Consider the following 71,041-nt stretch of genomic DNA (forward strand, 5'->3'; position numbering starts at 1 on the left):
ATGCCAGCACATCCCTCAACACCAGGACTGTCACCCTGACCCAAAGGACAGTGACATCCTGGGGTGCTCAGGCAGTGCAGTGCTGCCCACATGCAGCCTTGCTCCTACAGCAAAGCCAGAATTTCTCGTCTGTGAGGGAAAGGCCTGAAGTGGGGTTTGGTTGCATGGCAGCAGGGATGCTGGTGGCACTTGCCCTTTAAAATGAAAAGTTCACAGCAAAACGGTTTTACCCCCTCACACACAGGGAATGCTAACAGCATCCTTTTCTTTTTTTCCCCACTTCTGGCCGAAACTTGTTTTTCCCTCCTTTGTGCCTCTCTGAATCCTGCCAGCGCAGAGATTCCCTTGTTCAGAGAGAAAAAAAAGGAAAGAAAAAAAAAAAAAGGAGAGAAAGAAAAAGTTAAGCCTGGGATTAAAAACCCCATCACTAAAATAGTCTGAATAACAAAGTCAACTGCCTGCATGGGGGACTGCCGCATGCCTGTCCCATATCGCCGGCCGGCACGGTCATGTGCTGCTCGAGATAGTTCCTGGCAAAGCTTCTGCTCAGCCTGATAGCCCCGCAGCTGCTGATACTGCTCTGCCTGCAGGAACAGCCACAGCACTGTGGGATGATGTGGGGGAGCAGCGAATGTCCCTTTGGGAGCAGAGGAATGGGTTCCTCTTGGGACCGGAGCCACCTCGATGCCTCTGATACTTCCCATGGGATGGGGCACCCCAGGGCCTCACTGGGGGATCTGTCCTCACCTCACAGCCCTATCCCTGTGCTGACAGTGCAGCACAAACTTTGGGGCACAGAGGTGTGCCACGGGAAGGGATGATAGCACAGATAAGACCCTGCTGTGTGAGGGCAATGACAGGCTCAGATTTATCAGCTGTGTGCTCAAAGCCCGGCAGCACTGGGGCTGGGGGATGGCGTGGAGAGGGGAGAGAAGGAGATGCCTCACATGGAGAGGTCAGAGCTTCATGTGCTGCAGTGCTTTAGGGTGAAACTGAGCAATAAAGGCAAGAGCCTGAGAGCCACAAACTCCTCAGCCACTGAACCTGGGCTGTGCCTCGGCAGGTGCTGGGCTGCAGAGGTTATACCCATCCTCTACAGATGTGCATGACTGCATTCGTTTACTTGTGTGGGCATTAAAACTTGTACATAACATTTGAAGAATTATGCAGAGATTTGTTCAAACGTGCATCTATTGTTTATTTATTTGCTTAGATGTTAGAATCCATGTATGTAATTTGAAGACGTAATTTCACACCGTTGTGTTTAAATTCGGTGTTGCACAGCCCTGCGTGACAGCAGAGACACAGAGGTAATGCCCACGTGTGGGCATCATTGCTGTTGGCTGCTTACAGAAAGGTGTTCTGCATCTTTCTGCAAGAGCCACTCTACTCAGCTTCCATCAGCAATGCAAGAAAGAAGCTTAAGGAGAAATAATGCAGCACAGAAAGGCGAGAGGTGAGCTCCAGCCCCGTGCCTGGAGGTGGGTGGGCAGCCCAGCATTCGTTCCCATTGACATGATGGGCCCCAGAGTCCCAGCAGCAGATTTTGAGGAGCTTTTAGACATACAAAGCCAGAGAGCACGGCCTTTTATAAACCAGCACGGAGCATCTTGCCTCAAAAATAGCACTGAGCATCTTATTTCATGTTCAGCACTCAAAAGACCTTTTAAAATCGGGCTAAGCTCGCCTGAGTGGTTCCCGTTTAATCTCTCCCTCTGGATAAACACTGGGGAGTGCACAGATACAGCCGTCCATTTGTTTTCTTGAGTAACATCAGCTGCTCGTGTTTACGTTTGCTTCTTGCATGCTAGCATGTTAAGTAAACCTGGAGCCCTGCGAAATGAAAGTGAAATGAAAGGAATACATGGTACCATGATTTTGCTGAGATCTGGCTTTAAAATTAGCAGATCTTAGGCATAAAGATGAGCCCTCAGGGGAAAAAAAAAGCCTTCAAACCCCACATCCTACTTTATTTTCAACGCTGTACATTGCTATGACTCATTTTGGAAAGGTAAACCAGTTGTTTCCTGTTTCCGACTAAGTTTGTGCGTGTATATATTTATACATTAGTTATGTGTATTTATATGATCTATAGAAAAATCTCGTTAGAAACATACATGCATGAATACACATACGTACTTTCAGCTGCATGCATATTCATATATATATATATATATATATATGAATATTCATGTATACATGGACAGATGTGCAGTACGGTTAGCTGGACAAGAGAAGGCTCTGGGGGGACCTGAGAGCAGCCTTCCAGAACCTGAAGGGGCCCACAGGAAAGCTGGGAAGGGACTTTTTATAAGGGCATGTGGTGACAGGACAAGGGAAAATGACTTCAAATTGAAAGAGGGGAGAATTAGATCAGATATTCGGAAGAAATTCTTTACTGCGAGGGTGGTGAGACTCTGGAAGAGGTTGCCCAGTGAGGCTGTGGATGCTCCCACCCTGGAAGCGTTCAAGGCCAGGCTGGATATGGCTGTGAGCAACCTGGTTTAGAGGGAGGCGTCCCTGCTTATAGCACAGGGTTGGAATGAGATGATTTTAAAGGTCCCCTCCAACCCAAACCGTTCTGTGATTCCGTGATAGTATACTTATGTATGCTATAAACCTACATCAGTGCATGGATGGGTGCAGGAGTGAGGGCTGCCTGCTGGGGGCTTTCCCCTCTGCATGCTCCCCCCGTGCTGAGCCCACTGAAGTGCCTGCAGGGCTCACAGCAGTCTTGCAGGAGCCCCGTGGTTTGTGGCAGCATTCCCACGTGTGCACTTCGATCAGCCAACTGCGAGCACTTCTTCAGTCTCACTCAGACACAGCTATTTTGGGCACCTGCATGCTGGACGAGAGCTTCAGCCCTGCCAGCAGCTCTGTATGGGTGAACGGAAAAAATACATATATACACATATAGCCCTTCAGTTGGAGGACTGCTGGCAGGAGTCAGGCTGCCCCAGCTCTGGGCACTGCCATCCCATCCCACATGGGTGAAGGGGAGGTGCTGTAGCCCAACCCATCCCCCTCCTCATTCCCATCCCCGCTGCCCCCCAGCCTCATCCTGCCCAGCCTGCCCAGCCTCCCAGCAGCACCAGGATGAAGTACAGAAAAAATAATAAATTGAATCCAAATGTTTATACCATTGGCACTGTCTGGGGCATGTGCCTAATAAAGATGAAGAATATTTTCTTGTAACTGCCTGCTAAATTGCCAGAAATGGCTGCTGAGCAGACTGTGCAGAGGCAGGATGGAGGAGGGGGGGGTTAACCTGTTGGGACAGATGATGGACAGACAGATGCTACGTGTTCTGGCTGCTGCACTGAGATGCCTGGGAAAAAAAAAAACCAAAAACAAACAACCAAACCAACAAAGCCCAGCCTGAGCCATTGCAACAGAATGGCTGCAGTGAGGTGACCGGGCATTTACTCATTTCTTCAGCATCATCAGGCTGTGAACGGGGCCCCGGGGGCGGCGGGGCTGCAGGCTGATAAGGAGCAGCTCCGTAATCTCCAACCCCAGCAGCTGGGCGGGCGGCGGTGATAACGCACATGCACAGGGTGTCCAGAGTGCTGTGGGGTTTGTGTAGGTGCAGGGGGGGTAGGATGCAGTGTGCCCACAGCACAGCACCCTGCTGCCACCCTCACTGGGATGCTGCCCGGTCAGGGCACAGCACACAGCTGTCATCAGGGTGGCTATGGGCAGCCCGGCTTCTGATGGGGGTAGAAAGCCAAAATCTCAGTGCTTGGCTAGCACTGCCAAAACAAATGGCAAAAACCAACTGTGGAGCTCACACGCTGATTAGAGGAGTTCCTCATTGGTGTGAGGGGTACGGGGACCTGCAGACCCCCCTTGGAGATGTGCAGGATCTGTGGATGCCCACGGGGCACTGGGACTGTGCCCTAGCACCAGGAGCACTGAGCGCCGCCGCTCTGCACTGCCACCGCTCAGCTCCTGGGACAGCCCCTGTGTGCCAAATTGCACACACGATAAGCTCTGCTGCAAAGCACATTTTTGCCAGAGGGCAGCAAGATAATATCTTAAAATAGCTCTGCGTGACATTTGAGGGGTCTGTGCCACTGCCTTTTCCATGGGCTGCCTTCCCCTCCTGCCCTCCCCAGCTCTGAGCAGGACCATCCCGTGGGAAGGCTCTGCTCCTACAAGCTGAAGCAGCCACGTGTAACTGCGGAGGCAGCGCTTTCTGCAGCGGGCATGGCGCTCTCCTCGTGGCACGGTGCACTGCGTGGCATTGCAAGACAAAGCCCTGCCTCCACACCTCGGTGTGCCTGCAGTCCCTGTGCCAGAAGTTCCGCGCCCGCTCTGCCCGCGCTGCCTTGGCTTGGGCTGAACAGAATTTGGCCAAAGCCCCGGCGAGGGAACAAAGCGGAGAGCCCCAGCAAAGCGTGGGGGAGCTGGAGGAGGGCCCTGCTCCATGCACAGCCTGTCTCCAGCACCAAAAAACAACACTGCATGAAAGTTCAACCTTCCCCTAGCTGCCGTCGCCTCCTTTTCCCTCTCCCTCTGCTCCCAGCGCTGCTCAGGGAGAATGGGTGGTGTTTGCTGGGGTGCACTGGCAGCTGTGTGACACCATGGAGAAGAGTGAGGGGACAATGCCAGCATCCTGCCTTGGGCAGGACAGCTCCAGTGCTCTGTGCTGCAGGCTCACAGCCTTAACCCCCATGGTGCCAGCTGGGCATGGTGCAGCACCGCAGGCCTTGAGCTTGCAGCAGCACTGACAAGCAAATGCTTTAAAAGAATTTATCCCTCCACATTGGATTTTAGGCACATGCTCCAAATCTCTCCTGATTTGCTAATGCTTCTGTGCTGCTGCATGCTCTAGCGTGTCATCTTTAAAGGCAGAGTTTCAATTTCTATCTAACCTTTCTTAATGGAAGGTTAGAAATTCCTTCAAAGAAAATAAACATTGCAATGCCCACACAAATTTTCTAACTTTTTAAAAGGCCCATGAGAGCAGCTGCTTTGTGCAGTTCAGAATTTCTGCATTTAGGAAATGAAGCAGCTCACATAGGCAGGAAAATGTGGCCCACACACTGCTGCACTGCAGACCCAGCTCCTCTCTCAGTGGCCAAACTGCAGCCAGCCCACAGCACCCAGTGTTTGGGTGATCCTGGGAGCCAGCTACTGGACTCTTATCCAGGGCACATACACCTTGTGTCCTTCCAGCCCCTTCTGCTGTGCTAGTATCCCCAAAATCCAGCCCTGCCTGTGAGTGCATCCCCGCAGCTCTGTGTGTCCCCCCACTATGGGTGCCATGCATGGCCTGAGAGCAGCCAGCGGCCATTCGAGCAGCAGCACAGGGCTGTATGGAAATGCAGCACTGTATCTCAGCGGCCATTAAATGCACACCTGCTCCTGCATCATGCTGTGGTGGGATGGCCCTATCCTCTAAGACACGCATGGGTGGCTCCTTGAGTTGTGTTTCAAGCACCCAAACCAGCCATCTAACCCAGCCACCCACCAAACCAGCCATAAAACCAGCCATCCCAAGTGGCTCCCTGGAATGGCTGCCCTGTGTCCTCCCTGCAGGTGGCCCAGGGATGGCCCTGTCCCCCTGTGGCCTGCCTGCCCCTAGCATGCTGGTGGTGATAAGGCTGGAGGGTGCTTCGTTATTACTGTTATCAGAACAAAATAAAGCCTGTCTGCCTCCAATACATTCTTTTGTCTTAATTGTTCTATTTCCCTGTGCCTGTGCTCTCCTGGCCACACCGCTCCTGCCAGGAAAGCAGAGCGCTGATCATCCTCAGATGGTTCACACAGAGGTTTCTGTTTTGTTTTGTTTTAACAAGGATCCAAGATGATTGGGGGAGGGAAAGAACTTTTGTCCTCTGCTTAAAATAATTCAAGAGCTTTCCACTGCCTATGCCAGGCCAGGCCGAAGCAGATATTTGCATAACAAACGAGCTTCTCCTCGCTCTTCAGCCCCAAGCGACTCCTGAGGCTCCTGCTCCATTCTCCAGCTCCAGCTCCAGCTCCATTCTCCAGCTCCAGCTCCTCCCATCGCTGTCCCACAGCCCCATGCAGGAGCTCAGCCGAGGGCTTTCATGGAGCAAACTGGAGAAGGTGGGTGGAAACAAATGCTACCAGAGCCCCAGCGCCATCCAAACACTGCATTCTAAGGAAGAAAGGTGGGAGAGAAGGCAGTTATTCATTTTGAAATGAGTTTCCATCGAGATTAGATCCTTTTTTTAATTACATGTCATTATGGCTACATAATTAAAAACAACAGTCCATAATCGGGCAGATGCTATCATCCCTCCACAGACCTCTTGAGCATCTTTGCAGCCCACAGGTAGCATTCGCTACAGGGCAGAATGAGGATCCTTCTGGCCATTTTCAACAGCGTTCTGAGGCACAATGTCCTTGCCCTGGGACGGTGCTGCCCTGGGCCTCAGGTTTGATCTGATTCCTCCCACCTGCAGCTCACTGCCTTGTCTGCTTCCTCCTCCTGCCCAGTGCCAGCTGCTCACAAGCCCCGCCGCATCAGTGCTGCAATGGCACAGGTATGGGTAGACGTTAAACCGGTCACCAGTTTACAAAGACAAGAAAAAAAAGGAAACAAAAGACCAACAAATAGTTGACTCCGTTCCCAGGCAAATAAAAAAGAACAGTTTGGGATCGTCACCAGTGTCCCTTTGTTTACGGAATGCAGCAACAGAATAGACAAGGAAAGAAAAACCCCTGCTGATAGCGGCAGCTCAGCGTGGGTGAAGCAGGCAGGGACATGCCCAAGGAAAGGAGGGTCAGGCGGTGCCTATCTGCTGCTGACGGGAAATTAATGTGCCCAAAAGCACTTAAAAGAAAATAAAAAGGACCAGACCTGATTGCAGCAGTTAGAAGAGATATATTCTTGGCACGGAAACAAAAAGCAAATTCATAGCAGGTTTGGAGCCGATCTTACTGGCTTACATGGGATTTTATACTTTGGTAATTCCATTGTTGGCTGGTGATACCTGATTTATGGCTGAATAAGGTCCTGATCCTGCAAACATTTACTTATGTATTTTAGTTTTACCTTTGCCCCAGACGCCCTATTAATTTCACTGCAGTGAGGATAGTGCTTGTTTGCAAAGCTGGCGCCTTTGCAAGAAGATCTATGCCATAACGCCTGCGATGAGGAGGAAATTTTGCAGTGAGAAGTGAACTCTCCCAAACGGGTGACTGCTTGTAGCCTCAGGCAGAGACAGCATGGCACACGCAGCCCCTCCAGCCCAGGAGCTTCAGCAGGCAGCAGGGAGAGCCCTCAGCTGAAGCCTGCAGCTGCTCTCAGCTCTGGCAGCCACTGCAACAAGTGGAGAATCAGGCAGCAGCGTGGCATTAAGTTCAGTGTTACACCGTCATTTCCCCTGGGCAGACCATCAAGACGAGCTTCTAAGCAGAGCCAAAACAGTATTTATTTGTTGTTTCCGTTCAAGAAAGTGACATTTACCATTAAAACCACTGGGTTTAGTCTATACCCTCCTTGTCAGGAGAGGGGACATGCTAAAATTCATCCACCAAACACCATCCTTTAACAACACAACGACCGAATCTGCTTCAGGTTGATCACAAGAATAAAAACCTGACAGAGGGGAGGAAGAAAAGCTGCGAAGTTGTGGACACATGGACAGAATGCAGCAGCTTCGGCTGCCAGCCCAGCAAGATGCTCCCAGCAGAGCCGTTGCTCACATGCCCATCACATGGGAACACTCTGCTGCTAAAACCGGCCGAAAGAGAAAAAAAAAAGGGGGGGGGGGGGGGGGGGGGGGGTGGCTGTGTATCTTGGAGCAGCTGCTTTCCTCACTACTGCCGCCAAGCCTTCCTGAGAGCAGAGCTACTCCTCAGTGCAGGGCAGAATTCATTTGCTCACAATGGAGCCATGGGGGCTCTGCGGGCAGCCCGGGCTGTGCACGGCCAGGGGCTGCTGGGGGCCTGGAGCCGGGCCCAGGGGCACTGGAGGCTGTGGGAGGGCTCAGAGCAAAAGCCCTCTGGTGCAGATCTGTGCTGCTCCCTGTAGGAGATGCTTGGCCAAGATGCAGCAGTTCCCAGCCCACACTCAGTGCTAGCTGCCCAGCAAAGCTTGGAAGCTGCTTGTGTGATGTAGGGCACTTCGGCTCTGTGTGAACACTTCCTCCCTGGCACATCTGTCGAAGAACAGAAGCAGCAAGACATGTGCTGCTATACTTTGATTTCAGCATCTCTACAAGCTAATGGCTTGCTGCCTGCAGGCTGGGGCTCCTGCTCCAGAGCCGGAGCACAGCGTGATGTGGGTCTGGAGTTGTGCAGCTCAGGTGGATGCAGCCTGCAGCAAATCTGGGCAGTGCTGGGGCAGAGGGCACAGCCACAGCTCTGCTGCAGCACCCTGGCCCTGTGTGCCTTGCACGGCTGCAGGCTGCTCCCATGAGCTCTGGTACACTTCCAGAGCAACTCCTGTGAATTTGGCTCGGCTTCTAATGCAGCAGCCTGGAGAAGTGAATATTGCCTCTCTACACCAATTTAATTATATATAAAATTAGAAGGAGGAAGTCTTAGTTAAAATTTCATACTTCTGGAAGACAGCCGGTTCGTTAGCATCACTTTAATGAGGCACTAACCTCACTGTAATGCTTTTATTAATGCTCGTCACTTATTGAGTGCCAACAGCTTGGCTCCTCTCCGACAGGCCGGCTGGCCCGCAGAGTGAATGGTTTAGGGGTTCTTTGATGCAAAATGCGAGCGCGTTTCCACCACAGCCACAGGACAAACGACAGTTGGTGAGATGAGACACAGCAAACCCCACCAGATGGTGCCCAGAGCGGGCGATGCAGCGAGAGAGTGAGATTGGGACAGACGGAATGGGCCCGGGAGGAACAAACCAAGGAAGCAGAGGCGATGCTGTCCCACTGACACCACTTCTGTTGGCTGCAGTGGGGTCAGGATGGGGCCAGGCCAGTGAGCAATGACAGCCCATCAAAAACACGTCTCACAATGGGCTTTCTTTGGCCCAAGCATCCTCCAAGCACCCAGGCTCATGCACTCTGCCCTGCCCAAGAACAGAGTCTGCTGCTCTCAGGTAGAGCCCAGGTGCTCCGGACACACCTTGCAGACATGGACACAGACAGAAGGACGAGATTACCCTGACAGCTGCCAGGACAACAGCCCCACACCTCCTGGGAGCTGAGGTGGCATATGCCATATGTTTCTCCTCCTGTTCCTTCAAACTCTCTGAATAGAGGGATTAGAAATTATCCATTGCAGCCTAAAACAGCGGAGCCAAGTGTGGGCTGATATTCCAGCACAGAGCTTACCATGGCAGCAGAAAGCTGGTGGGTGCTGCATGCACACCAGAAAGTGGGACATGGGTTGGCTCTGGTTTCCTACCACCTTCTAGGAATGGCTGCAGAGGTAACAGGAGAGCTCCCAGCAAAGGATTCAGCTCCATGGCTGTCACACACTCGGTTTTTCCTGCAGCTGAAATAGAGCACTCCAAGTCAGCAACAAAAAGAGGGAAAAAAGATTATGCAGAGCAAGGGGGAGGAAGGCAGTCGGCTGCCTGGCACAGAGCGGTGGGACGGGGCCAGCTGGATGAGAAATAGGGCAGAGGCTGGAAAAGCAGGGAGAAACCCCCCCCCCGTCCCCATTGCATTCTACCAAATCCGCAGAGCAACAGCACCAAACCACACAGTCATTGAACTGGAAAATTCTCAACATTGTTTTCTCCACCTAATCTGACAAGATTCAAAGCCAAACATGGACATTTCATGGGGTGCTGATCTGCTTTTTTCCCTGTGAAAGTTTCTCTGGGTTTCTGTGGGAACCAACCTGGTTCTTGTGAAGAAAATAATCATAGAAGAGAAAAGAAAGAGGATATTTTCAAGGAAAACTAGTGAAATGCAGCAGCTCTTAAAGTGACTGCTATAGGTAACTGGGAAAGTGGTAAAACAAAGTTGTTTTTCCAAGTATATTTTTTGCCAAAATGTGGGAGTTTTTTGGTGAAATTAAGAGCTTGCAGGGCTGTTTGGGCCCAGGTGTAGCTGTTGTGCAGGCTGGGCTGCCAGCATGCAAACACAGCTCGCTCACTACAGTGGCTTTAGCAGCAAAAAAACTCCAAACTTGATATTTTAAATGGGATTGTGTTCAGGGCATAGAGAGGAAGTACGTCGTCCTGGTCAGAAACAAGAAGACTCATTAAGAGCTCAGTGCAGCTGTAAACAAGATGCACGTTGTTAGGGTTCATCACCCTGGCAGGGATAACTGTGTCCAAGCTTAATCAAGGTAGAAGGGGGAGTTTGGGAAGCATCACATCCATGGCACACGTCCCTGCTTTGTCACATCGCACCAAGCACTCGATAAAAGGTCCCTTTGAAGAGGAGCCAAGTTCCTCCTTGCTCTACTACAGCGCTGTTGTGTTGGGTTCGCTGAGCCGGGTTTGCAGTCGTGCAAAGGATTTGTGAGAGGCAGAGGAAGAGTGAGAGCGTACAGAGGGAACGAGAGGTAGAGCTGTAATTAACTATTGGGCTTTACTTCTGGGTTTTTTGTTCTGGCAGTGGGACAAGCAGCGCTGTGTTGGTAGAATGCTGGCCCTGCGTTATGAGCAGGCTTGCCTTCTGCATGGCAGTTGGTTTCATATCGTAAGATATTCAAAATCCACACGCCACGTCCCCAAAATCACAAGATTGGTAAGCAAATCCCGAGATTAAAAAGGCTAATAGTAACAAAGGGCTGCCTTTTGTCTCTTAGTGGAGCTGTTAGCCTGCCAACCTGATTTCAATAGGGACTTGGGTAAAGGAAAATAAAAAAGGGAAGGTGAGACTTTCCCATGGTTACACCAGGAGTTTAGTTTCCCAGAAAAGCGAATCTGTAATTCATCTGTAATGAAATGAGATCATTTCCATCTGATGAAGCCTAAGTTTATATTCAGAAAGCTAAAGAGAAAAAAAAAATCCAGCATCTAAAAGCATATGAGCCAGCCAATGGGTATTGGGATGTGTGTGTGCCCAATCAGAGCACACAAAGAACGCACTCTTTCCTTCAATTAGGGGAATGGCCCTGGTTTCCTTAGCAGCATTCACTCTGCAGTGGGCAGTAGAGGTGTGAAATGGAGATGCTCATGATACAGAATGCCTGCAGCCTCCTGGGGCAACTTGGGACCACAGCCCGACTCCTTTTCCTCTGCTGGGTGTAATGCTGTGGTAGGAGCGGCCCAGAAGCTTCTCTTAAAAGCTTGTGGCCCTTTCTCTGTCTTGGGTTTATTGGGCATGAGCTCAACTACTACATGTCAGCCTGCTCTTGGGAAGGAGCTCGCCTGGCCGCTCCTGTGAGGAGCTGGGAGCAAGCAGGGTGCTTTGGCATGGCATCAGCATGGGCTAATTAGTGGCAGGCACACCCTCATGCTCCTGCCAGCAGCCCCAACCCAGAGCACCATGGCTCTGCCCACCAGCCGTGCTGCCTTTGTCCATTTCCCCGCAGCTGTTTGCTCTCAGCTCTGCTGCTTGGACAAGCTGGCCACAGTGGCTGAGCGTTGTTGCTATTTGTTCTCAGCCCTGGCTTGGCTTTGTTGCCACAACCAGGTGAGTATGCAGTCGGTTGGTTCTCCCACTTACTTTCTACTGGAAGGGGACTTCAAATATTTGCTTTCAGAAGTATTTGCAGCAGCTCCTCTACAATTAACAGCATCAACCGAAATGCTCAGAAGGGGTGGGAGAGTGCTCCTGTGCCTTCACTCTCTCCTCAGTCTTGCTGTGATGACCCAGAAACTGTTGGACTTTGTTGCTTTGCTACTGGGTGCATCTGACGGGCAACATATTAGAATATATGTGGGAATTGCCATTGGCATCACCATTTTAGACATCCCAGTTCCTATTCCATACCAGACAACTTTGCAGCTCTCAGGAGCAGCTTTCAGTAATACTTGTACAAGATCACAAAGTCTCATTGACTCACCTTAGGCTGATAGCAGTGCAGCAGAATAGAATCTAGCCCTTGCATTTAATGAACTACAGAACTGCCTGAGGTTAAGTGCTAATTACAGGGGTACTGGTCTGGTCATGCTGGGTTACAGTGCAGGACACCATCCAACCAACCAACCTGGCAAAGCGTGCCTTAATTCTGACAGGAGCTCCAGCCAGACATCCATCCATTGAGCATGGATGCTCTGCTTGCGATCAGTTCAGGGAAGAGTTTCTCTTTGCACAGCAAAGGCTGAGCTGAGACTTTCACTGTATGGGCTCCACAGCCTGCTGGGTATCTGTGACTGCCATCAGCCTACTGCAACCTACCATTAGGAACTTGCTTTAGCAGGGGGTTGGATGAGATGATGCCCAGAGGTGCCTTCCAACCTCTGCAGTTCTGTGACTCTGTGATCACTTGAAGCCTCCAAAGGCGGTCTAAATCCCAGATGAGCTTCCACTCCCTCAGAACACACAGACCTAATGGCTGTATTTCAAGAGCAGACTAAGAATTTTGGAGACAAACTCCGTTGCTGAGATGTGCTCTGAGAGCCTGGCTGTGTTGCCAGGAGATGGGCTTTCCTCCAGACACAAATCATTGCTCCCTGCTGCAAAAGGGATCCACAGTCACAGCAACTCAGCATGAGCTCTGCAAAAAGGGAGAAGCGACCCAAACCAAGGGGTGTTTGGTACTGGGCAGTGCATCCCGAGAGCTGCTGGAGAGATGCCACTGCCTGCAGGGTGCAACACTGTGCAGCATCAGGACAGCACAGGATGGGGCAATCCAAGCAGGAAATCCAGAGGTGGACTCTGGTCAGTGGGTTCGGGCAGGAGCAATGTCTTCCCCAACTCTCACTTCATCATCACCTCTCCCAACTGCCCAACTGGAGTTACTGATCTGTAATGCCGTCAGACCCACATACTGCACAGCATGCGAGTTGTTGCTAGGTCCCTTTTATTCTCCATCCTGCCTGGGCAGAGAGCATGCTTTCGGCTTTATGTACGCTGTAGTTTCTCTCTTTTTGTTCTTTATTTTGTTCTTCTTTTTTTTTTTCCATCTCTTGTAAAGACTTTGCTATGTCAAAATCTGTCAAACAACTCCTCGTGCCATGTTTTTACAAGAATCCTACTTGCTGCACGGTGCCAAACACCCTTTAAACAATACTCAGTGAAGTATTGCGTTGCTGTGCTCTCTCTTGCATGCCATATTTAGACAAAAGTTAGGGAATTCCCTGGCCTAAATGAGGGCTTGAATGAACCCATTCTTTTCCCACCTCAACTAAAAATGTACGTGATCACACCAGGCAGGCCTTCTTCTCAGCTTTATTATTCATTGATTCCGCACTTTATCTGCCTAGAAATCAGAAAGGAAAAAAAAAAAAAAAAGGAATCAGAAAAAGAAACGAATGAAGTGCATGTGAGCGCAGACACACGCTGGGTCCTGCTGGGTGCATTCCCACCGCAGGCAGCAGAACACAAACACCGCACCCCATGCTGACACCCAAGCCGAGCGCACGCGACGTCACATCACAGCCAAATGCAGCTTTATTGCTTGGGCCCGGTGCAAACAAGCAACAAGGTTACGGCCGAACCGCGATCAAGGTTTTCGTGGGGGTGTTGGCAGTGCACCAGGACCCTGTCAGCCACCAGAATGTTCTGCACAAAGGCCGCAGCACGTGGGGCACGGCGTGTGCTGCCCTGTGAGCAGCAGCCCGGCGAGCTCTGCGCTCCCTGCACACGCTGCCCTGCACGTCCATCCATTCAGGCAGGCGAAAGCCGGAGTGCAAGGGCTCCTACTGACAATGCAAAAGTCAATGGGGCTGCAGATCTTTCTGGAGCGGCTATTGAAGCTCCGCATTCCAGAGCGCTATGCTAATCGCTTGTAGCCAGCCCTCCAACATCCCTGCAGTCAGTAATGTTTAAACTCTTTGCCATACTTTTGTCCACAGTGCGTGGGCCCCCCAGATTTTATGACATGTGGCTCTCCCACTTGCTGCCAAGTCCTGTGGGATGTCAGCCCACAGGGCCCAAGCAGATGCCTTCCACGCATGAAATCTGTTGGAAAAGCATCAGATAAAAGCCCGTCTTCCCCTCTGCTCTGTTCCATAAAGCACTAAAAAATGCTCACTATTCTGCCCCGAGAACCGACTTAGAAGGAAATCTGAACCCTGAAGCTGAGCATTGACAACCACAGTGTATGCAGTCTGAAACACAAGGTGAAATACTCTGAAAAAGAAAGCATTAAATGTTTTATATACAAGCATGCACATATAAAATCCATTACAGCCATCTCAGTCGTATCCGTGCTGCCGATGGCGATGGTGGGGACCTGGTGATGGTGCAGACAGGATGCCAACAGCAGCTGCCTGTAACTGCTGTCATTTAATTCCTTCAGTGTGGCTTGAGACAACATAATAACTGAGACATCAGTCACGGCCTGAGCAGCCTGGTGCTCCTGGTGTTATTGCCACTGTGGGAAGCAATAGAGGAAAGGAATGGGATGGAGAGAGCTGTAGTGCTACAAAATGCACCCTTAGGATCAGATGCTCACAAGCACTCAGTTCCCATTTAGGAACCGAAATGAAGCTGGCAGGATTTCAGAAGTGCTCAGCATCTATCAGCTTCTACCGAGAACATGCTGAGCTCTTCTTGAAATTGTTGGAGAAAAACAATTCAAAGATAAGAGCCAGCTTGTGGTTTACAATTAACATCATTGTATGGGTCTTCTTGGCAGTTTGGCAGGAGCAAGAATAGTGGCTTTCACACGAGATATTCCGTATGAATTCATGTCTGAAAGCATGCAGGCAGGTCTGTGAGCAGTCACCCCACTGACTGCCTCCTGTGAAAACTGCACACCCTAAGGAGAAATTTCCACTTTGTGTTAAATGATGCCTTGTGTAGCACTTAGCAAGAAGGGATCTGCTTCTGATTGCATCAGTAGAGACCAGAAAGAGCAGGATGAGCACATAACACACTGAGCTGCAGTCAGGAGAAAACATCTGGAGAAATGCACTGATTTAGTCCTAACTGACATCAGTTTCTGACTTGCAGTTAGGAGCAATATTCTACACAGGTTGATATCTTTAGTCCTCAGTAAGCTCTGTCCCACGAATGCACAGATGCCTTCTGGCAGTGGTGCAAAAGCAGTGTTCTCACACAGCCACAGCAGGGCTGGCTCCAGCACACACCTCCAGTGGACAGAGAGGGCTCTCAGATCTCACCACACCAGGAATTCCCTACACAAGAGTGCTGTGCCTCAGTCAGAACTGCTGGGTAACACCCAGTTCTGGGACTACATGTTTTGTTCTCTTGCACCTTAGGAAAAGTTTATTCTCAATAATGGGTCCAAATCACATTTGTTTGAGATGGCAACAAATGGACGGAACCCAGAGGAGCTGTGCTCCTTTAGAGGGCAGATAAAACACCACACAGCCATGCATCTCAGACCTTACAAACTCAGGCTGTGTTGATTTACTTCCCAACATCTAGAAATGAAAGCAGAACAACAGCAAAATGCATACTGCTGTTTTCCATTCTGACCAAAACATTTAGCATGCCATTCCTCAAATGTAACAATTCTGCACAATTCATTACACCCATCTATCACAGCTCGTTTTTTACAGCTGTAGCAGCAATGCAGAAACAGGGCCTGAAGCAGTGATGGAGCACCTGGTGGGAAGGTGGGGCCAACACAGGAGGGCACAGGTGTAAGCAGTGCATCTGAGTGATGGAAGGGCTGGAGCCAGGATCCACCCCTTTCAGTCCTCATTTAAGGGCTGGCAATGGAGATGTGGGTATCTTTCTTTGGGGGTTTCTGTGTATCTGAGGTCTCTTGAAGGTAAGTAGTTTTCTTTCTTTTGTTTCTGCATCAATAGTTGTTGTTGTTGGGCTTGTTCTCATTTGCTGCAGCCTAGAATTGTGCCACTTCACTATTATTGCTGTATTCTCTGTCAGCAAATATTATAGCATTACAATAGCTAACTTTGTAGGCAATAATTTGCACAACAGGCACCAACCCTAGGGGGAATGCTCTATTCCCAGGAGGAAGGCTGCCTGTTCTGCCTCTTCAGAATAGATTACTGTAATAGGCTGCAGGAATGGGAAAACAATTGATTGCCATGCTTTGGCCATGGAGCAATGCTGTCCTTCCTCTCCTGAATTTGTTCTTCATAGGACAGGACAATCTGAGAAGATTTAGCCAAGAGAAATCTCCATGCCAGTGAGTACTCAATTCAAGCATGGTCTCCCAGTGAGCAGGGAAGACACAGAGCTGCACAATCACTGCCACAGCACTGAGGGTCAAACACTCATCTGTCTCCCAGCTGAGCTGAGCAAACCCAGGTGGGAGGAAACAAAGAGAAATAACGAATTAAAAGGTGTGTCTCCCAGGATGGGGGGCTGTGGGTGTTCCTGCCCCCAGGAGCTGGTTGCTCACATGCTAATACTTGGGGTTTGGACATGGCCTTCGAGTCCTCCTCTTGGTTCCTTTTATTCCCTGCTAGGTTTACACAGCCTCTCAACTTCTAGTGTATATTTAGTCCAAAGAAAAACACCATTAAAATGCCAAGGAGGTTTTCAAGACAACTGTTTTATTATATTAAACTAACTTCAAGTCTAAACTCTGCTTCTGTGAAGTTACTCAGTAGATGGGTTGCTTCAAACCTAAATTGCTGACCGAGTGCAACCATCACCAAAAAAGATCACAGCTTTCACAGGTCAACCAGAGCAGAAAGGCTTCAACAAGAGGATGCCTGACTTCAGGGGTCTGCACACAGCCCTTCTGCTCCAGCTGCCATCCCAAAGATGGGCATTCTTCAGTGCAGAAGGCACCTTCCCCAATCCTGGTGCTGCCAACTGAGCAGTGCTGCAGCTCTGAAATGCCCAGTGCTTCTGTGTGCAGCTCTGGCACATGCTGCTTCTGTTTCTGCTGATGCTTCAGAGGAGAATCAGTCTGAGCACCACAGCCTGTGTGTCACCCAGTGAAACCCAAGAGCTGCATCCATTTTTAGCACCCGGCTGCTTGCCTGGAGATATGTTGCATTATCTGACCAACACGTAAGGGAACAAAATGAACTGCAGCTCCCCCTGCCACTTATTTACCTTCAGTTTAAACAATGCCTCTGCAGCCTGCTCTGCTCTCTCCTGTGCACCCATTTACTCAGCACCTCTTGCAGGGCTGCTCTATTTTTAAAAGTGTGCTGCTGGCTTTTATCTTCAGCTGGCTGCTTTTTTTTTTTTTTTTTTTTAAAGCTCTTGTACTCTCTAAACTTATTTAAAACATGTTGGCAGATAAAAGTAGCAAGGGGAGATACAGCAAATGCATCATGGTTGGCATTGATAATTGAGAATTAAGGCAAGAGATAACAGCAGAGGTTAAAAACAAACCATTAAGCTGAACAGCAGCAGTGTTGGTGCTCAGCAGGTGAGCTGTGATGAGGGAGCTCTGAGGCCATGAGCACTGAAGGCCTCTGGGTGCTGAGTGCACCAATACATCGCCCCAGTACATGCAAAACCACTTCAAAGTCTGGGCATCATTAGAGCTAAGAGTCTTGTTCTCCTGAGGTTGTGGTGTGTTTTTTTTTTTTTTTTTTTATTAACAAATTTGGTGACTCTCTTTGCCAGGTTTGTTTCTGTCCTATTTCTATCAAATCTTGCAATATTTTGGTTGTGTTTTAGTTTCTGTCTGTTTCATGCCATCTGTAACCTTTGCTTTTCTCTATAGATCTCATCTGGACATTTAGAGGAAGTCACAGGCTCATGGACTTGTGTACATGTTATGGCTTCCTGCAGTGCATCCGTCTCTGTGTACGTGGGGGAAATTCTCTCTCAGATGGAGCAGGAGCTGGGGCTTTGTTTGCCTCAGGTGCCAGCTGTGCCCTGTGGGGCTGCCCTGTGCTCCCATGGTGTTCCTGCAGCAGTCCCACAGCCACCTCTGGTACACTGTGCACGTCGGGGGCTGAGCTCAGCTCCATTTCACATTCAGGCTGTCTCAGAGCTGGTTGGAATGAGGGCTTGCTAAAGCTCCCATCAGATGCTGACGGGCCTTTTTGTGCCAGGAAAACGGATGTGTGTGACAACAGCAAAAGTGCCTGGAAGCATCCCAAAGGCTGAGTGAAACGAGGGAATTTTGAGTGGCACCAAACAAAAGGAGCAGTGATTTAATTGCCACAGATGGGGAGGGGGGAGTGGTGTTAGGAAAAGCAGGAGGCTGAGATTAGCGAGGCAATAAAATGAAAATGGGCAAGAGGTGGAGCAAACTGTGCTGAGATAAGGGGAGGTGGATTTCAGTGGCGGCAGATGGAGGGGGAGCTGGCAGCCAAAGAGCGAACAAAAGGAAACCCAACAGGTAATAAATCCGTAAAAATTTCAATCAACAACTGGAAATACCATTTCCAAACCCTTTCCTCCAGGGAGCTGTGATTACAGCAGATGGATGTGCGGGGCTGTGTGCTCTCCTCAGATGCACTGAGGACCTCCTTTCAGGTGAGTGGGGCTCCTGTAGGCTGCACAGCCCTTCTGGCACAGCAGAATGGTGGTCAAACAGCAAGAGGTGAAAGAAACACCTTCTTCCTTGGCTTCCAGGCTGACCATTTGACTCAGCCTGAGTCAGCAGCACGAAGGCAATGCGCTGTGTTTCCTCAAGCCTTGTGGCAGCACACTGCACCAGGTATCTCAGCTCTGGGTGATAAGGCAGCTGTTAGCAAGAAACTCATTAATGAGTAAAGCTGGAAATAGGTGATTGATAACAAGCAGGCATCTGGCCACTTTTAAGGAGTCACTAAGGCCTTGACCATGGAGGTTTTAGCAGATAATCTCTAGACTATCTCCAGCTGTGTCATGTTGGAAAGGCATCCCACATGCTGAGCCTTTGCAGGCCTTTGTGTACCCCACATCAATCCCCCAGTTCTCCATTGCTGCAGGTGGGTCTGTCCCACTCCTCCCTGGCTGTATTCCCATCATTAGATGGGAAATCATTCATTTGACATAATATTCTGGGAGAATGGAAAATATCTGGGTACTGCAAGAACAAAATGGGGAATGAATAGGTGAAGTATTCTGGTTGCTCTGAGCTGGCACTTTCCCACCTAAGTGAAGGCATGGTCTGACTGCTGCTGAGCTGGGTTCAATAAGCCCTGCTTCCAGGCTGCCCCTTCCTTACCCCACATGGGTCTGTCTTCCTCCCTATGCCTCCTCAGCCTGTGTAACATCTCCCTAACCCAAAAGAACAAAATTGTACCATAAAAGGGTATAGATCATTGTTAAATAAATAAATAAAATATTTATGCTTTAAAGGCTTCCATTAGCTTACCCTTATTGTTTGCTACAAGTGGGGCAAAAAGGTGCTTGGAACAATGATCCTTACGTGTGGCCTTTAAGAATCATAGACCAGAAATGAAATTTCATAGCTAAAAGACCAAATGTAAGGGAAAGGGGAGGAAAAAATGCAGCCCAGCACAGGGCCAGGAGAGCTGTGAGCAGTGAGAGGGCACAAGGCAGCAGGAAGCCAGGGCCACAGCTGGTTGTCCAGGAGTTTTCTTGGAAACCCCTGGGACTCCTTGCTCCCAGTGTGTCAATGGGAATAAGAAGCATTTCTACAGTGCTGAGCTGACTGCAAAATCAGGGGTGGTCTGTTTGCTTTTTTTTCCCTTAGGGAAGCACTGTGGTCAGCCAGAAGTTCTTGGACAGACAGTGGGAGTTAAGTGCATGAAATCCAACACTCCATGCTATATACCAGAGGTCAGGCCCAGGGTCCCTTCGGATCCAAAGCACAAATGCAGCAACTGTTTCCCACCAAGAAAGCCCTCCAAAGCCTGTTTCTGGAAAACGCAGAGCAGAGGCAGAATGAGATGGGAGAACAAAGTCAGCCTAATGGACACAAAGCTCTGCGAGTCGACATCTGATGTCAGTGCTTATGGACACCGAGGCTTGGCTCAGCTGCAGGGCCCAGCAGTGGCAGCCCAGGGTGCTGGTCCTTGTCTGACCCCGCTGTGTTTCACATGCTGTTCTCCTCTGGGCTGAGCCAGCTCATCCCGCTCGAAACTCTGACTGAAAACATCATCTAAAAACAGCTCCTCGTGCTGGTGCCCAGGGGGGAGGAGAAGAACTCAGCAGGCACAGATGGAGCTGCAATAAATAGCGGAGCCGACGGGACGGGGTGGGATCTCACACTGACAGCAGCAGCTCTGCATGAGTTGGGATGCAGGATGTGCAACTGCTATGCACCCTGCGCGTGGCTGTGGTCAACTCACAGCTCCTCTGCATCCAGGGCTTGGAGCTGGCAATGAATGCTACAAGAGTATCATGGTGTTCTTACTACCAACTAAATAAGCTTTCCTGTGGTTGAAAACCATTTGTTTTTTTTCTTTAAAGCTTCATATATCAGCTAGACACAGAATTAAACAAACAAACAACCCGGGACATCTAAAATGCTGTGTTTACACTTCTCTTTGGAGGAGCTCAACTGTTCTCTGCTCAGATGCAAATAAGGCGTATTTCCACTCTATGTATTTTTGGTCAGAATGAAGAGATAAATAGTGCACTCCAAACGTCACGCTTCCAACTGGCTCCAGCTTACTTTGGTCAAGAAAACTTCGCACAGAACACCAGCACATTTTGAGCCTGAACTATAATTCTCCTGGCAGGAATTTATTGCTAATCGAGCCTATCTGCAGCATGGGAACCAACAAGTGAGGGCCAAAACCGAGGCTGTCAGACTCACTTCACTTACTGGTTATGAAATGGGACAAAACAGCCCCAGAGTCACACGGAAACATGAGCATGGTGGTGACACGGCCTTTCATGCACAGCGTCAGCACTAAAAACAGCATATAGATGGTTTGGGAAGTTATAAACACCGACCTCATGATTCTATTCTGGGTTGGTCCTATGACAAAAGGGGAAAAAAATAACCGAATGAAAACAGCAACAACAAAAATCCAATGGAAGATAAGAGCCCAAAGCAATGGGCAGCATGGCTGTGGGATGGGAGCTGGCAGCACTGACTGACACCAGCACAGCTGCAGCCCCACAGTGCTTCAGAGCTCCCCTTCTTCTTCCTCTTCTTAATTATTGTGACTTTTTAATTAAACAGCCATTGTCAGGTTACTTGTGCTGTGCCCCTATCTAGCCTCCCATGTCCAAAGTTTGCATGGATACTGAGAATGGCTCTTCCTCATCTTCAGCATGTCAGACTTTTTCGGTTGATCTCAAGTCTACCTCCAGACATCTCCCAAGTATGGTGTGGGGCCGATCTGCCCCAGGCAGCCCTGCAGGAGGCCTGGATGGGACTCTGTGGGGCAGATGCAGAAGTGCAGCCCCAGCTGCACCTGCCCTCCTCCACCCTATGCCTCCATCCACCAATCCATTGATTATTAAGCAGCACTGATCTGCAAATGTGGGACTGAAAGGACTTTGAGAGACGAGCAACAAATTGTTTAGAAGCCAAAAAATTTCCATGAGATAATTTTCAGTGGAAAAAAATGGAGAAAAGCCCCCTGTACCTTAAGTGCAATATAAATTATTATCAGTGAGTGTTTTGATGTAGTTTTAACCTCTGAATTAAGAGCTACAATTCAAAAGACATCTGCTAACTGATGATTCTGCAAAACCAGAAGTGCATCGCCTGCATTCAAATGAGCGCAAAAAAAGCACAAGCACATCTGGTTTCGTGAATCAGATCAGAACAAAAACTGTTCTTTGTTGCTGCTGGTTTTGCCAGCAGTGGAGATGAAGGTGAGTGAAAAGCAGAGAAGATGAGATCTCTGAGGGTCGGGGCATGCAGACATTCCCTTTGCAGAGTCGGCTCACCCCCAGCTGGGGTGATGTGCTGGGGTGATGTGCTTGTGCATCAGCACACAGAACTACTCCTGTCTTTTCCACACAAGAAAAAAATATCAGCTTCAACCCTGAGTCCAGAGATGCTCCTTTGGCCCTGGGTATGTTGAGCACATGAGAGCTGGAGCTGAGGGAGCCCTAGCTGTGTAAGTAAGGGGGATTTCTGCCAAGAAGGCGGGAGAGGTTTTTCTGTAGCTGGCCCCTGGAGAATGCTGCCTTTGACAGAAAAAAAGTAAATGTAAAAAATCCATCCCTTGCAAGCTGGTGAAAGCATGGCTGTGGGCCACGGGCATTCTGATGGGCTTTCTAACTCCCTGGCAAATGTCCCCCACCTTACTGCAAACAGAAGAGGCCTATTACGAGAAGTCCTCATCCCCTCTCTTTTTTTTAATTTAATTTAATTTTTTGCTTGTTCTTCTACAGCACTGCCATCACATTGCTCAAGCAGCAGCCGTGCAAACTGCGGCACTGATCCCTGAAGTGCTGCAGTTCTGATTTCCCCAGCAGTTCTGTACAGTTTTCCCCAGCCACCCTTTTCACAGCAGCAGAGATGATGCTGCCCAGCCCTGCTGCAGCAGCCCCCCACTGTGCTGTGAGCACACAGTGACAAACCCAGCCTCCTGTTGTGCGCTTTGCAGGAGATATCTTTCCGCTCAGAAAATCACATTTCCCTCTCCCAGGGCCATTCCACCATCTGACCAAACACCTCCCTAAATTCAAGACACCAGGACTGAACTCTGGACCGGCCCCGGGCAGAAGAATTATCCACAACCTTGTCCACCAGGGCCCAGTTTTCTCTTGCAGAATTTGTCAAGAACTGCCACCAGCTAACCTCAGCTTGAGAGCAGCCACAGGTTCCAGTATCAGTGCTGTCTGCAGCCCTTCCACAGCTGGGTGTGCTCTGCTCCAGCACCTGGAATGTGCTTCCGGAGCCATCTCCTCTCTTATCACTCATTGCGCCGATAGTCAGCCTGAAACAAGCTCGACCTTCTGATTAAGTTGAACTTTGGCCAACAGGAAAACACTTGTTGTAGCAACACAGTCAGGCACCCAGCTGTCTGCTTTGTGCAGCAGGGCAGTGGGGTTGCATTAAGGCCCGTTCCCCACCGTGAGCACAGGGGAAGAATGGAAACTCAGCAGATGTTGGCATCAGGCTGAGCAAGATGTGAGTGCAGGTGGGGCTGTCAGTTCTGCCTCATGCTTACGCTGCAGAACACATTTCAAAGAAAAATAAGCTTTCCAAATCATTGAGGAAAAAAAACCCTGGTTTGTCACCTTCTGCCATCCCCATGTGCCCTCCCAAAGCCATCCCTGTGCTGAGGACACTTCCTGAGAAGGGTCACTGCTGATCCCCTGCACTTCATCACCAACGATGACCAACAAAACCTTGGGATTAAGGGAACGTTTCCGTGGCATTGAAAATAGAATTGGAAAGGAAAAGATTTAGTTGAAACAAACAAACATGCTCATCAAGCTGCCACAGGCCAAATTCTGTAACTTCATGCTATATTTCAAACTTGGAAAGGAGAAACAACACCAAAACAACAGAAAATGGATAACAAGTAGTAAGTGGAAAGCAATGCAAAAACCAGACATGCAGGAAAAACCACGCTGGAGCGGATCCAGATCTCCCCAGCATTATAAAGCTGTTTTATATTAACGTGAAGGCGAATTCATGAGTTTGTTCTCTACCATCTCCACAGGATTCAATCTAGACAGACCTAAGTACTGAGAAACAGCTTTTCTTCAGTGGTTCCCACCTTGTGAAGCCACACAGCCAGCGCTCTCCTGCTGGTCCCATGCTGCTGCCGTGCAGGGCAGCGGCTGTCACACGAGATCTCGCCCTGCTCGGATGCTGCCGCAGGACAGCCCCACTGCAGCACGGCGTGATGCCCTCAGGGCGGTGGGGACGCGCACTCCCTCCTGGGGGTCTGCAGATGCTTTGCTAGGCGCTGCCAGCCCCGAGGGGCTCCGGGAGGAAAGCAGCCCGGTACCGCTCTGCTGCTCCCTGCGGGCTGATTGCAGAACTGCTGTCACCCTGCAAAACCTCTGTAATCGTTGAGCGGGTGCCAGAAGCCTTGCTCATTCTGGGTAACTCTTGCTGTCTCTTTAGAAGGGATCCTCAGAGCCGCAGCTGTCTGCAGCCAGCATACGACACCTCTTCTTTCTTACCAACACCAATAAAGAAATGGTGCTACATGCACAACACACGTGGTGCCTTCGGGGCAGTGCAGCCACTACTTCAGTCTGGGGGCTGGAGTGCAGCAGCAGTGCCTTCAGCACAGATGTGCCTTTGCCTTTAGGGCTGTGCTGCAGCATGGAGCTCTGCACGAGGAGCCCTGAAGCACCCTCAGGAGGAGCACAGTGTTCAGTGCTGACTCTTCGGGTGCAGAGGAAGGAAGGTTGGAGAGCAAGAATTCTGCCCTTCAGGGCTCATCAAACAGCCACACATGAAAATCGCACCTTCAGGGCCCCAAACACCTGGCAGCAGGGAGAGAAAAGCACTTTTTGGTTTTAAAATGTAAGAACATAACATTCTGTCATTTGGATCACGTCTCCATGTCCATTCAAGTTTGGAAAGTTAAATATAGCCAGCACCTTATAAAATATTAATTGAAGCAAGCACCGCACTGGGACCCATGAATCACTGTGCATGTGTTCAATACTTACAAGTGTAGCTGTGCTGAGGAGTTGGGCTCGACCCCTCACTATGGTGCATAAGGGCTGGTGGGCAACCTGCTGCTGCTGGCTTACCAAGCCATAAACCATAAACCTGTTATGTGGGTGGGGACAGCCCTCAGGTCACAGAACAAGGCTCACAAGTTAACAGCAAAATTTGATGTTAATCCGCAGCTCACGTGTCAGCTGTAAGAGTTAACGTTACAAGCAAAACATCTGGCACAGACCCCAGGAAATGCTCTTATTTTACCTGGTTGGTTTCTGTCTTCTTTGTGAGGATGGTTGGGGCTTTCTCCACACCACACTGGGGCTGCAGTGCTGGGCATCTGACTCATCCATCTAGGCACGGAGGACCTCACGCGTCCCTCCTCACTGCTCTCAGCCACCGATTATCTCAGATCATCATCAGTGCTTTGGATGACCGAATAAACAGGATTATCCTCTCCCGGTGCCTGTTAAGTCAAAACTGGATGGTGATCCTATTAGTGGATCGCAGTAGCACGAGGATATCCAAGCAGGAGATTATCTTTTACTTGCTCTGCGGAGCTGAAAACAGCACTGGGAAACTTTTAATCTCCATGAAGGGGACAGTAGAGCTCACAGAAAGAAACCTGAATTCGTGACCATCCCCTCAGTCAGCTGCCTAGCTCAAAAAAAAGCGACACGATCTACAAAGTCACACCATCCTTTCATTGATACAGTAATGGATTTGGGATGCCAGTGGAAAACATCTTACATGCAACGCCTCTTACATCCCAACTGATCCCAGCAAGCCTTACAAGCGCCACATGCCAACGGCACGTGGGATTAACAGCACTTACAGGAGCCTGTCTGTGCTCCCACTGAGGTTACAGAGCAGGGGCACTCACTGCTGAGTCAGACATGGGCTGGAATGGGGCCAGGCTGCTGAGCTCAAGCCTTGCATTGTGCTGGAAGGGTTTGGGCCTGCGCCTCATGCAGAACAACGGGGCAGGTTGCTGTAAGGCACAGAACAGCACTGTTTGTAACATCTGGATAGTTCACCCTTGTTTTTTCCAGCATCGAGGGTTAAAAATATTGCAAGTTGCATAGGAGGAAATACCCGTATCTCAAATAAAATCTACTTAAAGAAATGATCTGTTTTTTAAAGCAGAGTATCAGGGAAGCAAGCCAGCCATTCCCAACACCTTTTAATAAATGCATGCAGAAAAATAAATTCCTTCAAAAGAAGCTTTGAAGAGTGTAATTAAGCATGAAAGTTACCATATATTAAATTATACATCTAGTAAAAAAAGAATCATTAGCCCAGCAAATGGGCTGTTAATGATTTCAGGTTTGCCTCAGGCTGCAAGCTAACCAACCTGTGCTGAAGCAGCGGCTGGGCTGCTGCTGAGCCTGGCTGCTGCCACAGACCACGCTCACTGCTTGACAAGTGTGGAACAGCCAAACCTACAATAAGTCACACCAAATGTGACCTGTAGAAACAGCTGGCATTTGGGGCAGGCAAAATGCCAACTTTGAGGTGCTGGGAGCTCCTCCACGCATCAGACTCTGGTGTGCATCCACCTGCACTCCCCCACTCCTGCTGGGTCTTGTGGTCCTTTGCTCCTGCCCAGAGGGGTCCCAAAGCCATGGGGTTCCCTGCAGAGCTGCCACAGCCCCACAATCCCCACAGCAGAGCTTTGGCTGAAGCCTGCCTGCCATCAGCACTGAGCCAGCTGCCTGCCCAGAAAGGGGAGATGTGGCACTGAGGGGCACAGTGACATGGAGACATGGCCATGAGGGCCCTGCTGCTCTGCCTGTTGCTGGCCGGCTGCTGCTCCTCTCTTCTCTCTGGGTAATTTCTCCTCTTCCTGTGGTGCAACCCAAAAGCACAGAAACCCATTTCCTCGCTGGTCCCTGAGCTCCACTGTTGTGCTCCCTGGAGAGCTGCTCACGGTCTGAGCTGGCAGAGCAATCCCCCTGAGCAGAAGTGGTGTGAACACAGCACACCGTGGGACGGTCCAACAGCAGGATGAGACTCTGCTTGATTTAAGGAAGCTCTGCTGTCACTATTTCATAACGAGCAGCTCTGGTTAGTTCCAACTTTTTTCAAATAAAACAAAGAGGCGCTTCCCTCTTTTAGGGCTCACATGATCGAAGGGCCAAGATTTGCATTTCCACATAAGAATAAATTGAATCATGTCAGCAGACAGTGGCACGACCCCCAGACCCAGCTCCCACCAGAGCAAGGCCACTTGCCAACTAAGGGAGGGAGTTTCTGTGGAAACAATGCTTACCAACAGCACCGAGAGATAAAGTTTCCTTTCCTGACAGTAGCATTCAAGATACAATCTCAGGTGGCCTTTGGGACCCCATTTGAGACATCTATGTCATTCTATGTCAGATAAGTCACATGTATGGTGCCTAGTCCTTCCTCCAAATGCTGTTTTTTTTCTCATGGTTATTCCTACAAAAAGAACATGGCTCGATTTTGGCAGCAGTTGCACAGACTTCAGGGTAAATATAGCTGCCGTTGACTTTCCCTGAGCCTCAGATACTTCTGAAAATAAGCTTTCTGGCACCCACTGAGGAACATGCTGAACATCTTTAGTTACATGCCCCCAAATAAAAGGGACCCATAAGATCCTTACCAGCAGCCATATGAATTCGATTTGAGATCACAATGAACTCTGGTTAGAAATATTCGGGCGCAGTCCATCTCTCGCTCCACTGACTGCAGTCAGAATATCTTCAGTGTAGCTGGAAAGTAAGATAATTAAATAAAAGAACTGAATTATTCAATTTAACAGCCTCCCCTATGGGTCCACATGCACACTGGAGGCTGTTCTAAGAGCACCTGGGCTTCCACTGTGCCGATCCCAACCTCAGCTCACACAGCTCTCAGGTCTTCATATTTAAAATACACTTTCCAAATTTGTTTTGTTTGTAATACATTAAAAAAAAAAAAAAAAAAGAAAACCTTTCCCACTAAAGCAAGTAGATTTTCCAATGAACTCCAGCACTTAACCCTGCAGCACTTTACTATTTCTAGATTAGAGCATGAGTTTCGCATTTTTTCCAGGAGAAAAAAATATATGCATGAATTTATAATGCCGCTGTAGCAAGCAGAGGAAGAATCCTGGAACAGAAAATAACCCGAGCAATAATACTGAGCCCAAACTTTCCCAGAAGTTCAGGAGCAGCAGCCCACTTCTGCTAAGGCTGCAGACAGTTCTGTGCCCCTGTGTGCAGCTGCCCCATCCATCAGAGCTGGCTGCTCTGTTACAGACAGCCTTTGTTCCACTGGCTCTCTGCTGTTCCAGGGATGCTCTCCTGAAGGGACCAATGCTGACACATTTTGTTTCACATCCTACCTGGCTGGCATGGCCTTCATCACTCACAAGTGAGCACAACAGATGAGCATTGCTTCTTGCTGAAAGCATCCCGGTCTGCCCTGAGAGTCCCAGGAGGGTTTTATCACCACAGCTGGTCATGAGATGGGAATCCTTTTCCATAAGACATCTCCTGATTAGGAAAAGTAGTAATAGAAGAAAGCTACTTCATTTCCCCAGCAGAGCATTTTGGAGGAAGCAAACCAGGGCTTTTCATTCTGTTAGAAACCTGTCTGGGAGGCATCACCCACCCCATGCTCTCCCACCATCTGGGAGAAGATGAGACGAACCTTCTGGAGCTGAGATACACACTGCATGCTCATGGTTGCGTTCAGAAACACGAAGGACAAAGTAAACTCTTTCTTCAAACCACATTTCAAGCCCTCTGAGGATGGACTGCAGCTGCCCAGAGCTGGGCTCAGGGGGCTCTGCAGGGCTTCAACCTGCTGTGCTGCTGTCCCTCCCCACAGAACTGCCTAGGATCAAACTACTAAATGTCATTTATTTGTGATGCCTCTCCTTTGCAGAGATGTGCAGACACTTGCTGTGGGAGCTGCTGGGCATAGGCAGTACCAGAAGGGCACTGCTGTCCCTGGGAGGGCAGGGTGGCTGTCCCACACCCAGAGCTGCCTTGGGAGCAGCTACTGCTGTGAAAAGTGGAAGAATAGCTCCCGTTTTTAATTATCTGATCGAGTTTTTCCACACTAAATTTAATTGAGACAGCAAGGAGGGGGCAGTACTTGAAGACAGACAAGGCATTTGCATCTGTTTTGCTGATTATAGTAGTTGCACATTTTACTTTAAACACCAATGGGCTGCAACTGCTATTCAAATGATATGGAAATTGGTACTTTACACTGAAATCTCCCTTAAGCAACAAAGGAAGGGATTAGCACACGGCTCTGCTTCTCCTTTTCTCTTCTCCTTTTCATTTTACTAAAGCACTGTGGCAGTGGAAATCTGATGGCTCATAAACAACACCTGTATCTTCTAATTTTTATTGCATCAAGCTGCAGAATATTTGAACCCTTTTGTGTAACTATGACAAAACAATTTTTAATTAAAAAAAAGTGGTCTATATCTGAAACACTGAATTATCTTCATGTTCACAGGGCCTGTCCATCTCAGATACATAGGCACACAAGTGACAGAGGACAGCGATCAGCTGGGTGCCTGCACACAACCTGCCTCTCCTGCACAAACCCACTTGGGGCCAGTGCCAGCCAGGACTCAACGGCTGCCCTCAACCCCCTTTCATGCAGTCCCACAGATGGCAACTTTCAGTGAGCTTTAATGGAAATGTTGCATGAATGCACTCTCTCAGCACAGTTATCCAGGACTTGCTGGGGAAACAAAGGTGCATTGCTAATAAAGTATTTTCACACAATCCACTGCAGAACCATTGATAGAATTAAATGGTGAAAGAGTTTGTGCAGCTCACAACATGCCTGTGTCAAAACTTTGATGCTCCAGGGACCTGGGATGGGGGAGATTGTCAGGTCCTCACCAAGTCACGCAGCCCCCTGTGCTGAAAATTGCTGATTCAAACATTGAAGCACGGAACACAATCACTGCGTTCTCATGTTCCACTGAGACAACTTCAGCTCTTCATAGAGCACAGACAGGATTAAACAAAGTAACTCCTTTATCTCAGTAAAATTTCACTACGTGTCCCACAGAATAGAGCATTATCAGTCTGGAACTGCTCACATTACACAGGGACCCAAACGCTGCTCTTACCCACGTGCCTCTGCATCCCCACCTCCTTCAGGGGATTTTTAATCACAGAAATAAAAGGGCAACATCACTTCAGAACATTTGCACTGTATCCATCATACTAAAACCAACACAACAGGGCAGGCCACAGCACATTCATGCAAGAACTCTGATAACTGCATTTGCACTTCTGGTTTTGTCAGCCACACATGAATATTTATGCACATTTCCATGATGTGCCCCTGGTTTGCATAGGGCACAGGTTGTCAGCAGCTGAAAGCCATTAGCATCTGACAGCTGCTGAAAGAGCTTGTTTGGAACAAATAGGTGTCCTGTCCTGCAGAGCAGGCAGGTGATCGGGCATCGTTAGAGGTGCAGCTCTGGCAACTGTCTGACAAGGAAGGCTCTCCCTGTGCTGCTCAGCCCGGCCTGGGCAGGGAGATTTAATTATCATCACCACATAATGGGTGGTTTGTAGGAGGCCCAGACCTGACAGAAACAGATAGTGGGCAAACAGAGCAGATCGCAGCCGATGGAGCAATTACAATCCAAATAAGAGCCCGTGAGCTGAGAGAGCAGATGCTGCTGCCCATCTCCCCATCAAATGTGTGTTTGAATGGGATTTGAGGAAAAGGTAAAAGAGCAATGCTTGCAGAGCTACGGGATGCTGGTGGGGGATGCTCAGGGACAGGTCCTCAAGGGCAAACCCTGGGGACCTCTTGGGAGCAGAGGTGGGGACATCCGATGATGGGGATTGAGAGAGCCCAGGAGGGGCACCTCCCCCTGCAACCAGCACCTCCCAGCACAGCTAGAGCAGGAGTGAGCTGAAGGCTTGTTGTTTTATTCCATGGTAGGGAGATGAGCCCTGTGAAGTTGGCAGACAGCGTTGGGTGTTCCCACCTCAGCCACAGGGAGGTGAACAGAGCCCACAGAATCCTGCTGGGAAAGGCTGCGTGTACAAAGCATGCCCACAAGTGCCCAATGCTCCACAGTATCCATCCAAGCAACTGTGCTTTCTCAAAACCAAAATAAAAGCATTTGGTGGGCAGAGATGAAATCGAGTGGTCAAATATAACAGAAGAGGTACATTGCAAGATTACCCTTCTGAGATGCTGGAAATACATGCCTTCATCCCACACCAACAGCACAGCAATCCCACTCAGCACTATTCACACATCACTCACACCTCCCAGCACTCATCTGCTTCTGGGGAGAGACTTGAGAGCACATGGGGCTGGGCCTTCATCTCACATTCTGTGCCCATGTTTGCAATTATAAGCACAGTCATGGTGAATGCCTGCACAAACGACAAGCTACAAATCCTCTTGGTACTTCCTGGGTTGTTGCTTCACTGGTATTCTTGAAAACAGCAAGTATGGAAATGCCCCCACTTTTCTACAAGCACATGCGTGATACAGCTCTGATTGACAAGCCTTGAAGTTAACAGGAACAGCAAACATCTGTGCCCAAAACCATGGGTGAGGAAGCACCCTCCATCTCTCAGGGCTCACAAAGCATTCACTGCTGCCTGTTTGAGCTGTGTTTTTAAAACACAGGTTGTTTAAAATATACACAATTAGTATTAACAAAGACCTGCATTTCTCAGGGCAAGGCACTGGCACAAGCACTGCCTTCCGTCTGATGTGCAGTGACCTTTGGAAGTATTTTTAGGCACTGTCCCATAAGCAATGCCTCTTGCACCAATTGCTTCTCTTCTGCCCAGATATAAACCAGCAGTAATCGTGAGAGCTGTGTGGGATGGATTTGTGTTCTCTAAAACTGGGGGGAAAAAGACAATTACTGAAGTTTGGAAGAGGGTCTAAGCTGCACAACTTCCTCATTTGTTTAATTCTAACACATACAGAGACTGCATGCCATGGGTAAGGATACTGCAGCACATGGAGAGCCAGCAGGAGGCTTCTCAACAGATCACACCACAAACCAAACCGGTGCCAGAGTTCAGAGGTGTAAGATGAAGGATTTGTTCCTTTTCACTTACTATTTAGAAGGGTCAGGTGAGGGAGCAATCAGTACATGAGGGATGAACAGAGTTCCACTTCTTTTTTAATTCATTTATTTTGCCAAGGTTCCTGAAAAAAAAAAAAAAAAAAAAAAAAGTTCAGCAGCCTTCTGTGCCCAGACTTCTCACTGTCTGCCCACCTTGCAATGCTATGACATGATAGAAAAGAAAATACAACAAGGTGGAAGAGCAGCAAGATCTCAGACTTCAGCAAGTGAAGACCTGCTTAGATGTGATAACAGTGGGTGCAGAAATAAGAGAAAGAAGCTGCTTACCTTCTGGATGCCTGCAAAACCCTGTCATACACCAGCATCTCCAAATGAGATACCTTCACTTTCACTGCCAGCCCTTAAATGAGGGCTGGAAGGGGTGGATCCTGGCTCCAGCCCTTCAACCACTCAGATGCATTGCTTTCACCTGAGCTCCCCTGGGTTGGCCCCGCCTTCCCACCAGGTGCTCCATCACTGCTTCAGGCCATGATGTACCATGATGTACCATGTACCAGCCCTCAGAGCTGCTTGGGGTCCTGGTGGCAAACCCTCCACCCTCAGTCCCCATCCCTGCCATGTGCCCACACTCTTTACACCGCACACAGCAGGAGGAGTGCCGGCCACCTGGCTGTGCAGGCACAGCACTGAGAGAAGTGATGCCAAGGAGCTGCTCACTGTCATTTCCTGCAATTAAAGACTATTTATTTTTGAAGCTTGTGCTGCCAACCCCCCATCTGACTGTCACACTTGCTGAATTTTATTTTCAGGACCTTCCAGTTTGTTAGAGATCACATCCAACTGGTTATTTGACTGTCTGGGTTTAAATACCACCTTTGTAGCTAATCCTGGGTCTCTGTATCACAAATGTGAAAATTTAGGAGAACTTTCTCCATTTGTATCTCATGAAGGAATTCTCTTCATTTAAGGCAAAGGATGGAGTTCTCTGCCAAGCATTTATATACAAATAGAATCACAATCTCTGGCTTTGTGATAGGAGCTGCATCCTCAGGGTACAATTACGGCAATTATCTGGATGGATCTTCTCATCAGTAACCTTTGACTCATCTCCTACAAACTGTCAGTCTTCATCATCAAATGGGGAAAGCAGCCTATTGTTTCTATTCAATCATCTGCTTCTGAGAAAGAGAAAACCCCGCGATGAGGACAGCCTGCCTGCCCATTTCCGTGACCTCCTGCAGCTCTCCTGCATCTGCCAGGCGGGCGGCAGGGACTGGCAGCAGCTCACTGCTGTGCTGCACTGCTGTCGTGAGGAAAGCAGCAGGCGCCCTCTGAAAATGCTGCATTGCTTTTAGGGATTTCAAGGCAAGCAGAAAAGATCTTTTTGCATGCAAAATACGGATGCATCTCCTAGTTCTAAAAGGTGCTGAATGCCTCAGTCCTCTGTGGGGTCTGTTGGTCACCCATTATTTCTGGGACGTGACCCAAGTAGGGAGAGAGCACTGTCCCAGCTCCCATCTAACTGTAATGCATTACACTGAGCTAAAAGGGACTGCTAATGATTTGCACCTATGCAAAGATGGAGCACAGTCTTGCATTAGCACTACTGTTATGCTCACTGCCACACAGCTGGTACTGAAACACCAGCAGAAGTGTTGTCGGAGGGCATGGCCTGGGGGATACAGCCCATTTTAAATGGAGTGATCTTAATTTGGAGTCAGCAATGCAAAGCAACATGGCGTGAATGACTCAGTTCCAGGAGAACATTTAATATAGGATGGTAAATAACTACTGTAAACATTTTTAGAACTTAAATTACTGTGAATTATTATGGGAAAAGGACAGATGAATTGCTATAGCAAAACAATGGAGAATCACTCCTGCCCTAAAGGGGTATGGCTTAATTCTCCAAGCATACAGTCCTTCCAGAAAATAAGTAGCAGTTCCCAGGCTAAATTACAGTCACCATGAACTGCTGCATACTCTTGGGTAAGGTGGTAACAAAAGCAAACAGTAACATCCCTCCTTGCTTTCACCCCATTAGCTGTGAGTGCTGCTGCGTGAGCAGGACAAGGACACAACTAATAACAGACCACAGCTGGAAAAAAATCAAAGCTAGAAATAAACTAAATCACAGCGGTGAGCTGCCACAGGAGTAAGAAGCGAAGTTCTTCATCCTCAAGTGCCGATTCAAAATGGAAACAGATTGAATGAAAACTGTCAGAGGATTCTTCACACCTTCACATTGCTCACACCCCCCATAAGCTCACACAGCCCTGTGATGCTAGGCAGAACCCAACTGGTTTGCAACTGACTTCAAACAATAGCTGGGCTGTCTAGAGCCCAACAACACCAACGACGTTTGCCTGCAGGCATGCTGTATTAATGTCAATTGCTTTCAGATGCGCATTTAGTTTCTCAAACAAAACAAAAAATCAATATTAAACTGTGCAAGTGGAAGTTAGTGTAAGAGCACACAGCATTCTGCCCCGCACGCCTCTACCACCATCAGTCACACAGAGCAGCTCCCTTCATTGCAGGAGGCCACACTGCATCTGCACCCACGTCTAAGAGTTCCTCATTTCACTCTTGCAACTTTTGGAAGGTCTTCAGACTGTGGAACCTGCATCTCCTTTGTGAGCCTTCCTTGTTACCAACAGCTGAATCTCCATCCACGTTTCCTCCCCGCGAGACCCTTTGCCACCAGCCACAACCACAGCCTTTAGTCGTGCTGCCATGGTGCTTTTACATCAGCCTAAGCTCTGACCTTTGCAAAGTTATGAATGTTATTTCAATTTTAATACCTGGAGTTCAATGTCTCTGGAGGAGATTAACAGCACCAGCTTAATGTCTTTAGGTCCTTGCACATTTGCTCACTGCTTTCTAATGTAACGTGATCACTGCATGCTGCCACACCCCTGTTTCTTTTTTGAGTTCAGTGAGATGACTTAAACAAGCAATAAGACAGCAGCGCACTGTATCATCAGCGGGTCTCATTGCTCCTAAAAGCAGAAGAATTAAATCAGAGATTAATTTTCTTCTGTTTCATCTTCCTCCTCCGTACAATGGAGACAGCCATAGCTGCTGCTGCAGGGAGCTGCCAGGTTTTCACAGCAATAGATACAATTAATAGAGCTGTGGGAGCAGGGAGGAAAAGGAGGTGTGCTCAGAGCTGTGGGCAGGGAGCTCTGGCTGCAGCTGTAGCAGCACAACACCTTTGCTTCCACCAGTACCAGCACTGCCCATCAGGGAAGGAACCAGGCAGCACTGCCATGAGGTCACCTCAGGTTTGAGCTCTGAGGTCCCACTGCCATCACTGGACTCTTTCTTTTACAGAACAGGGCAAGGTGCACCAGTGCAAGCTGGTATCAGAGAAATTGCGGCTGTGCACCTTTTCCAATTGCAGTTGTGAGATTGTTAAATAACAGTAACAAATTAATTCTAACTAACAAAAAAAAGTAATCGCTGTGAAGATCTTGAGCAGATGACAGTCAGTGTGTTTTGTTACTGAGACTCAGCAACCAGCAAGATTTAAAAGACACAAGCAGTTATTTTGGATACGAAGGAGAGGGGATCAGGAATTTAAGATGACAGTCAATTTCTTGGAAAGGGGACAATTCAGGAATGGAAACAAGCTGGAAACTCGCTGTTCTCTGCTCTTACAGAACACTGCCTAGGCAAAAGATAAAGATCACTGTGCGGTGAAATCCCAGATCACAGCATGCTGAGCTGCCCTCATGTGTACACTGACACTGTGCACCATTCCTACGCCACTGTAGGAGCACACAGGCACAGGAGTGCAGGCTGGCACGGCCCGAGGAAGGCAGGCTGTACGGTGGGGCTGTGCCCCCTGAGCACACTGCCCTGCAGCCCATCCCAGCAGCGCTGCTGTGGGAGCAAGGCAGATTCACAGCCGTCCTCCTTCCTGGCAGCGAGGCTGCAGCTCGTAGCGACAACTGGAGCTTTGTCTGCTAAGAAAAACAGCTAACGAGAGCTCTTGTTTAGCCTTGAGCTGCGTAAGATGTTAAGCGAGACACCTGATTTCTAACTAAGGCAAAAATAAATAAGTAAATTAATTAAAAAAGAAAAAAAAAAAAGAAAAAAGAAAAATAATCGGAGCATCTTTGTCGCGCGTCTAACTTTTGCTGGTCTGCTGTCGGAAGAGATGCGAACCGGTGCTGCCATCTCCAGGAAGCGCTGCCGATCGCCTCCATCCCGCAGCGCTCAGCACCAACCCAGGGCAGCGCAGCTCACAGCACCGAGCCGTGGCAGCACTGCCGTGAATTTCTATCTCGTGACGTGAGCCGCTCCTGAGCGTTTGATGACTCCTCTGTAATGAGTAACATCAAGTTTGTAAAAGTTGGCATCTGTTCAGAGTATGGGCTTTTAAAGGAAAGAAATAAATGTGTACTGATCTTAAAGGTAGAAATAACACCGTTAACTGTGTAAACTAATCACCTGAAAGCCATGGCAATGCACGTTCTGAACCACAAAGAACGATCAGCGTTCCCAATTAAAAAGCATGAGTCCATAAGGAATGACTCCTGAACAGGTTGAAAGAATTCATTCTTGATTTCAGAAAGGACACATTCTGGCTTCTCACTGTTCAATAGTCATTTTTCAACTTCATTAAAATCTTTTATTTTTGTCTTTTACGTTCCTCTTTGCATAGTCTGATGCTCGGACCCCAGCACAGGATAGCATTCAGCTTGGTTATTGACAATTGAAGCAAGCAATATATTCAGAACATTGATAAAGTAGCTTCTACAGACTTCAGAGATGAATTTCAACAAAGAAATCTGTTGCTCAGAATTTATAACAATAATGAAAACCTACATGAAACAGACACAAAACAAGAATTATTAAACCTTATTAAACGCTCTAATAACAACTGCTATAATGGAAGGAGGAATGGAGTGAATAATCTTGATAAATGAAACAAACTGACTCCTAGTAATTGCCACAAACATCAGATAGGGAGTGCTCACTGAAAGGACAGTTAGCAAATGTTCCTTACGCTGAAACATCGTTGCCTTTCCTTTTCTCACCTCAGGAAAATGCAAACAGACTGAAGCTGGCACAGCTCTCAGTTGTACAGATTACTAAAGAATAAATCTGTTTCAGGTCAGCATGTAAATCCAGAATTCTGCATGTAAATCTAGAAGAAAAATGACATTCAAGCAGAAAGAATCCTATCTTTTGCAACTTACTTCAAAATTAGCTGGTTTTCTTCATCCTGTTGTGTGAATGTAATACAAGAGGTGAAGCTTCCCTATAACTTTCAGACGTCAGTCCATCACAGCCATTTCACAACGTGGTTCTGTCTTCTGCTTTCAAAGCTGTTGCCTCTATTCCTTCTAAAACAGGAAGAATCTCCCTGGCACAATGTTCACTCTTCACAGTAGAGACATCTGGGAACAACTGCAGATTTTTTATTATTATATTTAAAATTAAATATTGTGATGATTAACCAGAAAGACAAGCAAATATTTCAATAGTTTCCAGTATTAGACAGTTTAATGTAGTGAATAAAATAGTTCCAGTATATAACATCATGTCTTAGCTTTCAATTTATTTAGAGAATGAAACTATTTTACATTGAATATTATGTGAGGAGCCAGGTAAGTAAGCAGCACTCATTGTATGTTTAGAAGAAAACTAAGCATGAAGTGTGGAAATTTAATTTTCATATGAGAATATCATCAACAATTAAAAAAAGAAAATGTGTGCTCCAGCAAATCACTGATGGCAGCAGCCACAAGCCATTTCTAACAAGGGCTGAGCTCTCATGATAACAGCCATTAATGAAGGCACACAGAGGATCCCACAGGCCCTGCATGATGTGCAAGCAGTGAGCAGCGATGTATACACCAAAAATGTCAACTGTGTTAAAAAAATCTGGAACTGGCACAGGAATTCTAAAAGTTGTCTGTGTCAAATAACAGACTGAATATCTGCATGAGCACTGTCTAATGAGACATTATCTTAGGGTAGAAATTGAAGCTTCCAGATGAAAGGATCTGAAAGATACCAAAAATATATTGTTTGCATGTACCAAAACATTAATAAACAGCTAAATCTAATTATTGCAAAAGCATACACACTGCAGCTGTAAGATTCTCTCTAACCATACCATTACAGCCTTACCAGTGAAAACAGAAATGTCAATGCTCATGTAAACTCAGCTGCTGATATATATTCATTAGATTCTGAAAGGCTTCAACATTTCTCACTGTGTCAAATTTTGTCTCCATATCATTGGCCACAAATCAGTATAGGTATAACCTGCTATATCAAAATGTGATGTTTGAGGACACCTGGGCATCAGATCTATTTCCATAATTGTCTCTTGATGCATGAGCAGACCAGGATCCTGCCCATGGCCTTGCCTAACTGAATTTTGTGTATATTGTGCTTTGCCCAGTCAACAGAATTGCACATAAATAAGGAAACATCTCTGGATCAAATTTAGACTGTAAGGTAAAATTGCTAGAATATTACCATGCACGTGATGACACTCTAAGGTTTAAGAGTATTAAAGTTAACTTCATCTCTTCTAAGAGTTGCAAAGAAGAGAAATACTTGTGCCAGGAATACACCAGCAGACAGCACAGGTGCTGCTATTGTCCCTATGGAGATCTCAGCTCAGCCAGTGAGTTATCTGAATTGATTCACTTCTTAGGAACCTTTACCTAATGAGAAAAGATGAGGAAGCAGAAGAAAGAGAAGGAAAGAGATTAACTGCAGACCATCCTCTGTCTTACACTGAAGGAATAAGCGCTCAGTGCTCAAGAGCTACTGAGCATCACTAAGTGATTACAAGTGCCCTTCTGGCTGCACAGACATGCTGAGCCAAGAGCTCTGTAAATGGGCCTGGTCACCTCTGCTGCATGACAGAAGGGTGACTCTAGATATTCAAATCACTGGAGTTTTTATTGCTGGATCATTATCTGATCCAAGTACGAGAGAAGAACAATTTCTTCATTAGGATGCATATTGAGATTGATGTGCAATTTGAGTTTTGAAAATGAAAATGTTCCAGTCTGGTTTGTATTAAAGCAGTGCATTAGTAAAAATGGGCTCATAAGGAAACTCACTACGGCTCAACTGAGCAACGAGTGTTTCATTCACCTTTATAAAGGCAAAGTGAGTTTGTAAAAGGGAAAAGAAAAAATGCATTTGTAAGCATTGCAGAGCAGGGAGTTTAGGAAGATATCTGCAGGAGCTGGGGAGCAGCAGGCCCAGAACAAGTACCTGAGCAGAACTTCTGCTCAGCAATTCCAGACTATTCTAAAGCATTCCTCCATTCTTAGCACTTAAATTAGCTTCATTGTGAAACAGTAATTAAGCAGCAGGGAAGATTCACCGCCTTAGCCTTTTATTCTTGATTCTAATTTACATGATTAAATTCTAACTTATTCACTGATTACCTTCTTGCTTAGCATGCTTTAGATTCTCCCTTTCTTTCCTTCTATCCTTGCTTCTTTTGCTGGATGTAGCAGTGTTGGCCCTCACCAATCCACAGTTTTTAGGATGCTTGTGCACATCGCCCTGTTAGCATAATGAGCCACAAATACCTGAATCAAATATTAACATATGTAAGAGCTTTAACACACACAAAAAATCCCCCCCAAAAAATTGTTTTGGCAGGCACATTTTGTACACTGTGTGAAGGGCTAAGTTAGCTAACAACCTCCATAGAACTCCTGGAGATTTGTTCAGAACACATGCTAAAATTCTGTTGGAGAGGAGCTCTGTACATCTGATTTCATATTCATTCACTCTTTTTTTTTTTTCTTCTGATCCATGCATAAGCAAAAACGTAAAATCTGTGGGAAAAAAAAGGTTACATTTGTTTTAGAAATTTGCACATTTGATCCGGAAATGGATACACACCTCACAGCACACAGCTTTTGAACAAGTGAATGATCATTTCATGGTAATTTTCTGGCTGAACTGGTCCTAGCACTCTTTCCCTTCACTTATCTTCTTGAGTTCTTCAATTTGTCTTAAAATTCATACCTCCATGCTGCCTCTTAGTTTGAAAAGGCTACTGTGCTCAAAATGAATAACTTCCATACCAGACTGTACAAGCCAGTACCAGCTCTGAGTGCACGATGTGGCAGACATTCTCTGCCAAAATGGGAATACTATAATTATTATTAATTATTAGTTATTAATTGACCCAAGTAATGCTTGGAAAAAAAAGACACCAAAAATCTGCTCTGCTGGTTTAGCATTAAGGAGTTAACATTCCACCCAGCAAACTGCTTCTTATTCTCTGTTCCTCCTATCAGTATAATACTAGATTCTTAAAGACAACTCCACAGAGATTCCTTAAAACAAAGCATCTTCCCCAGAGTGAGGAGCCGTACCACATTTAGGCATTCATAAGCTGTAGAGTTCACACTGGAATCACAATGCTGCTTAGAGTGAATTGTGAAAAGCTGTTTCTGTTGAAAGGTTTTGCTGCAGCGCGAGCAAGTGAAAGACTTCTCATCACTATGAGTTCGTTTACGTGCAATTAAATGACATTTCTGAAACAAAGAAAATATTTGCAACATAACTATCCAGCTGTGTATCACATTCAACAAATCCACACAGAAAAGGACAAGAGCACTATGGCTCCTTCATTACCCTCCACTGTAAGCAGATGCTGAGGAATGCATCAGTTGCTGCCCAGTCCCTTGGAGAAGGTCACAGCTTCTCCTCCTGAGGTCATTCCTGTTTGCAACGACCACAACCAGGTGGATCAGTGGAACACGCTCCCAGGGAAGTTGCAGATGCCCCATTCCCAGCTGTGTTCAGGCCACGCTGGATGGAGCTTAGAGCACCTTGATGTGCTAGAAGGTCTGCATCCCTAACAATCCTAAGGTTCCCTTCCAACCCAAACCATTCTATTATGTAAGAGCTTTTTTTATCATGCCGTCTAGCATTCTTATGGCAATGTAGTGGTACTCAATTTCACCCAGGACAGAAACAACAACAAAGACAAAAGATGATGTTCACACTACAGGCCTTGCGAATGGGCAAAAAGACAGATTTTTCAGATGGCTGAGAAAGGAAGCAATGGGAAAGCTTTGAATGAGGGCAGAATGAAGATGCTTTTACGTGACAATTTGCTCTATCAAATAGTGCTATTATGGTTTGGTTTTTTTAAAATCTTTTGTAGTTTCCATGGAAATAAGTAGGAGACATCACTGTTGGATCAACCTTCGTATTTCTCCATACTATCAGTTCAGCAGAAGATATATGCAGTATAATTGATGCTTTCATTCTGGATTTTACAGATGTATAAAAAAGTATTTGTCAGAGCTACACACAGATCAGAACCTGTGGGTCTTCATTTGAGCACACACACTCGCTGGACTAGAGATCTCCCCTCCCCCTTTTTTTCTCCCTGTAAGTCAGAGAAAAGTATTGCTAAGTTTCTAAAGTGTTGACTGTGCTGCAACATAAAGAAATACAACACAGGCCTGTGGTATTCATGTCCTGTACATTAGATGACAGCAAAGGTAAGCAACACAGCAACTAATTAAAAGTGGAATACACTGCCAAAGTCCAGTCTTCACTTGAGGCTGGAAAGCAATGTGATCCTGACCGTGTTTGTGGGTATGTTTATGTGCTCAGACCGATTTTACCCAGCGACACTGGGTGAGAAATATGGCTGAAAAATCACACAAAGCACAAATATTTGCCTTTGTTCTCACGTCACTGAGGTGGACCGTTCTTCCTTTATACTTGTGAACATCCAAAAGATGTAACAAGACAGCCTCACTTTTCTGCATTCCTGTTTTATTTTTCATTTAGGAACCATTTTTCTTGCAAATAAACCATAACCACCCCACATCAGTTAGAATGCAGTAACAAATCTCTATCTTATTTAAATATACCCAAAGCGAACCCTGCCTTGCCAAGTCATCCACTTAATGTGCAATAATTTGTCGGTGAGCTGAAATAGCTGCTTGCATGCAGAGCTGCACTGATCACGTTTGAAACTTTTTCCATCCCTGTGAATCTTCTTGTGCTGAGTAAGAGCGCAATGGTTGTGAAAGGCAGCTTCACAGTGACTGCACTGAACTGCCATTCCATGTATGGAGGCACGTTTTGGCACCTGGCAGTCAAAATAATTATTTTAATGGCAAATTTCGGATCTCCACAAGTTTGAACAAGAGTTAGGTTGTGCATAGCCCTGAGTTACACATTGGTTATAGAAGAAAATGGAAGGAAAAAAAAGACCTTCTGTGCTCTCAGCAACAGTTCCAGAGTAATTAAGCATTTGTAAGCTGAAATATCACTGATTTTAATGAAAACTGTTTAACAAATCAAATCCCTTTGAAAATTCCAGCAACTGCTTTCACCTGCACAAGATTAATTTCAAAATGCTACCCAAAGCAGTCTGTATATACAAAGGAATTGTGACATGTAGATAATAATCCCATTTCCACCTTGAAATATTTACATCTGTTAAGTGGCACCTTTCTGAAAACACAGACAGATACAAAAGGCAACTTTGTCTGCCTAAATATTTTAATACAGCCATTTCATAACTTCAAAAAATCTAGCACTGCATCGAGCTCTTCTTGGTATTTGTCAACTGAATCACTTAAAATAAGTAAATACGCTCTGTTTCTTAATACTGATTTCTTAATAAAACTCTTACCCCTACAAGAATATTTTCTTCCTAGAAGAGAATTGAATTTACTCATGAAATAAAGCCACAGTGAGTTTACAGGGATTTGAATCTAGTAGTCTTCCAAACCAGAGCTGTTCAAAAATGTAGTACATGGAATCACCAGAAAACCCCAAGGGCTTGCATCTCCAGAACTATGTATGATAATTTTAACTTCTATTTTCAGTGTCAATCTGTATGCCAACACTGTTTGATATGGATGACAATGGGGAAAAACACAAATCAATTTCCTGCGTATAGGATAAAAATGGACTCATGCAGTGCTCTATTTTTTACATTGTGGGAGAAGATCCCAGCCAGAGAAGAGGCATTTCAGTTTATTGTATCCCCTTCAATGTTTCATGATTGTTTTGTAGCCTGAAAATAATAGTGGATATTGACATAAGCAAATTCAGAGTCCTACAGGTATCCTGGAGGGGAAAAAGACCAAAATACTTGATGTTTTGTATTTTAAACAGCTTAAAGCATCAGCCACAAGATGTCACCCCATCTCCTTGCAGGAGCTTCCCTGTAAATCAGCAGTGACCACATTTTCCATAGCATATTCTGTAATGATGTAAAGTCACAGAACGCATTTGGTTTCATTACAAGCAGCAACAATTACAAACATTTCGGCCCTAATTATCTCTACATTCCCTTTTCCCCCTGCTTTAAACTCACCCAAATCTCTTTTCTGTGCAATATAGGCACTGCAGTGTGGACACTGGTATTTTGGCACATCTTCTCCATGCTTCCTTATTATGTGTGCTTTCATGTTACCACTCTGAGCAAATCTGGTGTAGCAAATGTAACATTCGTGTGGTTTTTCACCTATTAAAATGTGAATATATGCTTAGGAACCCTGTATTTGATACAAACACTACATTCACACAGATCTGAACATCTAATCTTTAACAGCAACAGCCAGACCAAGCAAAATGTAACGTTACCTTGCAATGCACGAAAGGCCAGCAAGTTTACATAGCCCATTCCTATGCAAACTCCTGGTTTCCTGAATCTGCAAGTCAACCTGATGAAGCATAAAACCATTAATTCTAAATTATTAATCAGGAATTATCTTCATTACCTTTTATCCCATCTTGTGGATGGATTCCATTTCACGTACAAAAATGCAGTGTTACAATTGAGTGCACAAGGAGAGGAAGTGAATGGCTGCGACATCAAGATAAAATTGATTCAACCCCAGCCATCAATATTGGGGAAATATTTTCTTTTCCATGACTTTCTTTCCCAGAAATTCACATCAGCTCTGAATATCATCAAAATTACATCAGTGCTGGTGGAAAGCACAGTCTAAGAGCACAGAGAAACATCCAGTGTTGAGGTTTTGAGCCAACTCCAGTCTGGCCCTAAGGGCTGAGCCTCCACCACGACTGGGCAACACGAGGCCCACTTTTAGACATTTCTGGTCAATTCCTCGAAAAAGAAGTTAGTCTGTTTGCACCAGATTGCTCTGAAATGTAAACCAAAGCATAAGTGGGCATATTCAGGAGATGTGAAACACACTGCCATTCGTGCTAACATGAGGCACACATCACACTGTGACTGAACTGATGTGAAACCTGAATTATGAGGTAGATAAGGTAGATACTATGTTCTCAGACAGTGTGCACATTACAGTCAATTTGGGCAAGATCAATCTGAGGTCACAACAATGTGGAATAAGCAAAATGCACAAAGATTGTGCTTTTCAGGTATGCTTTTACTCAAAATCACAAATGAAAAGCGTTGTGATTTACAGTCTGAAATTAGGTCACAAGGAAACCCATGAATTTTGAAGGCCTATAGGAGACACAAGCATAAATCATTACATTGGGGAATCCTACCTGATTCCAAGTGTATCAGATTGCCAAGTGTCTTTTCAGTTTATATGCATCTTTGCAAGCATAGCTGCACAGGTAACATGCATGAGGACGCTCTCCTGTATGTGAGCAAATGTGTCACTGCAGTTTACTTGCCTGGCATAAAAACAAGACAACTTCTGCAGTAACATTTACATTTATAGAAGTATAAACAATTGAAATATCAGGACATTCACAAAATACATCTACTGCAATTTTAAATATTGCATCCGTTACAGACTTAGTGCTGCCTGTGCTGGTTTTAGCTGATATTCTGTACTCTTCCCCCAGATGATCTTGCTTCCATCTTTAGTACCAACATAAGTAAAAGGAGAACCCTTAACATGAGAACAGAAAAAGCCACATTTTAAAATTGGCTGAAAAGAACACCAATTACCTTCATGCTACTCTGTATACCAAATTTAAAATGCCCAAAGCCTTTATTTATCTTCAAGTTCATACAAAGAACATTCACTGCAGAAGCCTAATTCATTCTATTTTTTAACACTGTTTTTGTGTTCTGTCCTACATAAATAACAAATATGCAAGTTAAAATTAGGAGTTACCTTCTGTAGAATTCCTGCATACTTCATGAGCTCACTTCTAGAACCACTTAAATCTACCATACCATTGACTTACATAGAACTAAGCACGATTGTTTCCCCACTTTTGTAGCCCCTGTGGTCCTTTCACAAGTCAAGTTTTATACAACGTCAACTTTGGCCATTTGGCCATGCACTGTCCAGCTGTACATTTGCACTGCAAGCCAAGCATTAATACTGAGCTTGACATATACAGCTTAGTATCTGAAAGCCTACCAACTTTCCCCAAAGGATTCGGAAATGCTGTGCTTGCTTCTGCACTTGAATATTTACACATTGAACACTTGAAAGGTTTTTCAAAGGTATGCTTGTAACACCTGTGCCGTGAAGCTCTCTGCTGGTCACAAATGCCATATCACAGTCACTGCATTTACTGGGCCTGGTCCCTGTGAGAATATATCGTTTCTTAGAACCTTATTTAACAGCTGTTTGATTTGTCTGCATTAAATCAACACAATTTTTGCCAGAACCTTTTTGGGACTCTATTTTTTTAAAAATAGACAATAGACATCCCCCACATACTGATCATAAACACCTGCTTTGTCAATTCGCTTCACATTGCTAAACAGTCACAAAGAAATCATCAGAGAAGTTTCTATCATGCATACAAAAATCCGACAAAACCGAAGCAAATTTTCAGCTGATAAAAATTCTTAGAATGGCAAAAGGTAACAGGGAATCGCAAACAGACCACATCCTGTCAGTGCAGAACTCCAAACAAAACTGGTGAAGCTTCTGAGGACAGAACGATCACAGAATCCACCTCTACGTCTGCCACTTGCCCGTGGATTAAATCCTGCAGACAATATGTAATGGAATAACTAGACACATTAGATACCTGCATGCACATTCACGTGGTTCTGCAGGAGAGCAGCTGCTCGAAAGGCCTTGAGGCTGATGGGACACATGTGACGTTTTCCTTTAGAATGGATTTTCCTGTGGCGGTTCAGACTTGATGCCTTGAGCGAGGTGCATGTACACAACTCACAGCTGAAGGCTGCTTTTTCTCCTGTGAGAACAAAGACGCATTTAGATCATGAGATACAAAAGAATGACTTCACTCTTCAAAAATAGTACTGAATTCAAGATAGTGCCTCTAGTTTAGGGAAAACTACCTCACATTTATACATAAAGGTGCTTCAAAATGCAATAATTTCTGCCTGACAGCTTGTCTTTTTGTAATGTAGCTATTTAAACTTAAGCAACTCACCCCAAGATAGTGCCACGCATTAGTGATATAGTTCAGAACCTAATTCTAGAAATCCTACCTCTGGTCTAACTCCCACCTCCAAGAGAAGATGAAAGTGGCTAAGATGTGGTTCATGAAGGCACTTCTAAACAATGCAACACACTTCTTGTTGTCAGCTGTATGATTAGTGCTAACAAATTTAAAGATTTGGGTACAGCAGGCTAAGCTATCCTCAGCTTTCAGTAAAGTATATGTAAAATCTGGTACAATGTAAAAGCTGCTACAAAATCATTAGTTGACTTCGAGGAAAGATCAATTACTTGAAGAAGACAGAATAAAGTTACAGGATTATATAACGTTTCCAAGTTCTTATCACAGCAGTAACAAGTTCCTTTGAGAGTACCAAGTAAAGAGGAAGCATGCTGCACTTTCAGTTTTGAAAAAGATGAGAACTGCAAAATGGCAAATAGATCATATGAGAAGAGCCTTTCCAGAACAGTTGCCTCAGCTCCCAAGTGCACTTTGTAATGTTTTTCATGCTGAGACCAGAATACATTTTATACAGTGCTTCATAGTGCACAGAACATGCAGCTAACACTCGAGTGACAGCAAACAAGACTGCTTTATTGTTGTTTATTCATTATGGATTCATCCCACAGAACAGAACTTCTTTTGCTTTGTTAAACCTGCTAAGTGTGCTTCCTTTAAACACAGTATCCAAACCAAGGGACATTATTGATTGGTACAACATCCATACTTCAAACTTCCTCCACCAGTATACCTTCATATCCAGATATTATGAGGGACACATTCACAGATTCTTCAACTCCACTGATGTCACCCAACTTTCAGAGTACAGACATGCAGATTCTAGGGAAAGTCACATTACATGCCCTTTCAGCCAGTCCTCTGCAACACACTTTTAACATTCCTGAAATATTAAGACAGCTACGTTCCATTACTCTTATTTAGGTTCTGGGAGATAACCTTGCTGACAGGCACTGGAATTTGCCTACCACTCTCAACCAGCAAGTTGCAACCATTCTAAGCTCATCCATAAACCCCTGAATCTTGAAGCTGAACGGACCAAGGAAGATTAAATAAATTATTAGGCTTATTCATTATATTACTCATTTATACCCAATCTTAACTTTGACAGCTCCCTGGAGGTTTTAAAAACCACATCATGTTCATCTTGTTTCAAAATCTAACTTAAAATATGTTATCAAATAATTAACTACAAATATTATAGTCAACTGTTTACCTTTCTTCTGAGGTGAAGCACTCGTTTGGCATTTTAGATACTTGGGATTTCTTATAACTGCTTGTACTGAGAGATGCATATCTGTGGTTTTTATCTTCATCATGCGAGTCTGACAAATCATCACTAGCTTCACAGCTCAGACCCTCTGCTTCCTTTCCTCCATCCTCTTCAGATTGGGCCAATTGCTGGACCTTATTTTCAAATTCAGTGACATCATCACCTCTGTTAACCTACTTAAACAAGAAGTTTTTAAGCTGCCTTAATCAAAAGTAGTTGCTAATGGCAAAACAACTCAACTTTCATCAAGAATCAATCTGGTAATGCACAACAATCCTAAATACTATTAGGGAAAGCTGCAATGAAATTTCACATTTAGCATCCAGCAACCTAGCTGGGATCTGAACCATTACTAAAATGGAGTCCTTGCTCCTGAGAATTGTACACTGAGTTTCAGAGCATCTTTCTGAGACTGCAGCAAGGAGAACATAGAAACTTATATCCTCAACATTTAAAGAAAAGGTATTTTAAACTTAATTTCAGTACTTTTGCCTTCTAAAAAAGGACAAGATATGTTCTCAACTTTTTTTTCTTTTTTAAAATGAAACTAATATAGGACACACATCCAACAACCACTGTTGTATTGTACTCATTACTAAAAGAAAGGAAATTATCTAACACTATTTAACAGACCTAGGCTATGAAAAACAGAAGCACCACAGCGTTTCTGATGAACTGAATTAAAAGTTTGAGTTGTAGCAGCTTAGAGCTAGTAATCTAGAAAGGCTACATTTTTTGTTTGCTTTCCTCAGTATAGCTTGAAAACAGAGAGCTGCACAAAGGATTAGCTATTTCAGTCCAACAAATCTCATCATTTAGGAAAAATGATACGAAAGTCAGAACAGTGGCCCTCAGTCTTAGTTGTAGGCTCTGAACCTTCTGTCCCTGCTCAGCTGGAGGCCACGCGGTGCAGCTCAGTTGGTTTTCCCACTTTTCAAAGTATTTGAAGTGATTCCATGCTTCCCATCCGGAGGCACTCAGCCTGGTGCCACCTCTCCGAGTGCTGCTGAAGAGCTGGCTGACGGCAGCGCTCAGCATCTCTTACCTTTGCAGCTTAAGTATTGTGCAAAGCTGATGTAGTACATTCATAGAGGCAGTGGAGTGCTATATAAACATCATTATATTATACTTTAGGCCACTGCTGGTTATTCAAGGAGAACAAGTTTTGGATTAAGTGTTCTCCAAAGGTATTGTAAAAATGTTTTTCAGGTAAACTGGTGAGATTTGAGAGACTAACATTTAATCTTGTGTACCTTTCCAGACTAGCGATTTCCAACACTCAAACATCTCACAAAGCCCACTTATCATTCATACTCTATTGGAAACCAGTGCAGAGGAAGGATGTGGAGCCTTCCCTCTAAATGCTGCACAGCGCATTGCAGAGCTGCTATAGCCAACTATGAGCCAGATCCCACTCAACACTTCACTGACCTTAAAAAGTATCCCTTGCCAATTTATGGTTTTCCTCACCTGTGTAAGCGACCCCTGGAAAGCAGCATTTGTGAAATATCTTTAGTTCAAAGTAGCAGCAATGCTGGTGGTTTGTTTGGCTTTATAGTTCCATTAGACAAGGTGGTGTTTTGCCCAGCACCAACATTATACTGTGCTCGTCTGCATACAGTAAGCACTACTGGGTATCCAGGAGCCACATGAGACCTTTTCCAAAGAATTTGGCAGGGACTTTTTTACTTTTGTGTTTAGTGTACATAAGATAGCACACGTGATGCAGCTCTGGATTTCTACAAAAGGTGCAGCCATGAAAAGCACCTCAGTGGTAAGGCTGTGAGAGTGGTAACAGGCTGTAAGGATGGCAAATTCAAATCTTCCTGAAAAATGAATATAACGATGAGCCAGATATTAATTAGGTCATTGACCTTATTGGACCTTATCCTCAAAGGCAGCGCATTCCTGTAATTACCACAGATGTCCTTGACACAGCTACTCTTATCCACAAATCTGTAGAGTTGCAAATGCAAGAACAACATAAAATTTTTACCCTTAGTGACTGCAAATTAGTCATACCTATTATGTTACAATGATTCAACACAAATCCAAAGCAATTATTTAAGGAAGAGTGTGTATTCCATCAATTCAGGGCTAATATTTCAGTGCTGATACCACATTATGAATAATCTTCTGAATCTGTACATATGCAGCTGATATTATAAAAGCTTCATTATGAGGCAACGTAAAACACACTTACTTCAAAGTCTTCAGCTTCATTCTCTTCCCATGTTTTAGAAAATCATTTCAGATGGATTTAGGGGCTGTGTAACCAGCCTTTCTTGTGTATATTTTACACCTCCATATTCCCATCATAGGTCCTAAACCATAACCCTCTGATACCAACAGGATTGCCATTAATTTAAATGCGTTTGGAATTAGGCCCAGAATAGGTAACTACTCCAGTAGAAATGCTATTTGCACATTTATGACCTGTCCACAAAACTCGGGGCTGTTATGTTACAGCAGAAAGAAAAAAACAAACAACAGACCAAAGCAAAAAGCCTAACAGATAAGCCTCAGTTTAACCTTACATTTTCGTAACCGTTCACTTTTATGATATTTCTTTGTGCAGTTCAAAACTCCATTCTCCTCTGGCACATGACTCCTGTTACCCTACTAGGAAACTCAGTCTTTGTTGTGACTTATTTTGACAGTTTTAATATCATTTTCCACCTGGCATCTGAAGTTTTCCATTTTCACTTTCCTCCGATGTCTCACTTTTGTTTCCAAGTGTATGTTGCATTCACACTGCACCTGTCACAGTGGAATCTATGTCCCCTAACATTGGTCTACAAACATATACGCCTTTACTTTTGCTCTTACACCAGGGACAACTGCTGCCTTCGTCACCTGTTTTGCAGTGTGATCTGCTCCTCTGAATGATGATAGCAGGAAATAGCTCTCACACCATCACCTGTTTCAGAGAAAGCCATCAGAATTATAAGTTCTCCTACCTCACGTGCCTCCTTATATGTTGGTCTGTTATCAGGTTGTACTCAGTAAATGGTGACATATTTTCACTTTATTTTCTGGTGCTGTTGTCGACTTGTTCTTTTAGTGTTCCACTTTTGCACTGAAGAAGGATTACTTCAGGGGCTACCAAAGACCTGAACTAAAAAAAACGAAAGTCATATCAACTAATGATAAAAAAAATACATTATATACATGATGTATATACAGATACATTATATTCAGTGCTGTTCCAAGCACTGAAATTAGCAGATTCAGAATAAACTTAGTGCTTCAGCACTGGCCTAGAAGGTTCTCAGGAGAAATTATACGTTCTGAATTTCAGAAAAGACACCGATCACTTGGAAAGAAGACGACTATTAAAACATTTTAGCTTTTTCCTTTTTTGCAGACATCTGGCTCTGGGACAGGAGTTGCAGTTGTTTCCAGCAGGCATTTTTTAGCATTCAGATCTGCCTTGGATTTCTTGCCGAACAGCACAGGACTACTGTCCTCATCTCTACGGCCATTTAAAAGCTGGTCAGACCTCTAGCCCAGTGGCTTAGCTGCAGCCCTGTTGTATATACAGTCCTACTTGTTACTGTACTTTTTCACCATAGCAAAAGAAAGATGGGAACACAGCAAAGCAAAGTCAAAGAGAAGTCATTCAGGGGTGCATTGGTTGACCAGTGTCCGGCCAGGTATAAATTACCACTTCTCTTTCTCAGTGCAAAGAGGAGGATGAGCAGAGATACAGCGCTCTCTTAGAGGCACAGAGATGCTCGGACTGTGCCACTCATGCACAAACCTCTTGATGTGCACTGTATGAAGGCACAGTGAAAGTCCTGTGCTGCTCTCTCTCCAGGGCTCCTCTTGGCTTTGAGAAGACAAATACCCTCTTTAAATATGAGTGGTTCTAATAGAAGAACCAAAACAACTTCTATTGAGTTAAAGACCTTAATACTTTTACAGCTTGCCTCTGCTTTTCAAATCCTGCTCCATGCAGTTAACAATTATAATTATATAGCGTGACAAAAAACCAGGGCATAATAGCATACAGATGTGGGATACATAAAAGGGAAAGCATTTAGCATAAGCTTGTTGGAGCTGAAAGTACCAGGGGTGATTGCTCAGGCACAAGTCACAGGAGTGGTCTGAAAATATTAACCAGAATTGCAATTTGTGTATTAACTGTTTCATCTAACGCTGTTACGTTAGACGATGTTACGACTTAGAAACAATTTTACTATCCAGTAATGCATGGCTTGCTGCTTCTGGCAGACAGCAGATCTACGTGCCTGGGTCTGTTGGGAAGAAGTGTGTTTGCTTCAGGACCTTTTTCTTCCATTTCAAATGACGTGAATGTAGTTACAGTTAACTACACCTCAGTGACTCCCAGTGTTCTTACAGAATACTCTTTAATCAAAGAGATAGCAAAGAAAGTTCTAAAGACAACTCCCCTTAGTTAGTTAGCAAAGCCTTTTGCTGCTGTTTGTGCAAAGGTCAAAGAAGTTACGTTTAAAAGGCAGAAAGTTTTCCTCTTGTTTTGACTAAACTGGAGGAAACGTGCTAGAGCTGTGCAGAATTTGATTGCCAAACATCAAGTGAAGACACACAGTGAGAAAAGGTAGTAAAGGTTTAACCCAACTGATGTAAGAAACAAAATTCAAGGATGCCCATGTTTCCTTGCCTTTATCACACTGTTAATCTTTAATCGGGAAAACAGTTCTGAGAACAGCACTTTGTGGACAAATAAACAGGCATAAATGTCTGGAAGTTAACAGGATCACCAGAGAACAAGACTATTAAATCATTGTCCTAATAAATCAACAGATGAGATGTACAACCCCAAGGAGTTCAAATTCTGCTTCCACGTGGATATGCAGCAAGTGCACGTTAAACCTTGCAGAATCAGCAGAAAGGAGCTGGTCTTTGGGTTCAGAAGAGCACTGGCTTCCTGTGCAAGATTTTTCCAGCTCAGATCACAGATCTGCACAGGTTCTAAAATGTCTGAGGATCCTGAATCGAACTCCTCAATGTAAAAACCCAAAGAAATTTAGGATGGTCTGCAGAGTTCAAGGACAAAATAAGGAATTACTGCCTTAGTGCTACTGCAATGCAAATTCCTGAGCTATGCAAGATTAACCTGTGGATTACTTGTTTTTACTTTACTTGCTGAATGCACATTGGTTGCTGGTCAATTGAGCATATTAAAGCTCACAAATAAGACCTTCTTCCTTAAGTAAAGAGTATTTGTATGCTAATGAACCACCCCAAATCAGTAACCTTGGAGACAGGTATAGATGGTCAGTAAACAGAATTGTGCAGCAGTCAGAATTCTGTCTTCCCAGAAGGACGAGAAAAAAAGTGTGATCTCCAGTGTACAGTATGTAGGGTTTCATCTGACCTATTAACACTTACATCAGGGTTTACCAGCCAGCACAGGATCTATTACACAGGGAACTGCTTTATGTAATGTTGATTTTCTTGCAGCAGTCAGGTTCAAGAACCCAAAGGTATGTAGTGCTTGACCTAGGCACATTTGCCTTCTGACCTTTAGTTGTAGCCTGGCTTTTATTTCTGCACAATCAGCTTCTCTCTCTTCATGTTGTCACTTCCAGTGTTACAAAGTGCTTGAAATATTCATTGAAGCCATTTTCCTGGGAAAAATATAGAACAAATCTTACTTGGATCAGAAGTTTAGCCCAAGTTGGTGCCATCAAAGCAGAAAACGGATCATAGTAATGTTTTTCACTTTAAATAAGGACACACTATTTGCATCACAATAATCTAAAGAGTAGCCAGCAGGGACTGCCTGTGGCACAGAATATAAATATGAAAAAAAATAATGATCTCATCTTATTTATGTTTTAAACTCCTCAGATCAGGAACTATCAACCAAACCAGAAAGAACCCACAAGAAGTGAGAAGGTGACATTGCCAACTCCCAGCCCCTTCCCACGGAGAAGATAAAGGCTTGGAGATGTAAAGTAAAGCATCCAAAGTCAAACAGGAAATCCATAGCAAATCCATAGGAAGAAACAGAAGCTAAACTTGTGGATCTGCACCCACGCTCACTGTAGGGAATCATTCTTCTTGAAGGAAACCAGCTGATGAATGACACGGATCTGTGCCCCATAGGTTGGATTTCATGTAACGAGGAATAAAAATGACAAGTGAGACAAAAGGTAAATGAGAGTCTTTCAGTAAGTGAGAAGTTTGTTGCCAGTTGGATAAACTGAAGCAACAACTGACAATGCAGTGCTGCTAGCAAGCAAACATGGAGAAGTACTGTGCAGCATGCAAAAGGAAGGAGCTCCAGGAACCAGGATTAGCTCATCCTAGAAAAAATAAACCAGCTTACATTTTTACAAGGCACTGCCATTTCATTCCATCGGTGAAGTCTCTCTTAAAAGTGCCAGTGGCACCCCAGTAATCAGCAGGAAGACAAAAACTGCTCTTGAACAAGAGATTGAAACATTGCCTGCTGCTCTGAGACTGTGGGTTTGGCACTAAGGTTTGTCATTTACCCTTCCACAGGTAGGAAGCAGGGAGCCCTTGACAGCTGGAAGCACACAGCACTGTGGTAAACAGCTTTCGCTCCAGGAAGGGTTACCATTTTTATTTGCAAAGCTAAATATTGGTGCCATCTGGGCTTTGTGTGACTGAGCAGAGCAGATGCTGCATAGGTGAAGGGAAACAGAACCTTATGCTGACTGTTTTCCACTCTGTTTAGTACAGTTTGTCCCCATCTCTCCTGGCTGTAGTCCTGCTGTGCATCCAGCCAAAAAATGCATTAACCACACAAAAAATAAGACATGTTGTTATCAGTCTTGTGCTGGCTAAGGTAAATTCAAAGTCTTGGTGGGTCCAAACACTCCATATGCCTCTTAGATCTTCTACAGAGTGCCCACTCTTGTGCCATATCTAGCTACAGGGCACATACCAGTGGACAGAGTCATGCACAGTGTAGTTAAGGCTACATGGCTCAATGCCATCTCTAGAACTAATGGGATAGTGAGAGAGAAGGGTAAATGGTGGACAGCATGCTGCTCAGAACCAGCAAGTGAGGAAACACCATTCGTGGGGAATGCTTGCCTTGCTCTGCTTGTGGGGTGCTGTCTGGTGTGACACAAAGGGAATTAAATCCTCACAGTCATTTACAGGCAATGTGTAGCTAAGCCACAGCACCTCCCTAGTCAGTCACTCCAGTTTTTATTCTTTACAAGAGAAAACAGAAAAGAGAACCTCAGCACCCCCAGTGACTATAACAATATCTGAGAGCCTGTCAGAGAGAGCTTTAAAGAAAAGAAAAGGAGTAAATCCTTTGCTGAAGCAGAAGAATAACAAGCAAGAAACCAGTCTGTCTGTAGTATAATGTTGGCCTTGAAATGTACTGTGGCGCAGCACTTTCCTTAAAATATAGCTTAGGAATGGGAAGTGGAGCTGAAATTATGCATCAGATATTCATGACTTTCATCAGAAAACATAAGCATGCACTAATGCATGTTTCCTGAGATTTGCTGCCATTTGTTTTGAGAAGTTTTAGCAAGTTTTAGCATCTGTTGTCAAGATGAAAAAGCTGGACAGGCTAACAAAAGTTCACCAGCCCAGAAGAAAATCTCAATATTTATTCCTCTCCTTCCTCTGCCTTCAGAACGTATCACCTAACTTGGAGGACATGTAAAAAAAGGGAGACCTCCTCAGTGAGCCACAGACCCAGTATCCTAAGAGCTGCATATAACATGACAGGCACCACTGAAGGTTGGAGAAGGAAATGTGGAAGGGAGGCACTGTGCTCCCAGTTGGCAGAGCACACGAGGAGAGGAGCACAAAGAGCCTCCAAATCTCACGCAACTGCGTCAGAGCTGAAAAAGTGCACACAAGAAAAGGGGCTGTGAGGTGGAAATGTCACACAGAGCCGCAGCGGGTCTGGTGTAAACACCTGGCTCTATCACAGACTCTTTTGCAACTGCATGTAATCCACACAGGTCAGGATTTGTTGTCTAAAAGTGAGCAAGTAGTCCCTGGTCTCTGCAGGCTGTATGTGCATGAGAGCAGCCCTTGGAGCAGGGCTTGTGCAGCTGCTGGTAAAACAGCCACTGCAGCATGCTTGCTCAGTGCCTCTGTGGCAACTGGGCACAGCTTTGCAGCAAAAAACAACAATCAGAAGCAGCGTTCTTCAGCTAGTACAATAACTGGGAGAATCTATTAAAGAAGAGCTATCCTTTAACAGAACAACAAGCGATATAAAAACTCTTCTGCAGTGACAAAATGTGGGATAATTAGTACGGCAGGGGGTAGAATTTCTCAGTATTATTATATGCCATTAACTTTCAAATCTCACTGAGAGTGCTTCCTTACACCTTTGTTTGTAGCAACGAAGTCTGAAACCTTATGGTGCCTTCTCACAGAATCCAAGAATGTTCACATTTACTGAATTGAGCTCCAGTGAGTTGGCAAAAGTGGAAGTGCTCAAAAGCATTATTCTGAACAGGCTGAATGATGTCCATCAAAGCAAACATCCTGAAAACACTCCTTTTGAGGCACTTGTTGAACACGATCATCTCGAAATGTCATATTCGCCCTCATTTACATAATTTGACAGCTTCCAAGAAGACACCTTGATTAGCATCACATTCAAGTGTCAAGATGTACAGAGAAAAAGTCCCAAACAAAAGTTAGATCCAAGGAAGTTGTATCAGCTATTAGATAATATTATACAGTTACTACCAAAGAAGATTTTTCACTTCAGTGGAAAATACGCTTTAAATTCAAGACTTTTTTGGTTTTTTTTAGTTTAAAAAGAGGCCCCCAGACCAGCTCCCATGTTTCTTACCAGTGAAACCCCCGCGCTCATTGAACCCAGAAGGCAGGCAGACATCCAGCACACAGCAACGTGCTGTGGCAGTGGGTGAACACCCCAAGACCAGCACGGCCGAGCTCCTGGAGATACCACTTCTAATTTCCTGTGGCAGCCACTGGAACTTACGAGTCTCCAGTATCTTCAGATTACAACTTCAGTGCCATATGTTGCATATCTGAATCTCTAAATGAGAAGTTTCTTCTAAAAAATCTCGGCCTTGATTTGCATATGCTTCAGTTATGTCATTCCACCACAGTACAAAATACTATGCGTGCTTTATATAGGGGCTTCAGGCTTACTGTGTGTTTGTGGCATGCTTTGAGATCCTCTGATAGGAGGTGTTACCTAAATAGAAGTAATTAGATGCTTAAGTGTCTAGAATTCCCAGTGGACATCTGCACTCGAGCCCTGCTGCCATCACAAATGAAAAACATTTGGAATCCTTAATGTGATTTTTAATGGACATATGTTCATAACACAGTGCCACCAATTTGGCATATTTAGTGTCTTCTCTAGAGAAGCCCACAGTTTGTATAGCAAGACTGTGGGAGGTTAGGATTGCAGTGTGAGAAAATTTGCACAACACCTGCCTGCCTATAATTTAATTGGCAGAATCTAATGCTGCGGGTTTGGGGATTTTTTTCTCCACTCCAAACTGAAGAGGCACGAGGACTAATCCTGCACTGCTACACTGGCAGCTTGAAGCTTTTATTCAGGCTTTAACCATGCTGCAATATGATCATTTTCTGGCCCTGTCTTTTTTTCCCCCCTTCAATCTGAAGTATTACTGTTTTACTCTCAGTCGATTATTTCTATGTATAATGACTTTTATAGGACCACCAGCAAAGGCTGTGATTATTGCTGTACTCCTATGGAAAGAAAAAAAGTCTTCTCAGAAGAATGCGCCATGTTTTATTTTTGCTGAAGCACTTAATGACATATTTTAACATGAAAACATTTGGGCAAAATATTTCTGCTCACAAACACCACTCGCATTATCACATCGGCTCTGATTTTACCTTTGCTTACGGCACAGCCCTTTCTGAAGCAATCTGCAGCACCTCTTATCCTAACAGATTTTTGTTTTCCTTTTCAGGAATGTTTGGCCTTGCTGTGCATCAAGGGCAGCCCCTCTTACTTCACTATTTTTTTCCCCTTTGCATTTACGACACACAATAAAAGGCTTTGCAGGAGAGATAGAGGATATGGTCCCAGGGGAAGCATTCTGACACTGACCACTGCGCTCGTGAGTTCCAGCCCTGCAGTTCCTGCAGCTTGGTGCTGCTCTGGCAGACCCAGCTCTTTGGGGCTTGCAGCTCTGCTGTCTGCATCACTGAGAGCCTTGCAGGAAACACCTCACTGACTGCACGAAGCTGAGCAGGCGGTGGGTTAAGAATATCCTTTGCATCAATTTTGTTGCTTTAAGAAACTCCCAGAAACTTATCTTGCATTTCCAAATTCACCATTCTGTGAGCTATTACTGATAATATCTTACATGACGGTAGAACACCCACTGACATAAAAAAATGCCAGAATTTAGCATTGCTGGCACTAAATGGAAGCGGAGTGCAATGAAATGGCACAGGGGTTATTTCTACACTGATCTTTGTCTGAAATATGTCAGTCCTCACACACTGACTATGCAGGCAAACTGACACAAAGATCAGCCTCTGTTTGTGGACATGATGGTTTAAAATGGAGTGGCAGAAGGCAAGGAGCTGGCAGACAGGCAGTCAGGAGCAGTCAGGGGAGACCTAACTTAAGCACAGGTTAATGTTTCATTGCACCCACAGGATGCAGAGTAAAATAACAAATAATTTTTTGGGGGGGGGGTAATTGCTGAGGCAGTTGGTGACCTGCCTCTTCTCCAAGTTGTAGAGATAGATAACAATTGCTCAGCTTGCATGAGCCTATAGTGAGCCACCACCAGCAATTCTCCAGTACAGAAGCTCAGCATTTCGATTTACACTGCGTGCTTTTTTTAGAGTCACATGGACGAAAACAAGACCTCCAGGCAGGAGCATACCGTGGTTTTTCAGGCCCATCAGTGCTCAGCACTGAACTTTATCCACAGACCAGGCAGAGCAAACACACCTCAGCCAAACCCCAGCTTCACAGCCAACCTGTGAGCAGCAGCTCGCTGTGCCAGCTGCTGGGTTGCGCCAGCTCCCTGTTCCAGGCTGTGCCCAACTTCTTCCACACACTTGGACGTTGTGACGCTTTTGGTTTCAAAGCTAAACTGCATCAAAGTGTGGTCAAACTTCATCAAAGTTTTGTAACTGCTCCAAAGAGCAAATCCAGGGACCAAGAACTACCGCTTTCAGCATTCATTAATCGGACCTGTTCAATGATTACCTCGCCAGGGCTGTTGACAACTTCGCACGATGACAGTGTGTCAGTGGCAGTGTCCCAAAACACAACCAGTGGTGATGTAAAGGACAAGCCTCCCTCACCTCACCCGGTGGGATGGACACCACAGACAATATTTAAGGAAGGAGAACGCCGCCTCAGAAACCAACAAGCACTCCAAAGCAAGGGAAACACCATCAGCTGAAAGGGAGCCAAATCCCCACTGACATCCATCCAACTCAACAGTAAGTACAATGCTTTCTACATATTTTTTCCAGCTTGAGATTAACAGTGATTAACAAAAAAATTCTTTTTGTTGACTTTAGGCAGAGGTATAAAATTAAGCCTACTACAAATTCTGGTCTTTCATTATGCATCATTAATGGTAGAATATCACAGTATGCTAACAAACAAAATATATTTGATTTTAGATCGTGATCAACATTTCAAAGCCCTCAACAAGAGCCACTACAGCTGCAGTAATGCCCCCAGAGCTGAAAGATGAGGTCAACGTCATGCCTAAGGTTATCCAGGGGGATTTGGAGAGCCTGCCTCCAAAAGTGAGGGAGTTCATTGAAAGCAGTGCCAAGCTGTGCCAGCCTGAGAGCATTCATATCTGCGATGGCTCAGAAGAAGAAAACAAAAAAATTCTGGACATCATGGTGGAGCAAGGCATGATCAAGAAGCTGAGCAAGTATGAGAACTGGTGAGTAGTGAAAAGGGGGACAAGGGGTGTCTCAGAACAGCAATGTGCATTCTCTGTCCTGTTTAGGTTTAAAACTGTTCGTAACCTGCAATATTTGCTATCCATGAACATTTTGGCACCCTAGTTTACATAGTTGAAATAATTGAGAACAGCAAACTTTTCCTGTAAAAATTAACATAAAACACAGGAATATCAGCAGTACATTGTCTCTATTTATTAGTTACAGAAATCAGGGAACTGGAATAATGTCATGAGACTTATGTAACTAATCATTAGGAATGGTTGAATATTATTTAGCAAATACATCTTTTGAAGAATTCTACTATTTTAGTCAATTAGTTTATTCGTCAAATACTTTTTTGTGGCATTCAAATAGATCCGTGGGCGTTCAACTGTTATTCAGTAGAGGCATTATTCACATCATGCCAATGCGTTTTGACTGTAATATATTCAGCAAATTCTTTTTTCATATATTTCGTTGTCTCTCCCAACCAACCCAATATGAAAGGAGAATATTAACAACAAGTACATGCTAAGGAATTAAGTGCCAACCAAGAAATCTTCATGGAAGAAATCTGCAAAGACTTTTGAATAACTAAGTGGAGGAATTTGGCAATCTGTTTGCAGACTATTTGGGAGAGAAAAGGGCAAGATTCACCAGATAAATTATTCATTGTTAATTATATGCTTAGCTGTAGTGATGATGGTTATGACAGCCCAGCTAGAACATTTTTATACTCGTGGAAAACTTCTATGCACAGAGGTGAAAACGTGAAACAATCCTTGCCTTTGTAAATAAATGGCAGAAATTTTTAGAGGGGAAAAAGAATTCTGTTTAGTAAACTCTGTCACTGTTTATGACACGCTGATACTCAGTATTTCTGCTGTGATGCCTCTGTCTTAAAAGGACAATGTGAACCTGCAAGGCTGGATTCTCATTCTGCAGGCATTTTGACCAGCACGTAGCATGCTTGCTTGGCATCCACTCTGCTTGAGGCACCACTTTGCGGATCCCACACAAAACAACTGTATACTGATGAGAAGGAGAATTAAACGAGATTTTTAACATTTCTCTCAAAGTCAGCAGCAGAAAATAAAGCTGAGATAAGAGGCAAAGGAACATTAACATGTAACCCGAATTTCCCAAGCCATATAATTTGTTATTCATACTGCAAAGTCTTGAAGCAATTTGTAGGAGCGAATATATCTGACTAATTTTTGAAACTTGTCTCACTTACATTGGCTCTGTCACTTCAGTTTTAGTCTTATAAAACATTGCACCCATTTTGCTAAAGAGTTCCTAGCAGAAGGGTGAAATAAGTGGGTGAAGTGTCATATTGATCTTTTTTAATTTTTTTTTTAAATAATTAACATTGATTTTCCTGGTTTACACTGAAATGCAGCTGGTTGGCTCTCACTAACCCAAGAGACGTAGCAAGAATCGAGAGCAAAACTGTCATTATCACTCAAGAACAGAGAGATACCATCCCAATCCCTACAACTGGAACCAGCCAGCTGGGTCGCTGGATGTCAGAAGAGGATTTTGAGAAAGCTTTCAATATCAGATTCCCAGGCTGCATGCAAGGTGGGTGAGAAAGAAAGGCTGACATGGAATTTTTAGGATTACTGAAACACTAATCATTATTATTCTGATATTTAATAGAAGAAATGTTCGCTGAAGGCTTAGGTGGAGGCTCTCAATGTTAGTCATTGTGTAGGTTTCATCCAGATCTTCTGCACAGATCCAAATGCCTGCCCAACGGTAGCCCTCAGGCTCTTTCCAGTAGAGAACTCATTTTCCTTATAAAGAGGGGCACAGTATGGTTGGAAAATTCAGGTGCTTTCTGCAAGTCACGCAGCACCTCAACACCTGATAGAAAGTGAGGCGAGAACAGAGAATCCCCATGCCCAGCATTCACCTCAGCTGCAGCAGTTTACACCAACAGAGAAGCTTCCACCCACCTCTCCTACTGGCTAGACATTTTGTCTGAACAGCTGCTTTCAACATTTAAGATAAAGCTTCTTGCTACGTGATTTGACAAACAGAAGGATAGATGTTTAAACATCAGAGACACGCACAAGACAAACAGCTTTGAAAGAAGTGAGAAACAACGTCCACATTAGTACAGATGATCTCAAAAGCTCCCTGGTTTGCTCTTCATCACGTAGCATTCTTGCTCCTGTCTCTGTTCGACAGGACGCACAATGTACGCCATCCCCTTCAGCATGGGGCCTATTGGATCTCCTCTGGCCAAGATTGGGATCGAGCTGACAGATTCTCCGTATGTGGTGGCTAGCATGAGGATCATGACACGGATGGGAACAGCTGCTCTGAAAGCCCTGGGCACCGGAGAGTTTGTGAAATGCCTTCACTCGGTTGGATGTCCTCTACCACTAAAAGGTAGGGAAGATTTGAATGTGTCACCCCTGGAAGTACTTGGGCATGTTTTAGAGCTGGCTGCATATTTGCATATTCTCAGCACATTGGAAATGCTCATCATTAAAGATTCGGGGTGGCTTGTGTAATTGCGCTGGGTTAAAAAGTCAATTAAGGAATCAAAGCTCAAGGAGAGTTTCATAGAAAGGAGATTATTACCACCAGTATTTACCAGAGGGTTTCCTTTGAAGCTTCTGGTACGGGTTGCTATCAGAGTCTCGATGCTGATGAAACAGCACAGTCTGATACAGCATGGAAATTGCTGCAGTCATGAGTACAACATTCTGTTCTGCAGAACCATTAATCAACAACTGGCCATGCAACCCAGAGTTAACACTGATTGCTCATCTCCCGGACCGCAGAGAGATCATTTCGTTTGGCAGCGGCTACGGAGGAAACTCCTTACTGGGGAAAAAATGCTTTGCTCTTAGGATTGCCAGCAGAATCGCCAAGGAAGAGGGCTGGCTAGCAGAGCACATGCTGGTAAGAGCTGTTGAGTCCTGATGTGTGTTTGAACAACCATTAAACCTGAATTTAGACCAACATGAATACAGTCACATCTTGAGATCAATAAAATGACAGTCTCATGAGTTAGGTATGAACTTATCACTTAGCAGACTTCTGATAAATAGGAAACTGCTTGCAAGTTCAGGTACCAAACATTCTAAAGAAATAATATAAAATTGGGAACCAAGAAAGATTAAGAACGTCTGACAGTGGCTACTTGTGGGCAGATCTGTGCACTGAGCAAAGCCTAAATGTTATCACTGGGCATCTATATTGACCCTACAAATGGAATCATAAAGGACTGATGCAAGTCTGAAAATTGTCTCTCATGTTATAAACAGGTCTGTGGACTAAAACTTCTGCAATGTTGTCATTTAATTATTCTACTACTGTAGATTACAACTGACAAAAAGAATCTCAAAGTGCATGATTGAAGAGTCTCAGGAGAAATGTCAATGTACTATGAGAAGTATCATGCCTGAAGTGCACTCACTCCATACTAATTTCACAGTAAAAAATTTTGCCTGTTTTTCTTAGCTCTCAGTTAAGAAACACAGCTATATGCAGTCTGTATATTTTTAATCACAAAAATAAAGATGACACGTATGTGACATTTCTAAAAATATAAGGTCTGTTTGCATATAATCTAAGGGCAAGACAAGTGGATTTTTTGCTGAATTAAATACTGCCTGTGTTATTTGTCAACTGTATTACATGCTGCCTCTTTTGTAGGAAGAATTTTGCATAATCAAACGTTTTACCATTACCACTTGCTGGGAGACAGTCTTCAAAATGAAAAATGCAAGAAGAAAGAACTATATTTAACAACTGTCTTTGGTTTTCAATAGATCCTGGGAATTACAAATCCAGAAGGTGAAAAGAAGTATTTTGCTGCAGCATTCCCCAGTGCATGTGGAAAAACCAACTTGGCCATGATGAACCCAAGCCTGCCAGGATGGAAGATTGAATGTGTGGGTGACGATATTGCCTGGATGAAATTTGATGAGCAAGGTATGGAACTGAAATTAGATTGGTGAATAGCCCAGTATTGCTTGCTTTTAGAGTCAGCAAGACTTGCTAAAAGTTCTGGAAATAATTAAAGCAGTTTTATTTATATTTTGTCATTTAACTTCCAGGCAACTTAAGGGCAATCAATCCAGAAAATGGCTTTTTTGGTGTTGCCCCTGGAACCTCAGTCAAAACAAACCCCAATGCTATTAAAACCATATTCAAGAACACCATCTTTACCAATGTAGCTGAAACAAGTGACGGAGGTGTCTACTGGGAAGGCATTGATGAGCCATTACCGCCAGGAGTAACACTGACTTCATGGAAGAACAAGGACTGGACACCAGATAATGGTAACCTGGCTCCGTTCCACATTCTCTCATCTTCCTCTACTGAGTCCGAGTTCCACCTGCCGTTATGACCTTTCTATCACACTCTGTACAGGGGAACCCTGCGCTCATCCCAACTCGCGGTTCTGCACCCCAGCCAGCCAGTGCCCCATCATGGACCCTGCGTGGGAATCGCCTGAAGGCGTGCCCATCGAGGGGATAATATTTGGAGGCCGCAGACCTTCTGGTAAGGGAAGCAGAAACCACCAGCAAGTGTCAAGTGCTCATCACAGGAGAGCCGAAACACAGCTGGGCACAGGCACAAGTTTTGCTATCCCGATACAGAAGCAAGGAGATAACCATGTTAGTTTAGCTGCTCCATGTTAGCCTTTCACACACACGCTTACAGACACTTCCAGTGTGTAAACTGCTAGATGCTAACACCAAACCGTTACTGATAAGAGTGAATTGGAGAGTGGAGAGAGTTCAGGACCCAGTACCTTGGGTAGGAGAAGCATAGCAAATTATTTATGTCAAATTGCTTGGTCTAACTAGTTCAGATAGGAAATGATCAGAGATTTAAACCAGTTGTAGGCAGTTTACAGGTAAAGAAGTTAAATAAATTGGTCTGTTAAAGACCACCTAAAGCTGAAAAAGTGAAGTAATGCTAGGCCTGAATCTAAATCACCATCATGACCACAGGACCAGAATCTGTTTCCAGTAAAATCTGTTGGGAATTCAGATATCTCCCAGCTGATGCGTTCAATAATCAGTAGCCAGTTTTGAGAACATTCATACAGATTGCTCTAAGGCGGCAGGAAATTAACCAAGTTAAAAATCAACAAGGAAAATTAGAATACATTACATAGTAACTGGGATCCAGCAGTATCTCAGTTAGCAAAACCTGTCATAAAAGTGCTTCTGGATCACTAATCACTGAAGTGACTTTGTTCTTTACAGGTGTGCCTCTTGTATACGAGGCCTTTAACTGGCAGCATGGAGTATTTATAGGAGCAGCTATGAGATCTGAAGCAACAGCAGCTGCTGAGCACAAAGGTAAATCAAAATCTAGTCTGCCTATCTGTGTTACAAGCAACCTTCTCTGGAGAGCCTGCTCTCTGTCCTCCTCCTCTGCTCCTGAACATTTAAATCTTGGCAGCTAGTTGTGCAACCTATGCATTTTTACAACAGAAAATATTTATACTGGACTTAACAGCCAGATTTTCCTTAAAAGACAAATTATGCAAAATAATCCCTAGGTGGCAAGCATACAGAGCAGAGTGCAATCACGGTGTTGCCAGAAGAGTTGATATGGAGTTCTTGTTACAGTCTGGGATAAGTAAACTTAAATTTTCTGTGCTGCTAGCGCTCAGCAAAAAATAAATGAATAATGAAGGCCAGCTCTCAAGAACCTTAAACTGTTTGACCTGAGCTTTAAGAAATTTACTTTCCACTGATTGCAAAGATTAATTTAATCTGTACTTCAAGGCTAACATTTGTACCATTTCTCAAAGTTCTGTGGTTCACATGCAGAAAGCTGGCTAAGGGTGCTGGGCAATAAATACTGTGAGGAACTGAAACTTCGTGCTTTAGAATAAATGTTCTCCATTTGTGTTTTGAACAGGAAAAATTATTATGCACGACCCATTTGCCATGAGACCTTTCTTTGGCTACAACTTTGGCAAATACTTAGCACACTGGCTTAGCATGGCACACCGCCCAGCAGCAAAACTACCAAGGATCTTTCATGTTAATTGGTTCCGGAAAGACAGCCAAGGGAAATTCCTGTGGCCTGGCTACGGAGAGAATTCCCGTGTGCTGGAGTGGATGTTCAACAGAATTCAAGGGAAAGCCTCTGCCAAGCCAACTGCCATAGGTTATATCCCTGCTGACACCGCTTTGAACCTGAAGGGCTTAGAAGACATCAACTTAACTGAACTGTTTAATATCTCCAAAGAGTTCTGGGAAAAGGAGGTGGAAGAAGTCAAACAGTACTTCGAGGGGCAAGTTAATGCTGACCTTCCCTATGAAATAGAAAGGGAAATGCTTGCCTTGCAGACGAGAATAAAACAGTTATAGCTGATCAGAAATAGAATTACTTATCAATCCACACATTCTGTAGCAGGATAGAGACATTTTACCAAATCACCACTGAAAGTAAAGCAGCACACTGATGAGCAGGACTTAAGATGAAGGGTAGGTCTTAGTTTAGTTAGACTACAGGTAAGGGCATCCTAGAAATAACTACAGACCCGGTGATTTATAACCACATCAGTTGTTGTGTATTGAGCAGCTGTGGGAATCTGTGAGCACAGTCTTCAAAACTGTGATCTGTCACTTGCATGCACAATTCTGCACATACCTATGATGTATGTAAATTGCTTGCTGACAGCTCAGATATAATCCAGCCTGCAAGGTGCAGCATGTTGTTTCACAACTGCACATAAACCACAAGAGTCTCAGATTAATTTTGTTTTCCATATCTCAGCAGCATCACTTACAGGAAGGAATGAAAAATGAATGTTGTATATATGTATTATCTAAACATATTTCATGACTTAAATATTTTGTAGAAAAATAAAGTTGTAACTTTTATCAGAGTGAAAGATGGCTTTGTATTACTAATGCATATTTAAGACATTGCTATTGTATGTGCCTCATGTTACTGTGATTTCCAGATGTTTTACGTGGCTTATTCTTTAAGCTATTGAAATAAAAGTTTATACAAAACATGACCTAATTTCCAGTATTCTCACTGTTTATAAAACTACGTGCCAACAGATTGGGCCTCCTGACAATAGCACAGCGCAGAGACAAGTTCACAAGTTAGATGTTGACTAGCATTGATCTGCTACTCTTAAGCAAAATAGTTTAAACAATTACTTTCCTTGCAACCTTTATTCGAGCCAAAGGAATGATACAGAAATTATAACACCAACTGAGAGCAGACAGCCAGCTAGAAGCATACTCTCCATAACTAGGCATTACTGGTTGCTTCAGACCTTTGTAAAATAAACTGTCCTCTAGGAAAGTCCCATATTAGGATGTCGCTTGTTTGCTGAAGTCTTAGGATTAGTCTCTGTTCCACAGTACTTTGGCTTCTGCAAAAGGAACTAGCAGAACTGCTGAAGCAAAGAGAGCTTGTGAAAAGCTTTCTAGATTGAGGTGTCTGAAGCCTGAAAGCTTGAGCTGAAAGGGTCTCAGATTGGTTTCCTCATAGACCCAAATGGTAAAACCATCCCATGTTCTCCCAGTTTAAGATATCCTTTATGTGCTTCTCACATCCTTGGCAGGTATCATGCTTTTTCACTTTGGATGCTTGATCTCCCAAAATATATTGCAAATATTTGCTTAGCAAAAAGAAAATCATTTACACTGTGTAATAAGCCTTTTTATAGACCTCGCTTCCTCCCAAAACAAACACTATCAGAGCTGGCCAACAGATGCCCTTCCAAGTTTGCTAGGGGAGGTCACACATCCTGAAAAGCCACTGACTTTGCCTGTAGGAGTTAACTCAAACATTACCAATTCTGAAACAAGCAATAGGACATAAGTCGATAGGTCACACAAAGTGTAGGCAACAGAAAGCTGCGATGGAAGCAGAGCAGAGCCGTGTAGCCTCTGGAGAAGCGATTGCCTGTTGGCCTGTTTGCTGCTCAGTAGCACATCTCTATGGGTGTAGGTCTCCTGAATGTGCTCCAAATACAAATCAAACAGTCAATCAAGGGGGACGACTAAACAACTCAGCGCATTCACCCTCCCCTGGGGTGCAAGGGGTGACATCGTACGTATAAAACAGTTACTTGTAATTGTGCAGTTGATTGGCTTGGTCCATTCCCAAACTTGTGGCTGTTTGGGAGCTGCTGTTTAGGTAAGATTGAGGGAGGAGAAGGAGATCTCAGAGAATCCATCGTGGTAATATCTGAGTGACAGCCAGCTGCAGTCTCAGGATTTCTTAAGGGCCCCCACGAGAGGCTCTTGGTTCTAAACAATGCCAAAACACTCAGCGCTTTTTGAAATGCTGCCCAGGAGATGTGCAGAAGTTCAGGGCTTTCCAGAGCTCTATGAATCTGACAGAAGGAGCGGCTCATGTTTCATGTCAGAGGAACCCATGCCAAAGACCCAAATCTTGTGCCTGTATGGACCTGGATAAGGCAGTGACCCTCGTCCCATGAAATGCTGCTCAGCAGCAACACAGGTACCATCACTGTGAGCCCACATGACTTACAGCTCATCTCCACCTGCAGGTATCGCTGGCACAAGGCACCTCACAACCAGCCCAACACAGGGTGCTGCACTGCAGCTGAGGCCTCGCTTCCATCCATGATGGCTGCCTTGCTGCAGCCTGACAGGCTCTGGGCAAACCCTGCTCTGGGTGTTCTTCCCACAGCTCCTCAGAAAGGGCTAGCACAAAAAATTCTGGCAAAAGCATTGATGGTCATCTCGCTCCACACGTTTTAACCACATGTACCTCCTCAAACACTGCTCAGAGTGATGGGCAGACAAATTGTTCCTGCAAATACAGAAAATGGAGGGAAAGTCTGCTGTGCTGCAAAGGCTGAGAACAAGAAAATAACTTCTTACGTGAATCATTCAACAGCCCCTTTGTATGTAAATGTATCTGTAACCTATCAGCATCTATGGGGAGTACAGTTCACATCCTGAATGATCACAGTGTTTAGTGTTGGCATGGAGAATGTTTAAAAAAGAGAAGGCGGAGGTTTAAAATTTAGAAACTCAGTCAACCGAGCCAGATTATGATCTCAACTTCTCTCCTTCCAACAAATGCTATGCTCCGTAAAAACAAAATGAATTGCAACAAAATGCTTTTAAATTGAAATTTGGAATTTCCCCTGATTTTCTCAAGAAAGAGGGGAAGGCAACAAATGCAATAAACTTCTTCAAATTAGTAAAGAAATATAAAACGTGTCCTATTAAATGAGATTCAGAGAAAGGCAGCATGGGGAAGACTAACACATGAAGAGTACATAGCCATAACATTTGCAACAGCTGTGTTATGAAATGCACTCGGTGTTCTGGGAAGCGAGAAACAAAATACTTTGTTAAAACACTTGTGGATGTACCAGTGGCTGGCGAGAAGAGAGACAAAGTCAAAATCACACTTTAACCACGAATGCTATTGGGGATATGGGCTTCTGTCATGATTTACCAAAACCAGGTGGCACAATGATGGACACGCCATGCCCACGGAGGCCCTGCTCAACGCTGCAAAGTTAGCACAGTCTCTTTAACTCGCTGCTCTCAGGGTCAAATATATTAACACAAAGAAGTCTGCAAAGCTCAGAAGCAGGCCTTGGCCCAACCTCTGTACAGGTTGAGAAGTCTCTGAGCTCGATGCCCTTCTTGGACTCATTTCTAAAGTGTTTCAAGATCAGATTTCCGACCACGTTTTGTCTCATCTCTTCAAAACCCTTTCTCAGGTTCCAATCCCTTTCATAATTAGTCTGAGTACATCATATATCAACACATTTCTGTCCTTTCAACATGAATGAAGGCTACACCAAATAGAGAAGTAAAACCGAGAAGCATCATCTAGCTTGCTGCAGAGCTTTTCATCGGAAAAAACAAAATCCCACTTCCAATCTCACAACTCCGTGGTGATAGAGCTATTTTCAGGGAAAGAAGCAAAATTCAGAGAAATGACATTTTTGCTGTGGGAAATACTGTTTTCCAAAAACCTTGGCTACCATAGTAACATGATTTATTCCATACTTGCGGCAGTGTAGTCAATTAGCTCCCTCACTGAAGACAATTATTGTGACTAGAGACATACCTGGCTGCAAGACTACCAAAAAGCTGCTCATGAACGGCACAGCAGAGCATTCTAAATTCCAAATTAGTAATTGTTATTGATGATGACAGAGGACACTTCTGGCAGTGGTTTAACCTCAGCAATACAAAAGGGCACATTTGTCAAATCGGGGCTGGCACACCTCAGTCAGCAACGTTCCGCAATGCACCTCACCACCTCTGTGAACCCCTAGGTGGAACAGCAAGGGGTAAAAAAAGAGGAAAGGGAGAAAATGAATTGCTGTTGTATGCCTTCTAGCTTTCTGCAGCCATCACAGATATTACTTTTGCCTGACAAACTCTAATAGAGAAAAATACACCAATATGCAAAAATTCAGGCTGATTCTGATCATTGCAAACACAATTTCTCTGTTGTAGGAAGGCACGTGGAAGAGCCCCAAGCTGTTCCAACACACACAGAAGGCTTTCCCTGCTTTCACTACCACCAGTGGCACCGGCCACTTGCCTCTGCTCCTCATCATGTTAGCTTCACTGCACTTGCCATGGCTTTTCTCCATTGTAAGTGTGAGCAGACGTATGCTGACATTACAGCTCTTGTTCAAATCAGTAAGCTGCTTGCAGAACTGTTCCAAATACACACCCCAGAAATGGTATTTGTACCTTCCTTGGAAATGTCGGATACTGACCACTGGGGAATACAAGAAAAAAGACAAAAAGAAAACAAAATAAAACATCTGTTATAATCTTCCCAAAGGAACATATAAAGGCTTTGGGGCTGTTCTTGCACAGCCTAGAGGCCTTGTATTCATCTAACGGAATCTTTTGTAAAGCTGCAGTTTGTCATTGTTAGCCTTCATCCAAACTGCCAGCAGTCGTTCTTGTTCTTACAAAGCACCACAACAGCATTTCTCAAGCAAAGGTGCCCAAGGAATGGCCTTTTGTTCCTGATATACAGCTGTGTTCCAGGACAAATGAAACGCACCCTCTACGAGGTAGACAGGCCAGCCATCAGCCCCCACTAATGCTACCAAAGCACTGTGATTTGCATTTACGTGCTGCCAAGCCTAGAGCAGCCCAGCTCTGCCAGGAATGATTCCTGCTGGCACAAGGGTGGTGAGACCTGAGCAAACCTTCCAGAGGTGACAGCAAACTGCCCTGACTGGTGGAGAATCTGACTCCTGGTCTCTAATGCAACTACTTTCCTTCTCCTATAGCCCATTCAAGTACGATCTCATTAAAATAAGCATGCCTGAACCTTCCTTCCACCTTAGGCTGAATCACCTCAATACTAAACAGCAAGTTTGTGAAGGGCCATAGTGCCAGAGGAGGTGGAGGGCAGAGCCTCTGACGATCAGGAATCCGGGTTTGGTTTTGTACATTTGGTCTGTTTTGTCCTTGGAACTGGGAAGCCTACCAACAGTTACTTGAAGCTCCAGCAATAGCCCAAGGAAAAAAAAAAAATGCTATAAATTTAAGTAGGATAGCAGCTGGGAACAGGAGAGGGAAGAAGTTTTGATAACTGTGGGTCTTACAGTACAAAAACAATATCCCTCTGACACTGGTAAGTAGAAGCAGGCCTCAGATTTCATGGAGTTTTCTTGGACTTTATAGCAACAAGACAGAAAGCTGGCTCCATTTCATCGTAGTTATCTGCACTCAGACACCCCTCCACCCTCGAAGGAGATTAGCAGTGATAATGCATCTGGTACCTGCCCCAGCAATAACAGATCTATGAGGAGAAGATTACAAGAAATTGTTTGGACTCCTGCCCAGTCCTAGAAGCCCTACCAACCATTTCCATAAGTCCCATCGGTTTTTATGGCTTGTCTCTCAAGAAGGCTGCTGAAACCTACATGAAGGAGAGACTTTAAAAAGATTTCTGCAGACATTTATTTTTGGCCAAATTATGATTGCTTGGAGGAAAAAGAAGCCACCATACAAATCTTGTTAGAGACTTCAGCAGAAACTCACAAACCCATGCAGAACTGAGATAAG

General features: G+C 45.0%; 2 protein-coding genes and 2 long non-coding RNA genes across 10 annotated transcripts; 2 read left to right on the forward strand and 2 right to left on the reverse strand.

Moving 5' to 3' along the window:
* Positions 1-15,642: 15,642 nt before the first annotated feature.
* Positions 15,643-20,083, forward strand: LOC125701161 (uncharacterized). Of its 4 annotated transcripts, XR_007380161.1 has the most exons (6): positions 15,643-15,759; positions 16,095-16,297; positions 17,644-17,726; positions 18,332-18,404; positions 18,504-18,588; positions 19,573-20,083. XR_007380161.1 is itself a non-coding variant. In XM_048962792.1 (5 exons), the coding sequence occupies exons 2-5, from the start codon at positions 16,135-16,137 to the stop codon at positions 19,938-19,940; spliced, it is 687 nt and encodes a 228-aa protein (XP_048818749.1). In that variant the 5' UTR covers positions 15,643-15,759; positions 16,095-16,134; the 3' UTR covers positions 19,941-20,083. The 4 variants fall into 4 exon arrangements, 1 of the variants encoding a protein (XP_048818749.1); XR_007380160.1 differs by lacking the exon at positions 18,504-18,588 and having other exon boundaries at positions 16,095-16,262; XR_007380162.1 differs by lacking the exon at positions 18,504-18,588 and having other exon boundaries at positions 16,095-16,140.
* Positions 20,084-21,928: 1,845 nt separating this feature from the next.
* On the reverse strand, positions 21,929-31,838 carry LOC125701278 (uncharacterized). 4 transcript variants are annotated; one of them, XR_007380192.1, is made up of 7 exons: positions 31,799-31,838; positions 31,503-31,593; positions 27,770-27,920; positions 27,047-27,155; positions 26,693-26,862; positions 24,685-24,886; positions 21,929-24,236 (listed from the first exon to the last, which is right to left on the reverse strand). It is a non-coding gene; the product is annotated as an uncharacterized LOC125701278 (long non-coding RNA). The 4 variants fall into 4 exon arrangements; XR_007380191.1 differs by lacking the exon at positions 26,693-26,862; XR_007380193.1 differs by lacking the exon at positions 26,693-26,862 and having other exon boundaries at positions 24,685-24,900.
* An 8,282-nt stretch (positions 31,839-40,120) lies between these two features.
* Positions 40,121-52,694, reverse strand: LOC125701279 (uncharacterized). Its single transcript, XR_007380194.1, has 6 exons — positions 52,627-52,694; positions 50,078-50,235; positions 45,446-45,616; positions 43,991-44,085; positions 42,825-42,974; positions 40,121-40,871 (listed from the first exon to the last, which is right to left on the reverse strand). It is a non-coding gene; the product is annotated as an uncharacterized LOC125701279 (long non-coding RNA).
* Positions 52,695-58,366: 5,672 nt separating this feature from the next.
* On the forward strand, positions 58,367-66,009 carry PCK1 (phosphoenolpyruvate carboxykinase 1). Its single transcript, XM_048963070.1, has 10 exons — positions 58,367-58,532; positions 58,719-58,993; positions 60,397-60,578; positions 61,191-61,394; positions 61,726-61,913; positions 62,786-62,948; positions 63,074-63,298; positions 63,390-63,521; positions 64,235-64,330; positions 64,899-66,009. The coding sequence occupies exons 2-10, from the start codon at positions 58,770-58,772 to the stop codon at positions 65,351-65,353; spliced, it is 1,869 nt and encodes a 622-aa protein (XP_048819027.1). The 5' UTR covers positions 58,367-58,532; positions 58,719-58,769; the 3' UTR covers positions 65,354-66,009.
* The last annotated feature ends 5,032 nt before the right edge of the window (positions 66,010-71,041 follow it).

The sequence above is a fragment of the Lagopus muta genome, chromosome 16, assembly GCF_023343835.1.
Source record: "Lagopus muta isolate bLagMut1 chromosome 16, bLagMut1 primary, whole genome shotgun sequence".
Taxonomy (NCBI): domain Eukaryota; kingdom Metazoa; phylum Chordata; class Aves; order Galliformes; family Phasianidae; genus Lagopus; species Lagopus muta.

Excerpts from the sequence above, each read along its gene's own strand:
- LOC125701161 (XM_048962792.1), top strand. The coding sequence starts at position 16,135 with ATGCCAGTGAGTACTCAATTCAAGCATGGTCTCCCAGTGAGCAGGGAA. Across the intron at positions 16,298-17,643 it reads GAGAAATAACGAATTAAAAG|ATCTCATCTGGACATTTAGA; the intron begins GTGTGTCTCCCA and ends TTTTCTCTATAG. Across the intron at positions 18,405-19,572 it reads CACTGAGGACCTCCTTTCAG|GGAAGCACTGTGGTCAGCCA; the intron begins GTGAGTGGGGCT and ends TTTTTCCCTTAG.
- PCK1 (XM_048963070.1), top strand. The coding sequence starts at position 58,770 with ATGCCCCCAGAGCTGAAAGATGAGGTCAACGTCATGCCTAAGGTTATC. Across the intron at positions 61,395-61,725 it reads ATGTCCTCTACCACTAAAAG|AACCATTAATCAACAACTGG; the intron begins GTAGGGAAGATT and ends TCTGTTCTGCAG. Across the intron at positions 61,914-62,785 it reads GGCTAGCAGAGCACATGCTG|ATCCTGGGAATTACAAATCC; the intron begins GTAAGAGCTGTT and ends GGTTTTCAATAG.